Source organism: Zalophus californianus, chromosome 5 (assembly GCF_009762305.2).
Source record: "Zalophus californianus isolate mZalCal1 chromosome 5, mZalCal1.pri.v2, whole genome shotgun sequence".
Classification (NCBI taxonomy): domain Eukaryota; kingdom Metazoa; phylum Chordata; class Mammalia; order Carnivora; family Otariidae; genus Zalophus; species Zalophus californianus.
In genome coordinates, this window is record NC_045599.1 from 29,042,766 (window position 1) to 29,113,042 (window position 70,277).

At 49.4% G+C, this 70,277-nt stretch overlaps 2 protein-coding genes across 3 annotated transcripts; one reads left to right on the forward strand and one right to left on the reverse strand.

Moving 5' to 3' along the window:
- Positions 1-6,655: 6,655 nt before the first annotated feature.
- SLC25A48 (solute carrier family 25 member 48) lies at positions 6,656-46,861 on the forward strand. 2 transcript variants are annotated; one of them, XM_027607212.2, is made up of 9 exons: positions 6,656-6,878; positions 10,934-10,977; positions 16,090-16,161; positions 16,811-16,951; positions 18,202-18,460; positions 33,603-33,860; positions 36,223-36,356; positions 42,818-42,947; positions 43,880-46,861. In XM_027607212.2, the coding sequence occupies exons 1-8, from the start codon at positions 6,833-6,835 to the stop codon at positions 42,938-42,940; spliced, it is 1,077 nt and encodes a 358-aa protein (XP_027463013.1). In that variant the 5' UTR covers positions 6,656-6,832; the 3' UTR covers positions 42,941-42,947; positions 43,880-46,861. The 2 variants fall into 2 exon arrangements, with proteins under 2 accessions (XP_027463013.1, XP_027463014.1); XM_027607213.2 differs by lacking the exon at positions 16,811-16,951.
- Positions 46,862-56,262: 9,401 nt separating this feature from the next.
- IL9 (interleukin 9) lies at positions 56,263-59,120 on the reverse strand. Its single transcript, XM_027607211.1, has 5 exons — positions 59,004-59,120; positions 58,854-58,892; positions 58,736-58,768; positions 57,401-57,532; positions 56,263-56,373 (listed from the first exon to the last, which is right to left on the reverse strand). Exons 1-5 carry the CDS (start codon positions 59,118-59,120, stop codon positions 56,263-56,265), a joined length of 432 nt encoding a protein of 143 aa, XP_027463012.1.
- Positions 59,121-70,277: the final 11,157 nt, after the last annotated feature.

Sequence of the window (70,277 nt, forward strand, 5' to 3'; positions counted from 1 at the left end):
GCAGATGGCTGCAAGACGGGTCCTCTGTCCACTCACAGGGAGCAGCACGAAGCCTGAGGACCACCTATAGTCACTTTGCTGGCCAAGATCCTCCACTATCAGCCTTCAGCCTTCAGCCTCCCCTCCCACAGCAAGGAGCCTCTTCAGGGTCCCCTGCCTTCCCTGACTGGCATTGTTCAGGCTCTTGCCTCCACCCACCTGCCCTTCTCTACTACCTTCATGGGTCAAAACCCAGGTTGTCTCTTTAGGATCCGCCCAGATGTCACCTCCTTCCTGAGGCTTCTGAGTTTGCCCTGGAGACTTTCTTCTGTCCCTCCTGGCCTGTATTCTTTACAGGTCATCCAGAGTATGGGGTTTCCTGGCCTCCTAGCTGATGTTTGAAGAACACATGATAGGGGAGACCCTCCACATGGCAGAGCTGGGGCAGACGTCTTCAACACAAACTTCTCTCCTGCTGTCAGCAGCTCAAGCCCTCTGCATCCCTGGCAGGTTGGTCCCCAATAGGTGTTCAGCAGGGACTTTGGGATGTGGTCTCAATGGCTGTCCGGGATCCTTCCACCCCCTCCTCCCATGCCCCTTTCCTCCTGCAGAAACCAGTCCATTCTAGATCTACCTGGTCCCCTGACCTGCCTAGCCTCCACCTGTCCTGGGCACCAGCCTACTGATGTCTATCAGTTGAGAAGAAAAGCCCAAGGTGGGCCAAGATTTCCTTGCTCTCAGACGGGCACAGAACCAGCTCGGCCCATGGGAGTCTGCCAGGGAGGACAGAACAGAGGGTATCCCAGGGCATTCCCCATGATTACTGGGGCATCTGCTCCGGAAGCCCTAACAATATGAGTGTGGTTGGCAAATGTTCGTATCATCTTATTGATGGTAGAGAAACTAAAACACAGAAGTTAGGACATTTATGCAGATGGGCCAGGGCAGGGATGGGGGCAAGCAAGGGCTTTGAGAAAGTCACCTCCATTTTCTGAGTCTTAGCCAAGAGGCAGCACCTTGGTTAAGAGCTGGGCCCTGGAGTCATACAGTAGGTGTGTGTATTCACTGGCTCCATTCACTCCATTCACTGGCTGTGTGGCTTTGGGGAAATTGCTTAACCTCCCTGAACCTTACTCCTCTCACCTATAAAATGGGGAATTTCCTCACAGAATAAAATGAGATGTTGTAGGTGGAGCATATAGTACTGGGCCAGCTTGGAGCCCTGGTTTAAAAAAAAAAAAAAAGACCCTGGTACATTCAAGGTCTTGATACTGGGGCATTCTCTCTCCAAGTACAGTCAGCTCTGAAAATCCTCAGATGGATCCTCCTCAGTCCCCTCAGAAGTCCTCTCTGGCACGTTCAGATTCCTCTGAGCCTCCCAGGTCAGCTCCTTTTTCACTGCCCAAGTGTATGCTCCGCCAGCCCCGGGCAGAGGAATCTGGGCCCGGAAACTACCCCTGGGGCCGCCAAGCTGGTTTTTTCCTCCCGAGATCCCAAGTGCTGGACGGCAGCGCCCTCTGCTGGCACATCTTGACAAGACACCCAGAGCTGGTGTCACTGTGGCCCAGAATTTCATACTTTTTGGATACTGCCTAAGACGGAAGTCATCTGTACTCTCCAAAAGACAGAAGGGGAAAATGAGGCCTGGACTTGTCCACGGGGCCCAGGGAGGCAGCAGCAGCACCCCAGAAGCAGAGCCCAGGCCACCCAGTCTCCCAGTGGCTGCTTTGCCCCCCTGCACAGCCCTGCAGCTCTGTTTCTTGACTTGGAGTCAAATTGAATCGCTGGACCAAATACAGTCTGAACATGCTCTGAATAGACTTTCTCAAAGAACTGTCAATAAAGGAGGGAACATTGCCCCAAATGAGAAGCTCGAACAGCACCTTAAAAATCACTGTATGCTCTTTTCCATTAGAGTCAGGGAAGGAACCAGAGAGCTCCCACTGTCTGAGGCCAGTACAGGATGGACGCAACAGGTGCAAATGCCCAAAGAAAAAGACCACATACACGTGTGTTTCCAATCCATTCATTTGCATTCAAAGGTCAGGAAGTCCTGTTCATTTGCTCCGTGGCCGAAGCTTAGGATGCCGTGGCGGTGGATGAGTCAGAAGAGTCCTACGCTTCCAGGCATCCCGGGCATTGCACGAGGACTGACCAATATGGTAAGGGGTGGAATGAGAAACAGGGATGCCTCAAGAGGGACAAGGGCTTGACCTTAGCCCAGGGGTCTGGGGAGGCCTCTAGGAAGAGGATGTTTCACCTTAGGCCTGAAGGAAGTAGAAGCTGTCCTCCAGAAACGCAAGAGGAGGGAGCCACAAGCAGGAGTGGTTAGTGCAAAGGTCCTGAGGTGGAAAAACATCTGGTAGCTTTGAGGGCCTGAAAGGAGCCAGGCTTCTGTGACATGCCAAGAAAGGCCCAGGGCCTCATCTGCTCTGCCTTATATCTGGACCCCGTCTTAGGCTGTCAGCAGTCAGCAGGCCTTTCTGACTTCTGCTCCACAGCCTTCCCCACTTAAGGTCCACTGAGTGGTGGCTGTCTACCAGGCCTATGCCAGGTGCTGCAGGTTTACAGAATAAGACAGCACCCTGTTCTCAGGAAGACAGACTAACCTTTAGAGGGTGGTAGCCGTGATATGGATATGCCCGAGATATTCTGGAAACACACCGGCGAGAGAGCAGATCCAGTGTGGAGTGGGGTGGTGAGTGCTTCATGGAAGGCGTGTCAGGAGAAGGTGGGGGCTGAGCTGAGTTTCAAAGAAATCAGGTACAGGGGTTAACCAGGGAAGCAGAGGAGAGGGCGTTTGTAGTAGGAGAACACGCGTGCACAGTTGCACACAGAAAGCAGGTGGGGTTTGGAGGGCACACAGCCCAGCTGGGGCTCCAGTCTAAGGGGAGATGGTAGGAAGTAAGAAGTGGAAAGGCCACCAGACCCAGGCCCACAGATCCTCGCATGCCGAGCTGGGGTGTTGGACTTATGCTCAAGGCCATGGGGAGTCATGGGAGGGCCCTCAGCAGAGGAAGGCTGGAGCAGATGGAAGGTTTCAGAAGCTCACTGTGGCAGTGGCTGGAGGCTAGACAGGGGATGGGGCAGAGCGTCTCTGTCACCCTGATGCAGGCAGGCAGTGGTACAGACCTGAGCTCAGCCACAGAGAGGTCAGAAAGGGTGGGCGTCAGGGCCACGGAGGAGATGGCTGATGGCATGAGGCCTGGAGCAGAGAGAGGAATCAGACCACACCCAGGGTCTGGCTTGGGTGACTGGCTGGGTGGGGAAAGAGGAATACTTTGGGAGTTACAGAGTTCAAGGGACGTGTCACATTAGAGATGACGTGGGGCCTCTCAGGTGGCGGTGTTGAGTAAAGAAAGGTGTGTGAGGTCTGAGTGGGCGATGGGATGTGGTGCTTGTGAGCAGAGAGGCGTGGGCGTGGTTGGGACAGGGGGGCCGTGAGGGCCCTGAGAAACCCGGCACGGAAGGCCACACAGGGGAGGAAGCACCGAGGAGGGAGAGCGGAATAGCAGAGAAGGGGAGAAGAGCTGAGCGGGGGTGGGCTTCTAGAAGGCAGGGCCGCAGCTGCAGGCCATGGGGCAGGAGTCCGCTGACCCAGGACTTCGCTGCTCAGGCAAGGCCCGTGGGGAGGGAGGGCTTGGCTGGGAGAGCCTTGAGGAGAGGGAGCTGTGAGGCTGGAGAGACGCAGCGCCCGGAGCCTGAGGCCTGGAGGCCTTCCCTGACAGCTGCCTGGCACACAGCTCCCTCCCCAGGCTCTCATCGTAGCCTCCCTGTGGGCAACCCAAACTGCCTCCTCTCTTTCAGCTCCCAAGAGCAGAGACTGGCCCATAGTTGGGGCTCAGGGAAGTCGTCCCCTGAAAAGGCGAAGGAGAGGTGGGAAGTGGGCCGCTGGTGGTCAGAGTTTAGCAGCCCATCCCACGTGCATACTCCACGGCAGCGGGAAATGTTCCAGGAGGGTACCTCTCGGAAAGAGTTGAGGGAGAAAGGAAATGGGGATTTTTCTGGCCCTAACAACCCAGGGAGCTGACCTCTCTGTGCCTCAGTTTCCCTACCCGCTCCCTCCCAAGGGTAGAATATAAATGTGCATGGCAGCCTTCCAAATGCTCCCAAGCAGGGAAGCCAGGAGTCAGCCACAGACCAGACCTCCCTCCCCAGAGTGAGCATTCTGCCAGGTCCCCCAGCCTAGTGGTCTGGGATGCTCCAGGACTGCCCCTTGACTGCCACTAGACCTGTGTCCTCCCCCTGCCTGTCGGGTGAGGTGCCTCATGCGCAGATTGGTGGCACACATTTGGGAATGGAGCACAGTGGTGTATTCTGGAAAGGAGTCCACACCTTCCATTCTGCTGCACTCAGCAGTTTAAGCAGTAGCTCTCGGGGCCACTGCCTGCCAACTCAGGACCTTCCAGTTACTGCTGACACGGGACTGAGGAATGACAATCGGCCTGGGGGTCCTCCAAGAGAGCGGGCCTTCCCACGTGTTGACTTGCTCAGTGATGAACTCACAGAAGGGCCACTCTTGGGAGACCTTTCATTTCTTAGAACTGTCCCAGCACATACCCCAGACCTGGTAGGTGGGGCACAGCTTGGGGGTCAGTGCTGATGGTGAGCCCCGACTCCTCAACAGGCTTCTAGGCCCTTCTCAGCAAGCCTCAGTGGTCAGACTTCGTCTTGCTTTGGAAGGAGATGGCCTGGGTGGGGGCAGCACGATGGCCTGGGTGAGCTGATATGGACGTGTCAGCGGGAGAGAGCAGGCCCAGCAGAGGCCCCTTCTTCTAGAACATACCCTCACGATGTGGGGGTGCCAAGGCTGGTGTCCCGCTGGAAATTGGCATCAAATCACCTTCCTTCTTGGAAGGAGGTCAGGGAACTCCCATTGCGCCAAAAGCACCTCCACACAGCCACACCATGTGCCCCAGTGAGCGTGGACCTCCGGCTGGGTCCTGGCTGGGTGCAGAGCCTACCTACAAAGAGGATATCTGAGGGACAGAGCACTACCCCTCGGCCTCCCTGGGTGTCCCAGGGCAGACAGTGTAGGCTGAGCCTGGATCTGAGGGGAGCTAGGCCCCTGGAGAGCTGTACCTGAAAATTAGACACGACCCTGAATGTCCAGCTGCTTGCTTGCTTGGGTGCTGAGTGGGAAATGACGGGGATGGCAGTTAGCATCAGCTCCCAGGGCTGGGAGACGGAAGAGAAGGCCCACAGCTGATTGGAATCAGTGCTGTCAGAGCGGTGTCAGGTGAACACAGGGTCCCACCGGGGAAACAATCGGTAGGGCACATATTTATGTTATGTAAGTGTGGGGTCTAGCTGGGCAAGTCTGAAACCTGGAGCACAGGCTGCAAGGCTGGAGATATCCAGGCAGGAGTTGGTGCTGCATTCCACAGGCAAAATTTCTTTTCCCTGGGGGAAGCCTCCATTTTGCTCTTTTAAAAAATTTTTTAATTCTTAAAAATTTTTTTTAATTTTATTTTTTGAGAGAACGTGCATCAGCGAGAGAGAACAAGCAAGGGGGAGCAGCAGAGGCAGAGGGAGAAGCAGACTCCCCACTGAGCAGGGAGCCTGATGTGGGGCTCGATCTCAGGCCCCTGAAATCATGGCCTGAGCCAAAGGCAGCAGCTTAACTGACTGAGCCACCCAGGCGCTCCTATTTTTTTTTTAAATCATTTTTAAGTAACCTCTCCACCCAACAGGGAGCTCAAACTCAAGACCCGAGATCAAGAGTCGCATGCTCTTCCCCCTGAGCCAGGCAGGTGTCCCTCCGTTTTGCTCTTTCGGCCTTTCAGCGGATTGGGTGGGACCCACTCAGGAGATCAAGGATAAGCTCCCATACTTAAAGTCACCTGGTTTGGGCTGTGAACCGTATCTATAGAAATACCTTCTCAGCAACACCTAGGTTAGTGTTTGATGGAATCACTGGGTACTGTCGCACCACAGACCTGACCCGCGGCGGGGCTGATACGAAAGGCTGCTCATAGCCGCTATGCGGAGGAAGTGGAACCCTGCACAGCGCCCCGGGCACAGACTCTGGCCTGAAGACCTCCAGAGAGCGAGTATTCATTTAGAGCTGACTTGGAGTCTACCTTTGGGCTAGGGGCTTTCCGCACACTCTGAGTTATTCTTGGATTGGGTTCTGCAGCCTGGGGCTAGCCAGAGAAGCATGCAGGCTGTGGTGGAGAAAGAGTCCCTAACCTCCAAAAAGGACCTGCAAAACTGTGTGTCCTGTGTCTTTCATGGTGAAACTGTCTCCTAGCTTTCAATCAGCCCCTCGGAAAACGAGGGGCTTCTTGCCACGCTGTTCGCTGCGCCTTCAGTTAGCGTTCCTTCGGCGCTGTTTTATGATCCTATCACAGCGAGCTCTTGGTGTTTCTGATCCCGTTCTTGCCGACTCGGGATAAAGCCTCCCTTTCTACCTCTTGTGATGAACTTTGCAAAACTCTCCCTGACATCCCTTGCCGTGTCCCGGAGGAAATGTGGACAAGGCGGGGCCGGCATCTTTGCCTCAAGGCCTGGAGAGAGGGTGTGAGGTGGTCAGGCGTGGGCGCCGGGGCGGGGCGGGGCAGGGGGGCGGCGAGGGAATGCGGCGCCCCGGGCCCCAGTGTCCCCGAGCGGCGCGGTGCGGCGCCTTTAAGGTCCGCTGGGGGCGTGCTAGCCGCGGCCGCGGGCGCTCGGAGAGGTGAGAGCGCGGCGGCTTGCGGGCCGGGCGGCGCGGAGACCCGGCTCGCGGTAGGAGCTGCGGCGCGCTCGAGGCTCCCACCTCCTTCCCCGACACGCGGGCCCGCGGGCCACACGCCGCTAACTCAGACTGGGCACCGACCCGGCTCCAGGAGCGCGGGGCGCCGCGGCTCCGACCATGGGCAGCTTTCAGCTGGACGACTTCGCGGCGGGCTGGATCGGAGGTGAGCCCAGCCCTGGATGGGAGGGAGCCTCCCGGGAGGTGAGTGTGCTCGCGGGAGGCGCCCGGGCGCGGGAGAAAAAGGGAGACCCGGCCGAGTTTACAGACCGTGCCGTGGTGGGTCTGGGACCCCCGCACCCGTGCGCCTCCACCACGCGCGCAGCGTGCGCGCCGCCTGCTACCGGAGTGCCCCGCTGCGCCGCGGCTGCTGGCCTCGCTGCCCCTCGCCCGCTGGCCCGCCAGCGTCGCGGGTTCCCCCGGAGCTGCGGCTTTGCCTCCGAGGGAGGACCTGGCGAACTGGCACTGGTAACCATTAAACCGGCCGTCGAAGCCAACAGCCAATGGAGCGCCCAGGCACGCACACACCCTTCAGAGCCCGGCTGTGCGCCTGAGTGTGGGGACGCGGCTGCAAGAACTTGTGGGTGAGGGTGACGACTGTCCAGGGGGCAGGATGGGGAGCCCGGCTTCGCGGTCAGGCCTGCCCTAGGGGGCACCCTGGCTGGAGGGTGCGGGGCGCGCCGAGCTGGGAGCCCAGCGCCTGGCTGCAGGTGCCCATTGCCAGATAGGAGGAACCCTTCCTGTTTTCAGCCTTTATCGACTGTCACTTCTCCCCGCACTCTTGGACCCGCTCCTCCCTTGGAGCCGCTCCTGGAGCCGCTGTCTGCTGGGCCCGGGATGGGTCGGCTTGGGCAAGAGTTGCATCCATTTCCTTGCTTCTCTGATCTTCTCTTTACAGTAGGTTTATTTCTCTACTTCTGTCAGCTACTGACAGGATGTGGGGAGGGTTTGAGAAGCACTAGCACGTACTGTAAAGTATCCTCTTTCTTTTGGCCACATCTAAGAGAATCATCAGAAAAGGGATGTTGGCAAATGCAACCCCTGCCTGAAGTCACAACCAAAAACAAAACCAAAAACTTGAGGTGCTGAGACAGAGGCTATAATTAGTATGTTTGTACCCCACCAAGTATTCTGGGAATGAAGACCAGATTTATAGGAAAATGAAAATGAAACAAATAAAAAGAGCAACAGACCAGATAGCATTCCAGGATCCCTTTCTGAGGGCTGCTCCCGCCTCTGTCCCCCAGCAGGTGGCTGCAGGGCTCCTGTGCTTCTTGCTGTCATGAGCAGAGGAGGTCCCTTTCACCATAAGCAGTTATTTTGCACAGGCTTTCTAGACCTTCCTCTCCTAACTTTACCATGGCGGGGGGTGGGGTGGGGAGTGTGCTGTACCCAGAGCCCCACTAGCCATGTTCAGGCCCTCTTTGGGCAACCATCAGCCAATCTGGGGGAGAGCCTTCCCTACTTAAGGCTGTCCCCTTACGTAGCCAGACCAACTTCAGTAGGGCTGTCCCTGGCTGGGTTTGAGGGTAAGGCTGTCTGAGTAACTGCAGGTCTCTGATGACTCCGGGGCCCTCCCCAAGTCACACAGTAAGTAGTGGATTGTCCTTTATTCTACGATCGTCCTCATTTTGTTCATGTTAACATTTTGTTGTTGTCTTTTGGTTTGGGAGTTTTCTTGCTTCCATGAAGTGAGGATGGGTGTCGTAACTGAATACTCAGTTGGTAGCAAGTGCTGTTGAAGTGCCACAGGTATTTTTAAAACAACTTCACTGAGGCTATTTTATGCATCATACGATATACCCGTTTCAAGTGTACAATTCGGTAATTTTTAGCAACCTTACCAGTGTTTCAGCTATTTCCATAAATTTGTTCTAGCACATTTTCTTCCCCAGTAAGATCCTTCGTGCCCATTCACAGTTAAATTCCATCTCCTCCTCCTCCCTCTGGGCATGCCCACTTCCATGGGAAGGAGGGGCTGAGAGGGGTCTGGTGGTTCTAGATGGAACACATGCCTGTTCTGGGGTTAGCTGGTTCCTCTGCCCCTCTCTCTACTGTCTCATATTCCAGGACTGCCTTACCTGGTTAAGTCACCCCTGCTAGCAGAGATGCTTCATTCCTCATCAGGGTGGCAGGGAATTTATTGTAGAGGATTTGTTCCTGTTTCAACCTCGGAGTCACCAACTTCAACAACAATGTCTTCTTCATCGACATGACTTCAGGGCAGTCTTGCTTCCCACCAAAGCTGTTTGGGCCTTGTGACTCTGTGTGTGGATGGGTATTTTTCTGTGAGAGGAAAAATCCAGAGTATCATCACCATGTCAGAGAGGCCTTCTTTAAAAAAACAAAAACAAAAAACAAACAAATAATAAAAAAAACCCTAAAACTGGAGAGTGACAGCATCTCTTTTTGAACAGCCTCTAAGAGCCAGGGCTTTGCTGGTACTTGACCCTCATTAGCTCATTTCATTCTTACAATGGAACTGCGAGGTAGGTGCTAATATGACTCCCACCTACACCTGCTAAAAGTGAGGTCTAGAAAAAGTGAAGTAACCTATAAGTAACTGAAAAGTTTCTGCATTTTCTCTTCACACCTTTCCCCCTTTTCTCTGAGGCAAATATCACATAACCTAGAAATAACCATTTTCAAGCATCCAATTCAGTGGCATTTAGTGCATTCATGGTGTTGTGCATCTGTCAGCTCTGTCTAGTTCCAAATTTTCCTCATGCCCAAAGAAGTCCCTGGATCCATCAAGCAGTCACTCCCGTTTCCCCTTCCCCCAAGCCCTGACAACCCTTAATGGTTATCAGGTTTCTGTCTCCGTGGATTTGCCTGTTCTGGATAATTTGAGTAGATGGCATGAGACACAATGGGACCCTTCCGTGTCTAGCCTCTTGCACCCAGTGTACCATTCTCAGCCTTCATCCACACTGCAGCGTGCTTCGGCACTTCATCCCCATGGATGTCCAACAAGATTCATCACGGGGATTTACCACATGGCATTTACCCGCTCACGCACTGATGATGGACATTTGGGCTGTTTCCACCTTTTGGCCGTTGCGAATAGTGCTGCTGCGAATATACGTGTTCAGATACTTGTTCCAGTGCCTGTGGTCTGCTCTTTTAGGTCTCTATCTAGGAGTGGAATTGCTGGGTTGTGTGGTGATTCTTTGTTTCACTTCTTGAAGAAATGACAAACCATTACCACAGTGGCTGCAACATTATACATTCCCACCAGCAACATACAAGAGTTCCAGGCTCTCCATATCATTGCCAACACTTACTGTTTTCCTTTAAAACAAAACAACAACAACAACAAACAATTACACTCATCCTAGTGGGTATGAAGGGGAATCTCCCTGTGATGTTGATTTGCCTTTCCCTAATGACTAATGGTGTTAGGCATGTTTTCATGTACACATTGGCCATGTGTATATTTTCTTTGGAGAAATGTCTCTTCATGTCCTTTGCTCATAAAAAAAAAAAAATTGTGTGGGGGAGTCACCTGCATACTTTAGTCGGTGGAATGTGTGACTCTTGATCTCAGGGTTGTGAGTTCAAACCTCCTGTTGGGCGTGGAGCCTACTTAAAAAAAATACTTTTTTAGTTTCAAGTATTTCTTATAAATTCTGGATACTAGACCCTTATCACCTATATGATGTGCAGATATTTCTCCCCGTTCCATAGGTTGTCTTCACTTCTTGATAGTGTCCTTTGCTGCACACAAGTTTTTAATCGGTATGACACACAGTTTATTTTTTCTTTTGTGACTTGTGCTTTTGGTTTCATATCTAAGGATCTCTTGCCATTCTAGGATCAAGAAGTTTTCCCCTGTGTTTTAGTAAATGATTTTTATACTTTCAGTGTTTCCATTAAGGTCTTTGGTCAATTTTGAGTTCATTTTTGTATATGATATGAGGGTGGGGTCTAACGTCATTCTTAGGCATGCAGATACGCAGTTGTCCCAGCGCCTTCACTGTCCTTTTGTGGGGGTGCTTGTTTCTAGAGGCAGAGCCTAGGTTTTACTTCATTTTCTCTGCCTTCCCCAGTGCCTGGGCTGGTGCCCAGCACATTGCCGGGGGGTGAGAGGGCTCTGGGAACTGGGCATTGACTGAACGAGTAGATGTGAGTGCCTGAGCCGTCTGTCTTATCCCAGGAGCCAGCAGGTGCACGTGAGGAGTCCAGGGGCTCAGTGACCAGGTCTTCTTCTTTGATCAACAGGTGCAGCCAGCGTCATCGTCGGCCACCCTCTAGACACGGTCAAGGTACTGTGGCCATGTTTGCCATTACCTCTTGGAAAGCGGCCTGGAGTGAGTCTGCCTCCAGCAATATGTCTGCTGTTTCTGATCCCAAGACAGTTTCCAGCCCAGGGCCAAGGCTCTGTGCCAACCCCGGAGGGTGGGGGGCCGGAGGACTGGTTTGGAATCATCCCTCTCCTCTCGTTACTTGGCAGCAATTTTGTTTTTGTGAATGCCAGATTTCTGCCTCCAGGTTCTCAGGGGCTGTGGGGGAGGGCCAGGCAATGGTACGGATCCCCTGCCAGTCTCGGCAACTGAGGAACCGGGAAAGGCTTCCAGTGTGAGGTGGCATCTGAGTCCAGAATTTAAGGTTGGGTTTCAGGTGATGAGAAAAGATGTTCCAGGCTCAGAGAGCCGCAAGAGCTAAGGCACCGAGGTGGGGACCCTGCGTGGGGGTCACGCTTGGGAAAAGCCAGCATGGCCGGTTTGGCTGATGCATCAGGTTTCAGCAGCTGTAGAGCAGAATCCAGGAAAGGTGGGTCAGCACTCAACCCTGGGAGGCCTTCACTGTCAGATTAGGACTGCGGACTTGGGTTGGGAATGGGAAGCCATTATAACTGGGAAGTGCAGGAGGTATGAGGACTCAACAGGGCCATCTGGCAAGGCGGGGGGATCATCCACGCCCCTTGTTCTACAGATGGAGAAACTGGCCCAGGAAGGGGAAAGGGCTTGCCTGAGGTCATGCCAGGCGTTAAAGCATTGAGGAGTGAGTGAGTGAGGAGCTCTACAAAAGGACATTCTTTGACTCCACGCCCATCCCTGCCCCCTGTCCCCAGGAGTGAGCAGGACTACAGAGCCATACCCTGGGAGCACTGTTGGTCGCAAATAGTGCCTTCTCACCCCTGACTTGCACATTCCTATCTAAAGCTTTGCCTGGATCGTGCACTAAGAGGAACTGCTCAGGCTTTTCCCAAGTGGCTGCTACAGTCACTTTCCCCCTGTCTTCTTCCCGGTATGACAGTGGGCCCTCCTAGGGCAGAGCCCAGGCCTGCTTTCTTCTTGATGGGGGATCAGCCTATTTGTCTTAGATAGCTTAAGATCTTTCCTGGCTCTTTGTGTCACCCATATGGGCCCTGCCTTTTGCTCATACATCAAACGCATACCAGACACTTTCTGTGTGTAGACGGTATGGGGATAGCAAGGCATCAGTAGTAGGCAAAGCAAATCCAATCCCTGCCCCTGTGGGCCTTCCAGCTAAATTCCCGGCACAGGCAACCTCTGTGTCTCCCTGGTTAGAACATCCTTCCCTTCCCCCCAGCTTGGCCAGGGGCTGGTGGAGCTTGTTGGAGGTTCCCCCTCCCTGCACAGGCAGGTCTGGCTGCCTGAAAAGGCTGGAGTGCTCCTCCTGCTGTCCACTCTGCCCCTTGAGCCTCTGAGAGAGCCCTTCCTGATGCATCAAATCCAGTCTCTGCCCAGCCTGAGAAACTCCTCGCTCAGGGTACCAGCCTGGTGATGCCAGCCTTCATGGCTGGCCATGGCTCAGGGCCCTTGCTACTCCCCAAAACATGCTCCTTCCTTCCTTTCTTCTGGCTGACATTTTCTCTGGAGTCCCTACCTGAGAAAGGTCCAGGCAAGAGCTTTAGGGTCGGAATAATCTGGAGTGCGGTCTCAGCCTGCCTACCTACTCTCCTGTGACCAGGATGCAGCACTTTACCTCCCCAAGCCTTGCTCTCCTCATCTGAAAAATGGGCAAAGAGCACCTCCCAGCAGGGCTGCTGTGAAGATTGTCCCTGAGGCACTGAGCATAGAGTCATGAGTGAGCCGTTCCTATCCTGATGAACACACATGCTTGTGTGTTGTAGGTGACCTGGGACTTGTCCAAGGTCCCAGGCCTTGCCTCGGGAAGAGCCAAGCTAAAAGCACCTGGGCTGCTAACCCAGGTCAGAGGCTCCTTCCCTGCCCGTGGCTGTCCCATCACTGGTGGGAGAGCCAGCCCCTGGCTGCTTGGTGGCCGTGAAGCTGGGATCCAGATTCTCACCTGACTCTCTGCCCAGATGGTGCATTTCAGGTATATGCCTGATGCAGTGTGATTAGGGTTTCCTGATCAGGGCTCAGCTGCCTTTAGACCAGCTAGCGAACTGTAAGAGAATAGATAGGCGTGTGGTAAGCTGCTAAATTTGTCGTAATTTGTTACAGCAGCAATAGGACAACTAATACAAGAAGTCAGCTTCTCCATCTGTAAAATGGGGACAGTATCCAGGCCCAGCGGCATTTGTGGGATTCCATGAGATAAGTTCTAGAAGAGGCCCAGTACTTCCCAAGGAATGCAATTGCCGCACACTAAATTCCAGCCCCTGTTGTAAGGAGACCCTGGAGGCATGTGCTGTGTGGCTGGCCTCTGTGGCAGTGTCCTCAAGTGTTCAGCATGGCTGGACGGCCGTTGCTCCATGGTTTTGGAACTCTTCTGTGATCTGGGATTGACTCCTGGGTTGAGTTTCCTCATGTACGGTTTGCTTGACTCGGGCACTGGAGTTTTTCAGTGGAACTTGATCCTTCTTGGGGCCTCAACCTGTGGATTCAGTCCCCAGAGGTAGCCCTGTCAGCGCTGGGGCCAGTGGAGAGAGCATTCACCCCCACGCCAGCCTTAAATGGGGGAAGAGAGGGAGGCCTGTGCCCATGTCCCTTCGCCTATAATCTTGTCTAGGTTGGGGATACCCCACCCCAAGGTAGAGCTCTGTGGGTCTGCTCCACCGTGAAAGCCCGCTTCTCATCTTGCTGCGCCTTCCCCTGTGTCTTCACCTCTAGGCAATTAAATACTGCAGTTTCCCTCAAGCAGCCCACACTTCTGACCCCTGGGTCTGTTTTTCCCCAAGGTACTTGTCATCATCAGACATAAATATTTGCTTGGGAATTGCCTTTTATTGACTTTTTTTTCCCCATCCCCACTTGGTTCTAAGTTCCACAAGGCCAGGAAGCTGATTTCCTCTACTGCTGAATCTCCTGAGTGGAACAGGGGTGGTTGGAAAACAGGCCTTCAATCATATAGGTTGAATGAGTCAACCATTATATCTCTTTGATTATGAAAGTAACACTTAGAAAACATACGATACCCATATGACCTCACTGATATGAGGAATTTTTAACCTCAGGAAACAAACTGAGGGTTGCTGGAGTGGTGGGGGGTGGGAGGGATGGGGTGCCTGGGTGACAGACATTGGGGAGGGTATGTGCTATGGTGAGCGCTGTGAATTGTGCAAGACTGTTGAATCACAGATCTGTACTTCTGAAACAAATAATGCAATATATGTTAAGAAAAAAAGAAGAAGATAACAGGAGGGGAAGAATGAAGGGGAGTAAGTCGGAGGGGGAGACGAACCATGAGAGACGATGGACTCTGAAAAACAAACTGAGGGTTCTAGAGGGGAGGGGGTTGGGGGGATGGGTTAGCCTGGTGATGGGTATTAAAGAGGGCACATTCTGCGCGGAGCACTGGGTGTTATGCACAAACAATGAATCATGGAACACTACATCAAAAACTAATGATGTATGGTGATTAACATAACAATAAAAATAAAAAAAATAGAAAACATACGATACCATTTACCTATCATGCTTGTGAGAGTGCTACAGATTTCCCATGGCTATCTGGGTCTCTAACCCTGTTGAGATGAATGCCTATGAAACTCTTAGCCACGCTATTAGCCGAGGTGGTTAGCTTGGGGTTGGGAGTCAGGGAGGGAGAATGTGGAATTTTTTTATTCAGAAAATTTATTCTCATCTTAGTTGTGTACTTAAAATTATTTTTAAATTATGTAAATTGAAAATAATGAAAGTAACCTGTCTGTCATAGGAAAGTTGGAAATGAAACGCCATTCAGTATAGAAAAACATCACCCGTGATTTTCACCTCAGAGACCAACACTTTTATGATGTGTGTTCTGCCAGAGTCTTCGCTACTTGTCTACACACTGAGCTCAGGCTGTTGGTGTGATGTGTTAGTCTGCACCCTGGGTCTTAGTTCTCATGGGACCCTGGGTTCTGGGGGGTAGTGTCCAGTCACCCCTTCTGTGGTTCTCAGAGTTTCTTCTTACCAGGCTCGAGGGGGTGCCCTGGCACTTTTGTGAGGCTCCTCAGACCCTCTGTGGCTGTCTGCCCTCTGTCACCAGAGCCAGCCTCCGTTAGGGGACACCATGTCTTCCCCTCCAGCCCCTCATTTAGCCAGTGCAAAGGGGACATATGCCAGGGCCATGCTCAGCATGGGGACAAGAAGGAAATATGAGACAGCCCTGCCATAGAGAGGGGGCCCAAATCCAAAGTAAACAGACAGAGAGATAATGCCATTGCAACACTGAAGCTCAGCCCCCAAAGATAAGCAGGACCTGGAGGAAGAGCCTTCTGGGGAAAGGAAGAGCCGGTGGAGAGTTCAGGCAGGAAGGGGGAGGGGGAAGGTGAGGCCAGGGACTGGGGGATGTGCCACGCGGTAGGCACAGAGGGCAGGGGCATGGAGGAAGGGGCACACAGGGGTGAGAGGCAGGCTCAGTGTCTACCCAGGCCTCTTTGACACTGGTAGAGAGTGTGGGGTTTACTCTGAGTCTGATGGGAAGACACCAGTGAGCTGTAAAGAGTGACTCGCTGCTGTCAGAAATGATCAGTATGACTGTTGTGTAGACGCAGGCCAGGGGCTGAGAGGGAAGCCGGAGGCCAGTGTGAAACCAGCCCACTGTCCAGGTGAGAGATGAAGGGGCTCTGGAGCCACGAAGGGAATTCTTAGGATGGCAGAGTGATGGGCAGTGGATGGGGCAGAGCCCCGGAGTAGTGCTTGTACTCAAGAGGCAGGGATCACATGTCCCCCAACAAGCATCATTTTTGAACAACAAATGGACTTTTGTTCTTCTCTCAGACCAAGAAGACTTCTGCTGCACTCAGCAAAGCCGGAATGGGACGTTGAAGGAGGCAGTGTGGGCAGTGGACAGAGCACCAGCCTGGAGGGGACAGAAACCCAGCCCTCCTTACTGGCTGGCTCACTTTGGGCAGGGCCTTCCCCTCCCTGGGCCTCAGTGCCACAAGCCTAGTATCTCTGGGGCAGTGGGGGTGTGAATCATCTCGGTTTGGGCCCTCACCTCCTTGCATCTCTCCGCAGACTCGCCTGCAGGCCGGCGTCAACTATGGGAACACCCTCAGCTGCATCCGCACGGTGTATAGGAGGGAGAGTGTAAGTGCCTCTTGGGTGGGGGCTGGAGCAGTACCCCTCAGGGACTCCTGCAGACAGCTCGAAGCCTGCCCAGGGCCTGGGCACCGTGGCCATAGCCCCAACGCCAGCCCGTCAGGCCGGAGGCCTGTTCATTTCTGCTCATCACATTTGGCTCGGTTTTGCCTCCTTTCTCCTCATCTCACACCACACCTCAAATATTGTGTGTCACCTAAACTTAACCCTGCCATCTTGTGCACGGTTATTGGGGGAAAAAACTGATTTTGTGGAACCTCCCTGGAGAAATTCGGAGGAATTTAGAATCACAGAGTGGAAAATTCCTGCAGAAACAAGGGGACCTGTCAGTTTTCACAGCCAGGGGCGAGGGTGGTAAACCGTGTGCTCACAGGCTTCCCTTCATCTGGGGTGGCTTTGAGCCAGGCACTTGGGATTCCAGATGCCCAGAGCTGGCTTGTCCCTCAGGTTGCTGGAAACCAGGGGACTCAAGATTTTCCTTTCCAAAGAGGAAAACCCAAATAATATTTTGTGGAAAATGTATCAGGTGCCCTTCTTAAGAATGAGCATGTGCTGTCAGAAGACTTTCTAAGGCCCTGCCTTGGGGAATTTAAAATACATTTTCTAATTAACGATGAAATGACTTGATGATTTAAAGGAATGGTCAGTAGCAGCCCTGGGCTTTCCCTTGAGTCCCTGGAAATGTGGCCTCGTTGTCGACCACCGTCTGCACAGCCTCCTAGCGGGTGCCCCGGGGGTTCAGGAGCCTCCTGCCTGCGCCTGGACTTTTTCCTCAGAGGTGTGTTTTGTGTCAGGGCGTTGCTTGACCTCTCTTGCTGGGCTGCTTTACAATGGACTGCAAACTTGGTTCAAGCTGTTCAGGGTGATGTGTGATTCCCCAGTTCCCTGAGAGGTGGCCATTGATTCTCCTTTTTGGCACACACTGTCCACAGTGCCTGCCAGCCACAGTCCCAACCCCGGGGCGTTTTGTGGGGACTGTGGGCATTCCTTGGAGACACAGCCCCTCAGGGCTAAGTGATGTCCTCACGTTATCTGAGGGAGCTTGTTTTGGAAGAAGAACCTCAGGTGGGGTGTGTGTGTGTGCATGTGTGGTATGCATGCACGTGTGTGTGAATGTGTGTGTATGTGTATCCCATCTCTGGCAAATAGGGTGCACACACCCAGGTCAGGATTAGCAGGTTTGTGTGCAGCCTGGAGTTGGGACAACAGCTTTCTGGTACTTTCTCATTTTTGGCACAGGGCTGAAAGTTAGTGCTGCCCTGACTCCTCCAAGGGCCTGTGGAATATTCCAGGTCTCAGAGGAGTGTCTGTGATGTTCCGCTGAGAGTGCAGTGTGGAAAGGACCCTCTCCTCTCAGCCTCCAGAACTCTCTGCTGTGATCTCTGCTTATGTGTAGAAGAAGCCTCTTGGTGCTGTCCTTCTGGGAGCTCCCCTTCCCTTAGACCCTCACCACACACTTAGCACGTTGAATTTTAATCACCTGTCAGTTTATCTGCCCCCCCACCGAGTGTGGGTTCAGTGAGGGCAGTGAGTATTTCATTCTTACATTTGTCCCCCAGGGCCTGGCACATGGCAAGTACCTTAGAGAATGCTTTTGGTTGAGTGGCAAATGAGGAGGGTGTGTGGGGTGCCCGGTAAGTCCACTACCCACGAGGGCTCCATGCAGCCTGATATCTTTCCAGCCCAACAACACTGCCACTCTGGTGGCAAAAATGGGTTCCAGGCCCAGGGCACCCTGACTCAGGAAACAGAACTGCCTACAGAAGCGGGTTCTGCCCCAGGCCAGAATATGCCCTGCCCGGGAATGGAGAGCAACTCCTCACCCACCTAGTCCCTGCCATCAATCACCTCAGCATCCTTTTTTATTCTTGTCGCCGACATAATGATTTATTTTTCCCATGGTGTCACCTCACCAGCCTGCAGGCTCCAAGAGGGCAGGGTCTGTGCCTAGGGCCACGCGGGGAGCCCGGCTCCTGGCCCGCAGACAGCTCTGGGCCCTCATGCTCCTGACCCCTGGTTTTCCCACAGGTGTTCGGCTTCTTCAAGGGCATGTCTTTTCCCCTTGCCAGCATCGCTGTCTACAACTCAGTGGTGTTTGGGGTCTTCAGTAACACGCAGAGGTTCCTCAGCCAGCACCACGCCAGGGAGTCCGAGGCCAGAGGGTCCCACAGCCTGTCGGACCTTCTCCTGGCCAGCATGGTGGCCGGTGTGGTCTCTGTCGGCCTGGGGGCGCCCGTGGACCTCATCAAGATCCGGCTGCAGATGCAAACACAGCCATTTCAGGAAGGTAAGAGTAGGGGAGGGGGCCTGGCGTCTGGGCACCTGTGGCCCTTTCCTGGTCCACCAGATCTGGGATGTGGTTGCTAATTTCATTTTCATTGAGCGGAGCATCTGCATTGTCACGTAAGAGTCTGCAGTTAGCATTTTGATCTATAGTAGACACTGTCATTAATTATCAATTCCGTGCCCGGCGCCTGCTTAGAGCTCTGGGTACGTTCTCTTAATTGGTCTTCCTAACAGTTCTGTAAGGCAGGTGCTGTTAAGGTTTCCGTCTTACAGAGGAGAAAGCTGAGGCTCCCAGAGGTGAAGACACTTAGGGCCGCACAGGTCCTGAATGACTGGTGGGTGAGGACCAGCGACATCATTAGCAGTGTCCAGCACAGAAGGAAAACGGGGGATTCCTTGTTCAAAATTTAAGAATTTTAGAAGAGCAACCCGGAACATTAAATCAGGCCCGGGGCCCTGAGGGACTCACAGGTCTCAAAGCCACACCTTTCCCCATCCGCAACACCAGGGAGTGTCGCCACGAGGTCTTGCCCCTGCGCCACCCGTGGCAGGGGGCCGGGGGTCACCCTTCTTCCCCTCCTTGACGTTCTGGTTTGAGCTTCATTTCTCAGTGTGCTAGACAGCCCTCCTGCACCATTTGCCGAGTCTGTTACTTCCTCCCGCCTGAGAAAGGAGTGTCTGTGTCTTTACTGTGCTCTGGGTAAAGGTGGGAAGGCATTTGCTGTGCAGAGTAGAAAATACCAGCTCTCGAGGAAAGATGAGCTCAGGTCTTAGACAGATTTCAGTATCTCCAGGTTTGGTTCTTGGCTCTGATGCCACTCTGTCTCCTCTGGCAAGATACTGCTCCTGCCCGGGCCGCTGTCTCCTCCCTGCATAATGGAAGGGCTGGATTTGTGGTCCTTCCTGACACCCCAGATATCTGATCTGGACTGACAGCTGTCCTGGATAAGACCCCTCTCCCTGGCAGCCTTCTGAATGGCCTGCATGTGAGCCCTCTGCCACAGAGGCTGGGCTCAGCTGGGCTCCACAGCCAAAGCCCCGATAGTGCGCTTGGGAGCATTCCAGCCCAGCCGCTGTCCTGCACCCGGTCCCGGCGCCTTGATTCAGTCTGCACGTCTTGCCCCAGCCCAGGAGGTATCCGGGACAAGACTGCACATCCCCTGAGCATGATGCTGGTATCCTCACGGGGGCCCATGGAGAGCCTGGGACCAGCTGTCCTAACAAGTTGGGTCATGCCGGGGGGAGGCTCAGTGCCCCCAGGCCCCTGGTCACTGTCGGCATGTGGGGTGATACAGGACCACAGCAGGCTGGCTCATCTTGAGGGTTGCAGCCTACCCTCCTTGGGGCCGCTCAGAGAGATACAGGGCAAGGGGATCCCACCTCCACCTACTTGACATACTGAGCCCTGTCTTGGTACAGTTTAGTTTCACCAAAGGGTGGCGCCTCACAGAAATGTTTGACCCTCGCCGATCTGGTCCTGTCCGAGACAAAAGCAAACGTGTTGAGGAAGGAAGGGCATCGTGAGCAGATTGAGAACCAGGAGGCCTGGCCCGCAGGTTGGCGTTGGGCTCTATCCCTCTCAGAAAAGCTTGTGTCAGCCACAGGTGCAGAGGAAATCTCTCTCCCTAAGTCTTCAAACTCTTTGGGTCCAGATGTTGGCAGAATTACCAGTAATGGGTCTCCTCTGCTCCTGGGGGCAGACCTGCCTCCTTTACAACTTGGGCACTTTGACCCAGGAAGGGGAGGAGGAAGGGTGAGCCGTGCGTTTCTGTACTGGGCGAGGTGAGGCACAGCCAGCCTGGACGCCAAGGGAGCTGTTTTCTGGAAAAATGCCTTCCTTAGAAACACCTGGGACACTTGGAAGCAAACGAATTGATTCCATCCTCTGTCCGGTCCTCCTCCACCCCTCCCTTCCCTGCAGAGGGTGCTGGAATGGTAACTAACTCGGCAAGCCAAGGCCTGAACCACAAGGGATCCTGAGGCTAGGCAAGAAGCTTCTGGAGCTTGGAGGAAGGATGGGAGGCAGTCAAGGAATGGGCAGACCCAAGAAGGGTCCCAAAGCTGGATGTGCAGGGGCAGCCAGTTTTAGGGACCTGAGCAGCCCCCATCAGCAGCTGCTAAAGCTGCCAAGACACTCACCGTATGCCTGATACCGTGTGTGCATCATTCACTTAACACCCACCCTAGTGCTGTGAGGTCCGTATGGCTGCTAGCCCTGTTCATTTACCCAACATGCTACGTATGCACCTGCTATGTTCCAGACACAGAGCTAGGAGCTAGGGACGTAGCACTGAACAAGAGTCTACATCCTACCCCTCCTGTAACGTTCTTTCCAGCAGACAGGAATTGGGCCGCTCCAAATGTGGTGGTGGGGAGGGAGCAGGACAGCCTGGGGGTCAGAAAGGGCTTTGAGGCAGGTAGTAGGAGGGTAGAGGGATCGGTGCAGATCAGGGCTGTGCACCTGGTCAGGGCCTCACTGAGGGCATCCCTGCCTGCTCACCAGGGCAGCGAGAGCCCGAGGTGTAGCCCTCTGCGGCTTGAGGTTGTCAGCTCATTGTTGTGCCAGAAGGAAACCTGTTCTCTTTAGTCGATCCCTTGAGGCAGCGACAGAAAGTGAACATGTGTTTACTCTGTCCTTTCCAGTGTGCCAGGAAACTGGCCTTGTGTGAACCCTGGGAAGGCTCTCAGTAAGAAGCCAAGGGAGGTTCCTGCAGGCCGATGTTTCTCAGCCCTGCTAAGTTCCAGGTCACTAGCCCTGGGCCTGGGGGCTTAGCAGGCAGTACAGAGACAAACACAGTTTACCTGAGCAAGTGCAGGGAGGGTAAAAACCAAGATCGAAGGGTCTGTCTGAGCCGTGCTCCTCAAGCCTCTGATCTGGGCCAAGCCAGGTCCCAGCGGGGTGGGATGGGGGGTGCAGAGTAGCCAGTATTTACTGAGCCCTTATCCTGCGCCAGGCCCTAGGCTAAGAGCTCTGCAAGTGTTTTCTCTTTCCAGCAACCCAGTTCCTAGAGGTTAAAATAGGGGAGCCTGAGGCATCAGCAGCTTCTGTATCTGGCCTTGGGTCACTCCCCTAGTAGGAGGTGGAGCTAGGATGCAGCCCCAGGCATTCTGACTCAGGGCCCACTGAAGCTCTGTTGCTGTTTCTCCCCTGGGAATTTGTGGAAGCTGAGAAGACAGCAGCTTTGCTAACACCTGGGCCTTTGCACAGACTCATCACAAATCCAGCTTCAAACTTAAGGGAGGAAGCGGGCTGGGAGCATGTCTCCAAAATAACATTGTTCAAATAATGGGCACAGCTCATGGATTCCCAGGGATGGGTCTGAATTCTGTGGCTTTGGGCAGCCCCTCTCTGCCTGGCCCGCCATTCCTCACCTCCCACCCCAGCTGGTTGCGGGACGGTCTTTGGTGGCTGGGCAGGATCACTACCGGGGCTGGAGCAGAGGCAGTGCTTTCTGCCAGGAATCTCACCAGGAAGGGAGGAAGGATGCGGCTTCCTTCTCTTTGTCCCTCAGACACCCCCTAGGCCAGAGACGGAAGGCTCAAAAGACTCACGGGGACCAGGGAGGTAACATAAGCGAGCAGAGGTGCCTGGAAATGTACCCTCTTCCGTTTATCTTGACGCCCACAGCCCTGCTAACCCACATTTCATTTTTCCTCTTTTGGTCGATACATGGACACAGAACGTCTTTTGCTTTCCCTATCACTCTGCTATTAAAAAAGCAGCAGCTCCGGCCCGTGTCTGCTCTGGTGCTGGGGAGTAGTAGGGAGTGGTGGGGACTGTGGCAAGCCCACATCCTGTCCGAGGGGGTGCCTTCGACTCCGTTCCAGCTCATGTTTGCCACGTGGCCGGGATTGGAAACTGTCAGATAATTTAATTAAGAACAAAAGCAGACACAAACACCACACCGTGAAGCCCAAAGCAGTGCATGGGGTGGGTAGTGTGGGGCTGGTCCTGGCTGTGAGCTGGTGGTCTCGGTCCTGGGTCAGGCCCCCTCTGCGGGGTGACTGTGCCGAGATGGGCATTTCCAGGCAGCCTCGGGCCAGGCATGGGGGATTGTCCATGGTTTGTGGCCTTACCCCAGAATGGCCCGACCACTTCCTGGGTGGAGGTGATGGGCTGTGAGGCACTGCCCCCGTATACTGTGCTGCGGGCTGGAGGCCTCTGGCATCTTCCTTGGGGACGTGTGACAGGGAGAATGGAGGCCACATCGAGGTAAGAGGTGAGCTTACCTGAAGGCTCACAAATATAAAGCCACTGAGCTCATCCGCACAATCTATTAGTGGTGACCAGTCTTTGAAAATGTACACAAGCTAGAACATTCAATGTGGAGGGAGAAAATGTCCATCCACCCAAATCCAGTCACTGTTAATACATGAATGTGTTTCCTTTTCCTTTTATAAATACATAGATTAAATATGTTAAGAAGTTGTACTCAGTTTCATGTCCTCTTTTTAACTCAGTTTTGTAACACACATCTTCCATGTTATGAAAATGGCATTGAAAATTATTAGCAATAGACGACTAATATTTAAAAATAGACGTGCGGTATTCCATCACCATGCCCGTGTGTGCACACACGTGTTGAGAGGGATGATACAGTGTGGCAAAAATTCAGTTTCTGGAGTTAGGCTACCTGCTTCTAGTCCTCCCTCCACCACAACCTGGGAACTCTAGATAATTTGTCCCATGTCACCAAGCCTCCGTTGACTCATCAGCAAAGCCGCCATCATCACAGTAGCTACCTCATAACTGGGAGTGAGCGGGATGACAGACTGCACATGACAGTCTGAGCATCATGCCTGGCACCCCAAACACCTAAAATAAATGTTCACTGTACTACTACACTTAGGTCGCCACCTTCCTAGTGATGGACATGGACGTTGTTGCTGGTTCGTCCTCTTTTAAACATGGTGATGTGATCGGGAAATCTGTCCGTATGGAGTTGCCTTTCTTGTAGGGTTATTTCCCTAAATGTGTGGGCTCTTTGCTTCATGAATGAGTCAAAGGGTCTGGTCATTTTTAAGATTCTTGGCACATAACTATGAAATTGTTATACAGAAGTGTTTTGTTTTTTTTTTTTTTAACCACATTCCATCAGCAGTTGCTGAAGTTGGGAGGGAAGTTCCATGTGGCCCCGACTGGGGTTGCATACTAAACAGCAGTTAGCCCTCATGAAAACTGTTGCAACTTCACGGAGGTTGGCTCCTGGTGCCCCTGCTTGGCAGCAAAGAGAGGCTGGCCTGGGTTCAGTTGGCCGTGGCCTGCACTATAAGGCACCGGTGGAGAAACCCTCCCTCTGGAAGTCATCCTCGCCCTTTGTGTGGGCATGAGCCTCCCTGGGTGCCCCGCTGGGCCCGAACTGGAATTCAGGGCTGTGGTCCCAGAAGCCAGCAGTCCCTCCACTGTCCGGGCCAAGTCACATCCTGGAGGCCGATGGCCAGTGACACTCACTTCTCCCCAGTCTGGGAGCTTTCTGGTCTGTGTTTTCATCAAGAGCCTCATTAATGTGCAAATCGCAAAGGCCTCAATGCCCTGGGAGGGCAGAGTTTGGGGACTGGAGGAGAACCCAGCATTAACTCTGTGCCGACCGACCATCCTATGATTGCACCAGGCCCAGTGGGAGGCAGAGCGCTGAGTGTGACACCTGTTGGGACTCACTCTCTGGCTCCCTCCCTCACAAGCCTTTGCCGAGCTTTTGCTCGGAGCCGAGCAGAGTAGATAAATCAGAGGTATCAGGCACACGGCCCCTGCCTTCAGGGAGTGCACAGTCTGGTGGGGAATCAGACGTGTAGCAGAATAAGAAGGGCCCGTGGAAGGCTCTGGAACCTCAGAGTCTGGCTCTGCAGGTCAGGAAGGCTCCAGAGAGGAAGCGGCCATTGGTGGGGTGTTGGAATACTGGCTGGGCTTTGGAGATGGGCACGTGGGAATGGAGAGATGTTTCAGACTGAGGCGCACTGTAGGCACAGGGTCGGAGTTCTGACTACAGTGCGGGGAGGGGAAGGTGCAGGGGGAGTTGTGAAGAGCTTGGATTTCTTAGCTGAGGGTGGGCTTCGGTGCTTTCAGCAGACAGTGGGGCATCTTGGGCAGCAGAATGACCCACAGCAGAGCTGTGCGGGAGGAAGGTGGTTCCTTCAGGAGCCGTAGAAGGGGTGGGGAAAGTAGAGGTGATGGGTTGATTTTGGGGGTGCTGCCGCAGACCAGGTGAGAAATGGGAGCAGGGGGCCCAGGGCCTTGGGCTTTGGGAATGGAGGGGGGTGGCTGATGGGAGGTATCTGTGGTGGAGAATCAGTGGGGCCAAGCACGAGAGAGGGCAGTGTCTGAAATGACCCAGGACTGCACAGTTGGGTGACTGTGAGGGAGAAGTCCCTCCCCGCCCGCCCCCCCCCCCGGGAATGAAATGACAGGCGAAGTGTGTGAGGCAACACTTGGTGTGTGGGGCACATGATCCATACACACTTACTGTCAGTGCGGCTGTTTTGGAGCCTGGCAGGAGAGCAGGCTTTAGTGAGAACATGCCAAGTCTGGCTCAGTTCGTGTGCGAGGTGCCGCCGCTGGAATGTCAGGGCTGGAGGAGGAGTCCGGGGTGTGACAGAGAAGGGACAGCTGAGGCCATGAATGGGGTGCACATGCCCCGGTGAGCTGCAGAAAGGAAGAAGTGGAGATGAAGGGGAAGACTCAGTGAAGGAGCTCAGGGAGGAGCTCCCGCAGCATCAGTGGCTGTCGTCCTGGCTGAGCCCATGCCACGTGCGCTGTGCTAATGCACGCCTGCCATTGCTGTGTAAAAGAGGTGCCGTCATTCTCTTTCTCTTCCAGATGGGCAACCTGAGGCTCAGGTTGGGTGATGGGTCCGTGCTCCCTCAGGTGTGACTCACTGCAACCGGGCATGGCCCCGGGCAGTCCATCTCCACTGCCCCCGCAGGCAGAGTCCTGGGAAACCCTTGTCACCAAAGTAGGCAAAAGGGAATCAAGAGGGGAGAGTGAATGGCTGAAGTGAGAGGTGACACTAGGGACAGAGACCAAGGCCTGGGGCAGGAGAAACCTTTCGTTTCTGGGCCAGGAGAGGGGAACAAAACAGACAATTCAGAGAGAATGTTGAGGGCAAGAGGAAGGAGGTTGGGAGAGCCCTTATCACAAGGCCTGGCTCTACCATGTTCAAGATGACCTGAACAGATGAAGGGGACAGAGTGTGGCCAGGATTTGAGGAGGAGAAGGTCCTAATTTCTGAGCATGCCTAGGCGAGATAAATAGGGCTGGAATGGTAACATCAGAGAGGGCCACATGAGGGGTGGACCTGGGTGGACAAGGTCATCAGGCACACGCCAGAACACAAAGCCCGTCTAAGCCCAAGGATCTACATGATGACAAAATGGGGTGAAACCATTTCTCTGATTTTTCTGAATCTCTGGCAATGTCTGGCTGGGAAGGTCGCCAGCTGTGCCTCAGAGGCCCTGACCACCTCAGTTTGTCTCTTTGGCAACATAGTTTTATTGCTACCATAAAGATGTGTGGCTGCCAAGAAAAACACTCTTCTTCGGGCAGGTTGGCCTTGGGGAGGAGCAGACTTCTGATACAGCAGATTTTTCAAGACTTTCCCATTGCAGGACAAGAATAACTGATGCTAAGCTCCCTGAGTGTTGCTCCATTTAACTCCTGAAGAAGAGAGTCTGTGTGGGAGGGCAGGAGGAATCCTTGGAGCACGGCAAGGGACTGGAGACAAGCCAGAACCATGCAGCCTGAACCTTCTGGTCAAGTAGGCTGTGGGCTGCCAATAGGAAGTGAGGGCTGGAGCCATAGCAGCCCAAAAGTGAAGGGAGGAAATTTGTGAAGAGGCCAGGCATTGAGCCATGTAGTTCAAGAGGAGTCTTGAATTCTGGATGGTTTGGCTGAATCTTTCCCAAACTGTGGTCCCACACAGCTAGCAGAGATGAATGATGGTGCATACAGTGTAACACACCGTTGTGAGGTTACATACGTGGGTGACATGTCCATTTGGTCTTTAAATCAACGGATGAGGGCAGGTGTTGTCCTGATTTGGGGACTCAGCGCTGGCGTTGGTAGTTGTTGGCCCTGTGTGGGCATCCACAGCCTTCCACAGTAGGTTTGGCTGCAGGTGGTTCCAGCACTTCCGGAATCTGGAGTCCTATCAGAATAGGGGTAATAAAAATAGGAATGACGGTTTGCCTCAAGTAAAGTACATTTGCCAACATTGTCACTCAATTTTCACAAAAGCCCAAAGAGATGGCAGGCTATTTATTCTTCCCCTTCTGTAAGTGGTGGAGGAAACCGAGGGCCAGTGTGGTGGAGTCTCTTGCACCAGGTCGAACAGTAAATAGCAAATGAGCAGCAAAGCGAACCCCAGCTGCTTCTAATCCAGAGCTCTTTCTGCTAAGCCATCTGCCTATGATGATCCCTTCAGATCACAAGGAAACAGCTAGATTCTTTGGAAATAGGAACTGGGCAAGAGCTTCCTGGTTGGTAATTTTCTGAGGAGGTAAACTGAGAGCAGTTTGACCAGCCTGCTCAAACCCAAATCACAGAGCTTCCGTGGCATTTTGGAATAGCGCGGTAGCTGGGACCATGATTTAGGAGTTGCTTTTAGTATCTGCAGCCTCTGGCACAAGGACCAGATAGGACCAGGCCTGGAAGAATACCAGGCACGGGAGGGAACATTTGGGAGGCCCAAGTCCTGAGAGCTCCCCAGTCAGATGCTCAAGTATTTATTGAATGGATGTTGAGGCACATATGGGACATGGTGTCAGGCACAGGGTCCCAGGACTCTGGGAAAAGCCACAGTGTGTTACTCATGTCATCAAGAAACTCACTGCATGGGTTAGGGTAAAACAACATGATCAGAAAACAATAGCATCCAGAACAGACCTTATAAAAGGGGTAGAGCCTCTGGAATGGGCTGGTCGGGGGGCGGGGTTCCCAGCTTTTCCTAAGAAAACCTTTTAAATATGTTAAATGGGGTCCAACCCATATAATAGCAGCTGGACATTAAGTGTGGATTCAGAAACCACATATGGTAAGTTACTATGGATAATTAGTATATTTAAGTAAATTTTTGTTGTGTTCCCCACAATAGCACCTACACATAGGAGAAAAATGGTCACACATGTATGTGAGATACTTTAGGAGTCCTGTGAATCTGTAATGCCTACCAATTTGTGGGTCCCTTGAAATAAGTCCATGCTCCCAACTTCGATTTGAGAGTCCAATGGCCTAGAAGTATTTGAGCACAGAAAACATGGTAACCCTGCACATCACTGACTGGGGATCTGCAGGACCTCATCTGTGGATGGCTTAGTTCTTAAGGATTTTCTGTAGAAAGTGACCTGTTGAGAAGTAATGCTGTGTTTTCATTCCACGTCTGACTATACATACACAGGAGAAGTCTCGTGGCACCTTCCCTTCTAAAAAGTGGCCAGGCCTTTGTGTTTCTGAAGGCCGGCCCCCTCTCAGTGCAGTGGATCAGTGACCAGCCATTGTGTTTCGGCTGACTTTCCTGTTTCCACAGTTATGGCCCATTGAAGAAATTGAACAGCAATACCTGAGAAAGGAAAGAGATGAAACTTCTCCATGTTTGTATCTGGGAAGGGCCCGACCATATGCTGTGGCTATACCCCTGGATTCTGAGAGGCAAATCTGTGGGGACCCAGCCTGCATCTAGGCTGGTTCAGCCCCTCTGAAGTGGAAGAACTCCCAAGAGGTGGCTGTGTGGGTACCTGTTGGGATTGGCCAAACCTGGAAACTCCTACGCCCTTCAGAGGCACCTGCCTCCAGAGGGACCTCCTGGCCCAGGCAGGGGTCAGTGAGCGAGATACCTTCCCCTGGTGCAGAGCAGTGAAGTCAAACAGCCACACCCCGTAGTCTAAGGAATGATGGTCCCCAGCTCCTGTGCCTCCTGCCTCCCAGCAGCAGGGACCAGGTAGGCCAGCTGGTCGAGGTGAGGGAGCTTGGAGGAGAGGGGTTTTTTAGAACTGTATAGGCTCTCCTCTGCTCCTGGATGAAGATTAAGAGCTGGGTAGGGGCCAATTTCATTGACTCTGAGCATCCTGCCTGTCTTGATATAGGGGGCTTGAATTGGTCCTAGCTGAATTTGGGAAAACAAACAAAACCACATGCATCCTGAGTGTTTCAGGTTTTTAATCCATACATATCATAGTAAAAGGTATAGAGCCTTCATTTAGAGTATAGAAAAAAGTGGTGTCAATAGCAAAGCCTCATGATAAAAAATGATCAAAATTTGATTCATAATTTAATTCTCATTTTAGAATGAAAAATTCTAGAGAAAATAAATTCATTTTGTGCCAGAAGAAAATATGCCCTATATGAATCCCTTTACATGCACGTGTATACCTCCAAGCCAAGCCCTGAAGGTTCAGGAACAGTAGGCTGAGAGCTGGTGGTTCAGTGTGAGCAGAGTACTCACCCAGCACCTCACCCTCTTCCTTGGGTTCCTTGCACAAACATGCAAATCCATGGATTTCAGCTGGATGGGAGTTGTGCCTATTTCTAAAAGCTGCTTGCCGGCAACCTCCCAAGTCCATTTTTAAAGGTCACCAAAGTTTGTTTTAAGCAGCTAGAGTTACCAAGAACTCTGATTCAGCTCTTCTCTAAGTGGAGCTGCCAAGCCACGCCTCCCCAGGTCCTGTCTCCCATACCCCGCCTCCTCACCCCCACCCCCCCCCCGCCCCCACATTTCTTAAGCGGTACCTCCCTGGGCCATGCCTCCTAAGCCGTGCATCCCCCGGGCCACGCCTCTCAAGCCACGCCTCCCCAGGCCCCGTTTCCCAAGCCCTGAACCCTGGGCCACACCTCCTGGGCTACACCTCCCAAGCCGCGCCTCCGGCCTCCAGGACCCAGCCTCGGAGCATCTCTTGGTTGGAGCAACTGATAAAGAGTTGCCGCTTTTTTCTGCTTTGTGGTCCCATATGAATTGCCCGGGGCCACTGTTGCTAATGCAGATGGGCCGGTGACAACCATCGACCAGTTGAAAGATTTGCTTCTCATTGAGTGACACATCACTGATGTCACGGAGTTCTTATACCTTGAAAGGCAAGCAGGAGAGCGTAGGTAGGCTTGGAATCTTCACTGTGTCTTAGTGGGCTGTGACCAAAACAGGTTGCTTCAAGTATAAGACGTCATTTTCTCAGTAGGTTGTGGTGACCCAGGTGCGTGCAGTTGTCAGAACTCATCAACTGTACACCTACAAGCTATACATCTTATTGAATGTAAATTATATCTAAATTAAAAAGGAAACTAATAAAAACTAGGATAGGAGGCCAGAGAAGACGACCAGGGGCTCCTGAGAGTCATTAGTCCTCATGGGAAGAGAGGTGAGAACAGGGAGGAAGTCCAGCCAAGAATGCATCATCTCAGTGTGATAACAAGGAAACATCAAACAAACCCCAACGAGAAGGGTTTTATTCATAAGAAGGGAGGCAGCATACTCATAAAAAATGTTGGTGTCATTAAAAACAAACAAAAAAGCTGTAGAAATGCTCTAGATTAAAGGAAGCTAGGGGCACCTGGCTGGCTCAGTCGGTGGAATGTGTGACTCTCGATCTTGGAGTCGTGAGTTCTAGCCCCACATCGGGTATAGAGCTTACTAAAAACAAAAATAAATGAAGCTGAAGAATTGTGACAACTAAATGCAGTAACTGGCTAGACTAGATCCTGCACTACTGAGGGGAGGAATGCCATACAGGTCAGTATGAGATCATACAGGTCAGTATGAGATCAAGTGGGTGGCTCAGTCGGTTAGGCGTCTGTCTTTGGCTCAGGTCATGATCCCAGGGTCCTGGGATCGAGCCCCACATCGGGCTCCCTGCTCGGCGGGAAGCCTGCTTCTCCCTCTCTCACTCCCCCTGCTTGTGTTCCCTCTCTCGCTGTGTCTCTCTCTGTCAAATAAATAAAATCTTTAAAAAACAAACTATCCTAAGACCTAAGATGTATTAATTCATTAGCGATTATAATCACATTCTTATAAAAAAATTTCAATAATTTGAGTATAGACAGTACATTGGATAAAGTTATTGTTAATGTAGATTTTGAAACTGACAACTACTCTGACAGGTAAGGCAGTATCCCTATTCTTAGGCAGCACTTACTGAAGCATTTAGGAGTAAAGGACCATTTGGTATCTAACCCTAAAATGGTTCAGAGAATAGTAATATGTATGTACATGTGAAAAAAATATGCATGTGTATACAGAAGAATTTCCTTATTGCTTACCTTGGGAAAAAAGGTAAAGAAAACAAAAAACAAAAAACACAAGTTTGGGTCTTGTTGACATGGCCGGTTCAAAGTTTGTCAGATATTTTTCCAACATTGGCACCTCCAAACAAGGAAGATTTTTATCAGATACTTTCCTATCAGTAACTCCTGAGAGCTACATCATACCCATAGCTGATTCATGAAACCCTTGATTCCAGGTCAGGTCACTGTTACCTGGAGATGAACATAGCCCAGGCAAAGTTTATGCATTCGGACAGGGGCATCTGTTCAGTGAGAAGGGAGAGAGAGAGCGTGCATACAAACCCTAAAGCAAATGAGGTAAAATGTTAACAATAGGTGAATCTGGGGAAAGGATATATAAGGGTGTTGTTTGTATAATTTTTCTTTCGCCCTTTTTTTGCAAATCGGAAATTATTTCCAAATAAGTGTGTGTGTGCATGCTTTAACACTGGGGATGAGGGAGCTAGAAGGAGTTCCAGGGGCTTTGTGTCCAGAAGGAACTGGCTGGCAGTTAGATTCATGTCAGTATTCCGGAGGATGCCAGTCCCCATGACAATTATATTGCTCTAACAGCCATAAATGGACAATTCTCAAGCAATAAAAACTAGATTGTTTATGTAACAAACCTGAGAGAATATGAGAGAAGTTCCTTATTGCTTATCCTGGGAAGAAAAGGAAAAAAAAAAAAAGCACAGGTTTTTTTGTTGACAAGGCATTTTGAAGGTTGGGCAAGTATTTTTTTCAACATCTATACCTCTACACAAGTAAAACATTATCAGGACACTCTCCTTCAATCAGTAACTTCTCAGAGCTACATCATACCAGTAGTTGATTCATGAAAACCTTGACTCCTGGGTCAGGTCACTGTTATTTGGACATGAGCATGACCCAGGTAAAGTTTAGATGCTGACACAATTTTATCTATTCTGTCTCATCCCAGAATTTCCTAGGATGACCCTGGCAGCATCATAGTGGATTTGGGAAAGGAAGGGGTGTGCAGTGCTATCTCAGTGGGCTTTCAAAGATCACAGGGTCTGATCTTGCTCCGAGCTCAGAGGGCCCTTTGCCCGCAGAAGTGGCCACCGCCCTTACTCCCTTCCTGGGGGGATCTGCTGTGGAAGTGAATGAGACTCAGCCTCCTGCCCACGCTGTAGTCGGCTGAATGCACATGGCCGTGATTAGTCTCTTCCCCCTACACAAAAAGAAAATACAGGATTCATTTGTTCAAGCACACTTCCCCAGGCAAATAGAAAGCTCCCCTTCTATCTCACCTCCTTCTGGGATAAGCGAAAGGACAGGTTGCACTTGACTCTCAAATCTTCAGTTTGGGCTACGGAATCATGAAGCTGAATCTTTGCTCCTAACCTTTCATCCGATAAGGATGGGACTATTTGGGGAACTTGGAAATTCAGCTGTTCGGTAATGAAAGTTATTGCTTCTTTGTCAGCAAGGTGCAAAACCAAAGTGAGATGCCACATACAGGGAACTAAACCCAGGTGGTAAAATAGGTGTGTGTCATAGGCAAGCTTCATTCTATTTCTTTCCTAGTCGTATCACGTTCATTCTTCCAGAACAGAATGTTGAGAATAAGAGCCCACTATATCTGCACTGGGACTGGGAGGCCTCTCTGGTCATGAGTCAAAGGTGAGCTAAAGGGTCCGTAGCAGGGGAGATGAACATCAGAGAAGGAGACAGAGGAGCCTGGAGGAAGGATTAAAAGGAAGAGACAGAGTCATTGCTTGCTGGCCAAGGCTGGAGGCACAGAACATATGGCCCTCCAGCCCGTGTATCCTCCTGATTCATGCTGGTCACCTCAGTCTCAGTAATAACCTGTGGATAACTTATTCTCCCCCTCCAGCCTTCCCAGTACCGTGCTGAGCGATTTATAGGTATTACTTTATGTATACTCACCTGTTCTCTTCTTTTTCCTTTAAAATTTTTTCAGCTTTATTGAGATATGATTGACATATAACACTGTGTAAGTTTAAGGTATACAACTTGATTATTTAATATGCATGTGTATCGTGAAGCAGTTACCAAGGTAAGGTTAGTTGACACATTCGTCATAGCCTATAGTTACTGTGTGTGTGTGTAGAAAACTTTTAAGATCTACTTTCTTTTTTTTTTTTTTTAAGATTTTGTTTATTTGACAGATAGAGACATAGCAAGAGAGGGAACACAAGCAGGCGGAGTGGGAGAAACAGGCCTCCCGCTGAGCAGGGAGCCTGATACGGGGCTCAATCCCAGGACCCTAGGACCATGACCTGAGCCAGAGGCAGATGCTTAACCAACTGGGCCACCCAGGTGCCCCTAAGATCTACTTTCTTAGCAACTTTGTATACAATAAATAATTGGCCTGTTCTCTTTTTAAAGTTAAGGGACCAAAGGCCGATAAACGTGGCCCTACCAAGGTCGAAGAGTTTTTTAAGTAGTGGATTCTAGATTTGGAACCAGAACAGTCCAGGTCCAAACTTCATATGCCTTTTTTACCACACTCTGCACAAGTACCCCCGCTCCACACACACACAGAGTACCTTGATTTTGCAACCTCTGCTTCAGGAAAGAGCTGGGTACAGCTTGTTCATCTTTGATCTTGGACATCTGCAGTCAGTGCTGCTCACAAAGACGTAGTGATTGTTGACCAGAAAGCACTCAGGCACTCGGTGCTTTCTCCCCTGGCAGACCTTGTCTCCACTCTGGCTGCACAGCTAGCTGCATGTGTTGGCCTTCCTCTTGGGACTTGAGAATCTTGGTTTGAGCTGCTAAGGTCGGCAGTTCTGGTAAAAACCAGCAGGCCATGTGAGTGGACATTGTCAATGCGCCGGGCTGGCTCCAGTGCTGGAGATTGGCCTGTCTCTTGCCCCCCTGTGTCACTTGCCTTTCCTCCTCCCTGTCTTTGCAGGCAACCTTGGTTTGAAACCCAGGACAGTGGCTCTTGGGGTGCAGCCAGTCTACCAGGGACCTGTGCATTGCATTGCCACCATCGTGCGGACTGAGGGCCTGGCAGGGATGTACCGGGGCGTTGGCGCCATGCTGCTGAGGGACGTCCCAGGCTACTGTCTCTACTTCATCCCCTATGTGTTCCTGAACGACTGGATCACACCCGAGGCCTGCACAGGCCCCAGCCCCTGTGCCGTGTGGCTGGCCGGCGGCCTGGCAGGTGAGGACAGCCATACTGACCCCTGTCCCTGGGCTGATGCCTGTAGTGGGATCCCAGGGAAGGGCACAATTCATCCAGCCACTCCTGCAGCAGTTCTCTGTTCAGCACCCACTCTGTGCCAGACCTGGCCAGACAGAGGAAAGCCGGGGTATGGGGAACGGTCTCCCTCTTTTTTGCTTCCCCTTCCCTCTGGACCTGTGGGAATGGCAAGTCCCTATTCAGGGTTGTTGAATTTTCAGTCAGAAGATGTATTCTGACCATTTCTTTTGTGTCAGGTATTACTGAGCTTCGAAGAGGAAATCTGTTATTGGGGTTCACCTTTTTCTGAATGCTGACACAGTAAACCTTTCTCATGTGAGGATTTCATTAACTCTGTAAGGGAGGAATCAGTCTCCCCATTTTTCAGATGAGAAAACCGAGGTTTAGAGAGATTAAGTGACCAACCCAAGGGCACACAGCTAATGAAGACAGTATGGCAGGGACTCTGCAGTCGGCAAGATCCCAGTTCAAATCCTCACCTACTCATTCGGTGACCATGGACTGGTTACCTACCCTCCCTACTCAGAAACCACACAGCATCCCCGCTTCATTTAGGGTAAAAATCAGTGTTCTTACGGTGGATTTCCGTCCCTTTATGATCCAGCTGCCTCTTACCCTTCTGCACTCCTTTCCTGCTCCCCTCACTTTGCTTGCTCTGCTCCAGCCACACAGGTCTCCTTGCTGCACCCTGATCAGCGTGGCTGCTCCCCACCGCAGGGCCTTTGCACTTGCTATGCCTGCTGCCTGGATTTAGCAATATGTAGGTCACCAGGGACTATGACAAGACCCATTTTGGTGAAGAGAAGTGTGAACACCCAACTGAAAGTGGGATCAGGAGAGAATGGGATGAAAGAAATTGGACAGTGCAAGGAGACACGGCATGTCTGAGGGGTTTGGCTGGGCTGTGATGGGGAAGACAGGTATGCAGCTATGGCCGGAGCAGGGCAGGGAAGTCAAGAGAGCATTGCTTTTTAAGAAGGCTGATAACATGGCATGTGTGATGTTGATGGGAAAGATCTTCTGAAGAGAAGAAAATGATCAGACCTTAGCACTTCCTCCCCCCACCCCCATCATCATTAGCTAGGCTTGAAACTCCACAAGCATATAACAAAGCCCTTGTCTTAGCCACCAAAAACCAATGTCCACCCTCTGCCCCCATGTGTCTGAGGCCTGGCCTGTGCCAGATCCTAGTAAGTGATTAGTAAGCACTTGCTGGCCAAGAGGACCCATGAGGCCTCATCCGTTCTCGATTCTGGTGAGAGCAGGTTTGAGTGGCCTGGTAGGCAGACCACATTTTATAAAACCCTGGCCCGTGGGCTGAGGAACAGGGGAGTATGCCAGGGCAGCACCTGGACAGTCTCCAGGAGAAGCAGCCCCATTATCCTGGCAGGGGGCAAGAGGGAAGGGAGGTGCAGAGGGTTCCCAGAGGATCATGGGCAGGAGGCCACGGGGGCTGGAGGCTGGGATGGGCAGAGGGTCCAGGACAGACTAAGGCCTCATTTGTGAGTCTCTGGGCAGCAATCAGTAAACCTTGCAAACCAGCTGCCTTGGACTTTGGTCTCTCAGTTTGTTTTTCTCACCCTGTCTAAGGATGTGCCAATTTTAGTGTTTCTACGGTAATCTGGCATTGTTTTCCGAGAGTCCTTTAAAGCCATCAAAGTGCTCAAACTAGGGCACCTGAACTTCTCCAGTGAAGACAACCTAGTGTTACATCGTTCCAAGGCTTCAATTTCAGATGTCCAGAAAAGGGGCAAGATTTGTAAAGACCTTCCTGCTCTTTTCAGGCCTTACTTGGCCCTCCGTTGGCAAGCAGCCTGTCTGCAAGTGTTCGCTTAGCTTCTCTGTATTCAGAGTCCCTTCTGTCTCTGGGGAGCTGCAAACCTTCTGCCCCAGCCTTCAGTCTGGGCTCTCGCCCCTGGTGCCCCGGAAAGGCACTGCAAAGTATTGGTAGGGCCTGTTCCTGTGTCTCCAGTAAAAGCTGCTAATAAAGGTGTCCACTGACAAAGCGCTGGCTGTGGGCCTGGCACTGTGCTAAATGCTTCACGTGCATCTGTTTATTTGGCCTAACAGGAACCCCGTGAATGTAGGTACTGTTGCCCCATTTTACAGATGGCAGACCCAAGGCCTAGAGGAGACTTCTACAAAGTTCCACAGTGAGTGGTGAGGGAAGTTCAGGGATGGTCTTCACAGGTCCTGCCTGAGCTCTGCCCGCTTCCCCCAGCAGCTTGTTAAGCCTGTCAGTGGTAGAAAGGGGCAGGGAGCCACGTCCCCTCCAGACCCCAACCAGCCAGTCCCTGACACCTGTTTGTCTCTCTCTTTACAGGAGCAATTTCTTGGGGGACAGCGACTCCTATGGATGTCGTGAAAAGTCGACTCCAAGCTGACGGGGTTTATTTAAACAAATACAAAGGCATCCTGGATTGTATCTCCCAGAGTTACCGGAAGGAAGGTCTTAAAGTAAGCCCCACAGCAGTGATGTGGGGTTGGTGTCAGTCCCTGGAAGGTGGGCCAGACATTTGGGGGCATATGAGATTACAGAGGGGAATCGGGAAACTGAAGTACTGGTGGTTACCATATCAAGCCCTACTTCGATCCTTGTCTCATCTCGTCCATGCCCCAGGCTGATGGAGGAGACAGGCTCAGAGAGGACTGGTAACTTACCTGAGGTCACACAGCCGGTGCATGGCAGAGCTAGGACCTGGACCTGCATCTGTGTGTCACCAAAGCTTACCTTCTCATCAGGAAAGGCTGGGGGCACAGCTTCCTCACTCACTGCTCGGTGCCTCGCCCTCTTCCAAGTAGGAGGTCCCAGAGCCACGTCAGTCGTCACATCTCACAACATCCAGTCCCCCAGTCTGTCTTCTGCTCCCTCACCCCACTCGAGTCCACACCCAGTCACCTCTCGTCTCGGCTATGAGGCAGCCTGCAACCTGGCCCCCGCCCTCCCTGCTCCAGTGCATCCAAACTCACACACAGACTCTCTCTCTCTCTCTCTCTCTCTCTTTCTCTCTCTCTCTCACACACACACACACACACACACGCACGCACACACACACGCGTGTGCGCACGCACACACGCGCGCGCACACACACACGCACGCACACACATATATGTATATACTGGCCAAGTCCTTGCCTCCAAATGCTCCCAGACTGCAGCTGAGAGGGGCTAGAGCCAGTTCATAGGCTCTCTGCCTAGTACCTGATACACAGGTGGGCAGGACTCTTGGGTCCCTTAGCATATGGTGCTGGATCCCACAACTCCCACAGAGGCACCTGCATGGGTGTATGAATGCCCAAATTTGTTGTTGAGGTGGGGACAAGATAGGGACATTTTGTACTTCCACGATGCTGATGTCACTCTCTTCCTGTATTAACCTTCATTGAGATCTTTATTTCTCCATACAGATTCAAGTTACTCCTAGTGCTGTTTCATTTCACCCTCCAGAACTCCTTTGACCATTTCTTGCAGGGTAGATCAAGTGGCAGTGAACTCCCTCAGCTTTTGTTTATCTGGGAATGTCTTCATTTCTCTCTCAGTCTTGAAGGATAGTTTTCCTGGATACGGGATTCTTGACTGACGATTTTTTCTTTTAACACTTTGACTATGTTGGCCTGTTGACTTCTGGTCTCTAAAGTGTCTGATAAGTAATATGCTGTTAGACTTGCTGAGGATCCTTTGTATGTAATGTGTTCCTTCTACCTTGCTGCTTTCAAAAGTTTGATCATAACATGTCTTGGTGTGGGTCTTTTTGAGTTTATTTTACTTGGAGTCATTAAGCTTCTTTGATGTTCATAGTCATGTCTTTCACCAAATTTAGGAAGTTTTTGACAATTATTACTCCAAATATTCTCCGCCTCATCTCTCTTCTCCTTTGGGGGCTCCCACGGTGCATATATTTGTGTGCTTGGCAGTTCCCCACAGACCCCTTAGGCTCTTTCCACTGTTCTTCAACCTTGTTTCTTTTTCTCAACCGCAATAATTTCCATTGTCTTATTAAGTTTGCTCTCTTTTCTCTCTGGCTGTTCAAATATACCTTTGAATCCTTGTAGTGAATATTTCACTCAAGTTATTGTACTTTTCAGTGGCAGAATTTTTGTTTGGTTTCTTTCTGGATTTTCTATTTCATATTGATGTTTTCATTTTGTTCATGTATCATTTTCTTGACTTTCTCCATATCTTCCTTTAGTTCTTCAAGCATCTTTAAGACAGTTCTAATGTCTTTGTTAGGTAGATCTGCTAAGGTCTTTTTCAGGGACAGTTTCTCTTCACTTATTTTTTCTTTGAATGGATCATACTTTCTTGTTTCTTTTTATGCCTTGTTATTTTTTATTGAAAATTAGACTTTTGAATTGAATTATGTGGTAACTCTGGAAATCAGATTTCTCCCCTCCTTCCCCAGTGTCTAGTGTCTTTTGTTACTGTTTATTGCTTCACTTTTTTGATTGTTGTAGGCTGTCTCTATGCCAAAGATCAACCTGAAGTGTAAACTTAAGGTCTTCTCAGGTCTTTTCTGAGCCTTTCTCTGCGCATGCACAGTTACTTTCCAACTTTCCCCATACCCGCAGTTGCTTTTGAATGTCCTAGTCTTTAACATCTAGCTCCCAAGATGGGAAAAAGAGAAAAATTAAGGGGGAAAGGGGCATTGGCCAGAGGAGGAAGGACTTGCATCAGTGGGGTAGATGAAGAAGCAGTGGCTAACTTCCTCTTTGCACCTCTGTGATCAGAAACAGCAATCAGTGATCAAAACACAGATCTCCAATATTTGCAAGACAGGGTCCTTATTGCCCACTCTGGCTTCCACAAGCTGTGTGTCAGGTTGCTCCCTGAGTGCGCACCCACCTGACTGCCACAGGTCTGGGGGTGGAGGATGGGTAGCTGCTACCTTGCTAAGAGCTAAAATGGATTGAAATTAACCAGATTTACTGTCCAAACCTTCTCCTTGAAGTTGTAAGCATTCAATAAACCCCAGAATTCCAAAAGAGTTACATCAGACAGATTCCGTCAGCACAGCTCTGATCTAGGTAAGGAAACAGATTGCTGGCATTTCCTACTCTGCCACACTTCTAGAATCCTCACCTCACTGGTCTTTTTTATTGTTTTAGCAGAAGCACTGTTTGTGATTCAACCAACAAGCACAGAGGGACACATAAGAAAGATTTCAAAAAAGAAGCTGTTTTATTTGACATATTCTTGTCTGCTGTTGATTAAAATACTAATGTGTCAGGTTATTCAAATTAATGTCAAAATATTGTGTCCTAATTCTATAAAGTCTATAGAGGCTAAATATATTGCTGATATTATTTCCTCCAAAAATTACTGTGCTCTGTTAAAAACAAAGTCCTGGAAGGCAACTGAGGTCAGAGGATTGATTTCTTAATCTCAGTAGCATTGGTCCCTAGTTTATATTCAGAGACAGGTTTTAAATAGCGGTAGCAGTATTCAGCTTGAATTAACCACTCACTGACTGAAAGTCATTTTTAATTTTTTTATTAGTTGGTTTTAAAAATAGATAATACATGAACATAGGAAGTTTCGAAAGATATAAGAGGATATACTGTCTAATGGTCCCTCCTTGGTCTTCAATCTTCTCTCAAAGGCAGTCACTGTTATGAGTTTCTTATAACATATTCCAAAAATATTCACGGACTGTACTGTATGTTTGTATATGTGTTTGCATGTAAACGTAAATGGTAGCATGAAGAAAACATCTCACATAGCCCTGGACAGCTGGCTTGTCTCACAGCCCTTCCCAGCAGCAGGAGGAATTGGCTTTTCTGGGGACCCAGTGGATGGCTCCAGTTACAGCTGACTGTGGGGCTGGCTCTGTGGAGCATCATTTCTGAACAGTTTGTACTGTGGCTCACTGAGGCAGGGTAAGCCCACCTGTCCCCGCTTCACTATGGAAGAAGAACTCGGTGGGAATGAAGACTTGGGAAAGAGTAGAATAATGGTGATGGTACCCAAGTTTGGCAGTCCCTTGTAACCCACTTAATGATTACTGGGAAAGCAGCCTTTTTGATAAAGGGAATTAGAAGTCTAGGACTTCGGGGCCATCCCCGAATCCAAAAAAAAGTCCATTCTCTCCCTGCTGTGAGTCCGTTCTCTGCCTGCTCTGACATTCGTCATGGGCCACTTCGGCCATTGCACACACTGGGAGGGTTACTGTCTGAGATGAGGAGGCCAGAGGAGGGACTTGGTATCCTTCAGCTGCACAGAGGTGGCGGTTGGGAGGGGGTTTGTGACAGTGGCTTGAGATTGAATGACTGTAAGGAGAGGTAGAGAGGAACATTTGTAGGAAGAGCCGTTTCCTGAGGTAGCAGAGTTGGTTGCCCTTTGGTTCTGCCATCTGGGGGCTGGAGCCGTCCCTCCACTCCAGGAATCCCCCACTACCACTAACACCAGCAGGACTCTTTCAGCTCAAAGACTGTTCCCTTTTCACAACAAGGAATTTGTTCATTCCATCCATCCATTCATCCATCCACGGATTCATTTAGTAAGATTTACAAAGGGCCCTCTGGGCCAAGAAAAGCATTAGATGCTGGGGGTTCTGAGGTGTAAATGTTGGGGATTCAGAGGTGTAGATGCTGGGGGTTCCAAGGTAAACCACCACAGCCCTGCTCTCACTGCCCTGAGATTATTAATGGGGGTACAGACAAATGATGGGTGGGTAGAGACAGTGTGAGAAGTGCTGTGATGGCAGAGATCCTGAGTGCACAGAAGACAGTGAGCCACAGTTCAGCTTGGGGTGGCCCTGGGAAGACTGCTAGAGGGTACAGCCAGGCCGGGGAACATTCTAGCTGATGGAATAGAAGAGACCCAGTGGTGGAAGAGAGCTGGCTCCCTGGAGGAACGACAGGTTGTTAGCGTGCCCAGAATGTCAAATGTAAGAGGCTGCCCAGAGAAAGTGCAGGGCCCGAGCATAAGGGTCTTGGCAGTCCAGGGAAGGGTGTAGACTTCCCTGGGCAGTGGGGAGCCATCGAGGCTTCATGAGGAGAGACTAGGCCTGGTGGTTTTGTGTTCCGAAACCTCAGGGTAAGAGCCAGCAGGTCTGCACTTTGCCATCTTTGGACCTCACAGCAGAGCAGGCCAGGGCTGCTGGAGGGAGGTCATGTCTGTATGTCTGGAGTGTTCCATGGTTCCCGCAGGGCCCAGCGCTGTGGGAGAGGTGGCCCACACTCCAAGCTGGGCCCTGCCTGGCATGGCCTCATAGAGCAGAGCCAAGCCCAGGCCCACAGGGGAGTGTTTATGGGCACCCAGTGTGGAATTTTCCTTTTGGAGCTTGGGCCAATTCCTTGCTGTTATTCAGTCACTCTGGGTGAGCCTGGGGAATTCCAGAAAGGTTAGACATTAGATGTTACAAATGTCCTGCTTGCCCCTTGCCTGAATCATTCCAGGGTTTGGCTGAACCTCTTGCTCCCATCTGGGGGTCCTTGTCTATCAGCTTCCTTCCCTGTGAGGGTTAAGGCTTCCCCCAAACCCACAGAGGCCATTCTCCCCCCACCACAACCAGCCTATGTCTTGCAGGCTGCCATGGAGTGCTAAGGTGCAGGTGCCTCTCCTGAAGACCCCCTTACATCCTGGCCGACGACAGTGGCCTGTCTCTACCCTGACACCACAGTGCCTCACAACCAAGGAAACTGGGGAAATGTAAAAGGGTTGGATTTCTACTTCCTCAAAATTACAGTACCAGCTCTATTTATTACACTTAGTAAATATACAGGAGTCGGCTAACAGGTGTACGTCATATTCCTGGCAGTTGTTGGGTCGTTTATGCTTGGGTATGGTTTCCTTTAGATGTGTTGTCTCTTCCCAGGGAAGACATGTAAGGACAGGTGCCCCCTCCCTCAAAGCCCTGATCTGTTCTCATCACATTCTAGATTGTATTGTAATTATTCCCACATGGGGCTTACCTCCACCGAGTAGGGTTTAAACCGGGCAAGGGCTGGGACCATGTTACATTGACCAGTTTCTACCCAGCACTAGGCAGGACAACTTAGGGAGGAAGTGAAGCATCTTATCATATGCCCTAGCAATGGGAGGGATGGAAGACAAATCCAGGGTTCTGGTATGAATGGCTGATTTAAGCAGCTCATCGATACAGGCCAGTCCCCTCGGCCCTCATACTAATGACCGAAGGTTGAGTGCCACTCGGTGTAAGGATGGCTCCTGCTCACAATGAGGGTGATAGGACCGTCAGCAGTTCATGAACGCTGGCTGCATGGCAGGCCTGGTGTAAGAGCTTTGAAAGCATCATCTCGTTTCCTTCAGCAGCCATATCAGCTCAATAGTATTGTTACCCCATTTTGCAGTTGGGAAGTTGAGTTTCAGAGACTTTGCCACTTGCCCAAGTAACACAGCTATCAAATGCCAAAGCTGTGTCTCCACTTCATGCCTAAAAGCATGGCCTGAGTTCTTCCCCGCTCTGCCCCTTGGGGGACAGCCTATGAAGCACCTGTCAAAATGGTTGGTCATGGCTGCTCTGTCCACCAATGCAAAGTGAGTGCAGTGGAGAGCTCGGACGTCCAGGTTCCAGAGCATCTTATGCATGCATGTGTGTGTGCATGTGTGTGTGCATGCGTGCGTGTGCATGTGTATACACATGCGTGTGGGTATATACATGAGAAAGAGCAGCCATTAAGCAAGTGTATGTGGGTGTTCATGGTCAACAGTTTGCCTCCAGTATTTAGTGTACGTGTACCAGGCCTGGGAGGAAAAGCCCAGTCCCAGGGGATGTGGGTCGAGGCAGGGGCATGACTAGGGCATCCGGGGTGGTTCAGGCTCGCAAGGGTCCTTTGGGCTCTGTGGAGTCCAGCCTGGGACAAGTGGCCAACATCCCCAATCCGTCCTCTGCGCCTCAGTGGTGGCCCTGCAGAGGGTCTGGGTCAGTCCTCTGATGACGCTGCCTCCTGCCACAGGTGTTCTTCCGAGGCATCACGGTGAACACTGTGCGCGGCTTCCCCATGAGTGCCGCCATGTTCCTTGGGTATGAGCTCTCGCTGCAGGCGCTCCGCGGGGACCACACTGTGACCAGCCCCTGAGCGTCAGGTCAGTATGCTTCCTTCCCAGCCCGCTGCACCTCCCTGGGGCTTGACACCCTCTCCTTTGCCATGGACACGTCGTGACTTTTCTGAAACATCCCCGTCATTCATTTCCTATCTAATCTGTGTCGTTTCTGGGGCTACGGTGGCCACCCTTGTCATCAGAAGGCCCTTCTGAAATGCCCCCCTGTGACTGGTGGTGAGCCGGGTACTCAGTAACTCAGATCGGCACAGAATATGCCTGTAGATAGTGAGCTCAGCCATCTGTTTTCTCATCCAGCAGCTTCAACAGCCCTTGGAGAGAGGTGTATTTCACTTTACTCTATAAATTCAGTGGCTGGGGCCCAGAAATGAGGACTTAAAGCACACTGCCCACCCTCTGTTAATGGGGCACCATCTCCCCACCTCCCTAGTGGACTCAGAGCATGAGTCTGAGGGCCATCAATGGGCTCTCAAAGCCCTGAAGGGACAGCCTTTGCCCTCGTTCCCTGCCTCCCATACCTTTTCTCTCTCCCTCTCTCATTGCAAAAGATCACTGTGGCCCCAGCATTCTAAGAAAAGCAATCTGAGCAAGTGACTCCCTTAGTCAAATGCCCTCAGTGACTCCCCATTGCCCTTTAGGTAAAGCTTTAGTCATCAACCCCAACATCACCAGCATCCTGAAAATAACATTCTCTCTCTTGCCTCTGGATCTTTGCACATGCTGTCCCTGCCTGACACCATTTTTTAACTGCCCCTCCCGCCCCCCGTCCTTGGCTTCACCAACTCCTGTTCATCATCCAGGCTTTAGTCTAGAAGTCTCTTTCTCCAGGAAGCCTGCCCTTATGCCTCAGCCAAGATGAGCTGTGCCTGCTGTAGGCTCTCCCCCACAGCCCCTGCTCAGCCCCTACCACATCCCCTTTGCATCATAACTGTTTGCTGACTTTCCTCATTCCCCAGCCAGCGTGAAAGTCCCGGGAGAGCTCCGACTGTTTCTTCACTTGTCTATCACTGGTGCCTCACCCGGAGCCTCACCCGGAGCCTCACACCGAGATGGCCACTCAGAAACATTGTTGAGAAGACGGATGATCAGCTTCCAGTATTTTCTCAGCTCCTTCTCTTCTTTCCCCCACTGTTTCTCCTTCTCTGGCTCCACACTGGTAACCTGCAGAGCTGAGAAGATCAAGGGGGATGAATCACTGAATTTTCTAGTCAACAAGAAACCATTTTGCTTCGGCCTTGGTGACCGCAAATTCTCTCAAGAAGGATGGTCTTCATCAGAAAGGTCTAGCAAACCTGCCCTGCTGCCTCCCCTGGGGCAGCAGGGGCCTGCTGGCATGTGCAGATGGGGCCAGACCCTAGACCCCGGAAAGGGCGTGATGGATCAGGCCGACAAGACTGAGCCCAGGGCAAGCCCTGGAACGCCGGCTTTTACCTCAAATGCTGTAGCTCTTCACTAAAGCACCCACCATCACGTCTCACCTGGCTCTTGGACCTCTCTTACAAAAGGAAAACAGGAGTAACACATTTTGCATACTTAAACTTTATCCTGAGTGAAGCACGACTGTCCTTGGGTTTTGTCCGGGGCAAGGCAGAGGAATGGTCTGGTTCTCAGATACCGGCCACTCCCCACTGTGACCAGATTGAAAGTGGCTTTCCAGAAAATCTTGTAATAAAATCAGTGCCTCTTTATTGTGGGGAAAAAAACCAAACATACAGATAAACAGAGAGAACAAAATAAAATACCTGTTTTATGCAGTATCTTATTACTCATTCTTCCCATTTAAGAGTTCAGGACCATCTGTCTATGTGATTAAATACTCAGCAGCAAGGTGGCTGGAGGGCCAAGCAAGACCTGGTGGCACCCGGAGCGGCTGGATGCTTGCCTGAGCTGTCGCACCAGCTGCTTGTCACCAGCCTGCTGATTGGCTACTTCAGGAGGAAGGAAGAAATTTCTAGCAAGCCAAATTCTGATGGTCCTGGATTGGGCCATTCAGAGCAGTGAGCACCTCAGTCGGAAGCTCCTCTTTCTGAAAGTCCTCTCACGGGCCACGAGGCACAGATGGGTGCTGGCCTTGGCTCTGCAGGTGTGGGCCTGGAGGCTGTGGCTCTCTGGTGGAAGAGGAGGGTCCCCAGTGACTTTTCTGGAGCCTCATCAAGCACAAGTCTCATGCAAGGAGTTACAACTTCCGAGGCCCTTTATCAAGTCCTGGATTTGGATTTACCGAGTAGCTCTGAGTTTCATGGGCAGGTCACGCTCTAGGCAGCAAGAGCACCCGGTCTCTGAAGACGTGGACACCTGTGCCTCACTTAGGAGTCCAGACTGGGCGCGGGGTGAGACATGATGTATGTCAGAGAGCCACAGAGCCCCGCGGTCCCTGCGAGGGGGTGGGAGGGTGACTCCCTCGCGTCCCCGGGCGTAGGTGGTGGGAAGGCACGGGATTGTTCTCGGTGTCTGCAGGGAGCAGAGTCCAACCCCTGGCTCCTCCAGCCTCCTTCCAGCAAGCAGGCGCAGAGTTCTCCCTCACCCCCACCCGCTGCCGTGGAGGAAGAATGCTGACTTTTCATTCATCCTCTCAGTTATTTCTTCCCCAGGATCACACATATGAGTGACCCAGGGGCTGTGTGAAGTCCAGCGAATGCCGCGTGAGGTGGTAGTTTGGGATGTGGTTAGTTTCACCTGTTCACAGGGAGATACCTGACTCAGCACGAGAAAGATGACCTTGTTGGTAGAAGTGGGGTCCCGGTCTTGTCAGGTGTCAGCTGTTCGACTTGTTGGAAGCCCCTGATTCCGGCTGGGCCATCTCTACCCACCGACCAGGATCCGCTGTCCCAGAAGCTTCCCGGAGTAATGCTGGCCTGCCTCCTGCTGTTGTGACCTTCTTGCTCCAAACCTCACTGATCCACTTTCAATTCCTGAGAAATCCAATTTCAAGGAAAGCAGATACATTCTTCCTGGAATACCTTTTTTGGAACACTTAGGAATAACCCCAGACAACCTCCTTGCGCTTCACACCTGTTCTCCTGGTGATCCTCCGTCAACGGTTGCTTCGCAGAAACGATTTTTTTCAATGGGTTGTTGACCCTTAGATCTTGCTGACTGATAACCCCGGTTAGATGAAAGATTATTTTTTCATCCTTTTCCCCCAGAGCCAGCGTCACCTGGCCAGAGCTGGTGTCACCTGACCACAGCCTCATTTGGCTACCGCGGAAGGCGGCCATCTAGAAAAGCCACGGGAGTGGATTTACAGGAGAGAAAGAGGGCCTCCCCTCCACCCGTGCTGTGGGCCGGGTGGGCACTCGGCCATTGGCGCTGACTGCAGAATCCCTTCTTTCCCCGATCTGAGGGCTCTGATCCTTACCTCCTGGCTGGGGCCACTCAGCAGCTGCCTGGGGAGGGAGCGGTGGACCGCCAACTGGCACCGGCTAATTCCGACCCATACTGGCCCCTGGTGCAAAGCTGGGTAACATCGACCTTGCCCCCCACGCCTGCTGTGGGCTCGCTGGGAGTTCGTAGAGGAGTGCCGTTGTCTCCATGTTTCCAAATAAAAACTTCAAGAACTTCTTTGGGTCATTTCTGAATCAGATGTTTCTGCCTTCAGTGTCCAAGGGACACTGACCACCCTCATTCTTTAGATCTCTACAGCGATCTCTACAGAGATCTACACCCTCCTCTCAGTCTAGATCTCTGTCGGTGGCGCTGGCCCACAGAACCCCTCCACGCAGGTGAGGAGGAAAGCAAGGATGGCAGTCAGGCTTCTCTTCGCCAAGCTGTGACAGGTGGGCAGGGTGGGCGCGATGGAAGGAGAGGAAGCCTGGTAAGGGCCTCCCCACCTGAGTGGTGGCAAGAGCTGATGAGGCACTTGCGAGGCGGTGGCGCTGAGCGTGCTGGGAGGATGGGCCTTCTCCGGGCCTTGTGGTCACATGGAGAACAAAACCCAATAAAATATTTTGTCCACAGTCTGGTTTCCAGAATGGTTTCATTATTCTGAATTTTCTCTCTCACTAGAACCACATGGGAAGGCCACTGCTCTTTGGCTGTGCTGTGGCATGTGTCCATGATGCCACTCTCCCTTCTGTGCCGACGACGGGCGTCCCTAATCAGTCATAGAGCCTTTTCCTGACGCACTGAATGCCACTTGAGAATCCCCAGCGGAGGGCCCTGGGCCGCCACCACCAGTCGGCAGAACTGGCATAGATTAATTGCCATTCTTAGCTTAAATCCCAGTGGGGAAAATATCCTTAGATTCTTTTCCTTTCCCCTTTGAGAGTGTTTCCTTGATTTCTCTGTTCCCTCCTGCTGCAGTACCAAAAAAAAAAAAAAAAAAAAAAAAATCAGTCACCGAGGCCTCCCTCGGCTGATGAACTGCAGAATCACCACTTGGTGGCAGCAGAGGTCAACGGAACGATCCAGTGATGTGCGCTGGTAGCTTGTGACTGGGGTCCTCCGTGGTGAGTATCTGAGCCCCATGACACTTCTCTTCCTGTTTTCGGGATCTCACCATCTACCTTGTTGTTGTCCTTATACTTCTCTGTGATGGAATGAACCTCAGACGAGAGAGAATTCCGCCTTGCGTTCCAGTCTAGGCTATCCTCAGCTACCTTTGTGAGCTTGGCAAACTTTGGCCCACTCTGGACCTCAGTTTTCTCATCTGTAAAATGGGGTATTTAACAATGGGTCTCCATTATTTACCTATTAGGGCTTTAGGAAGAATCAAATGCAAACATGGTTTTGTAAACTATACAGTAAAAAAGCAGGAGTATGAGAAGGCAGGGGAGGGGATCACTTATGTGATTTTTCTGGTTTCTTGTTTTGACCTCCTTTCCTCTCTGTGAGTCTGGAGGAAAGGTTGTTTACAACACAGGGTGGCTGCTGTGGTGTTCCTTGGACCTTGTCTCTACAGGTGAAACCCCAAGAACTACAGGTGCCTGGCCCCTAGGCCTTTAGACCTCCAAACGGACATGCGGTGAACACGCTTGGGGTAGGGTGGGTACAGATACGGATGCGGTTCCTCTGATGCCTGGGACGTCTGATGAATCACGGATGCAAGCCCTTCAGGATGCTGAATTTCAGTGCTCCTTGCTGCCAGGCTGACATCAAAGGGCTTTCCAGCAAACATTTGATCCAGCAGAGAAGTCCAGCCCATGAGTACCTGGGAGCCAGAAGAACCACCCAGAGAATCGCTGCCTCTCTCCCATGGCTAAGAGTGGGGAGGGGCCAGCATGCTCTGAAACCAGTCACTCCTGCCAGCCGTAGGACCCATCCCCAGCTCCTGTGCCTCCTGCCTCCCAGCAGCACGGACCAGCTAGGTCTGTGGATCCACACCCATACGTCCTGGACACACCCCTGCGTCCTACCTGTGTGTTGAGCCTAGCACCTGCACTCGCCACATGCTTCACTGGTGTCTGCTGAATGATTCCACCACACCCTCAGGTGTACAACAGAGAAATAAAGCCTTTTAAATTTTTTCAGGCCTCCATTCCGTCCGATGGCAGTAAAAAGTAATTTTGCAGCTTCGTGGTAAAACTCCAGAAACTTCAAGTCAGGCAGTTCAGGATTTTCTCCTTCTCCTCCCTCTCCTGGGGATGACTTTGGGGGGCTTGGGGTACAGGGAGAGGCTCCTGGCTCTTGGGAGGTGCTCCATCCTATGCTGGCATCCTTCCCGTCTCATCCTGGGGCACAGCCTTCCCTCCGTGGGGACTTCTGTGAAAGCATCTTTATTCCTCTCTGGTCTTGGCCACGTGGTCCATGCACAGCCATATCTGCCAAGCCCCGGGCCCCTCTCTGTCCTCTGGGAAAACCCTGGCTTCTCCATCAGAACTACTTAGGGGCCTACATCAAGCGCATCTTTGGGACTCCCTACGCCACACCATGTGCTAGATGGCAGGAGGCGTTATCTTGTCAGACTGCTATCTCCCAGGACAAGCAATCCAGAAGCCCTCCATTCTCAGGCCGTCACCTCTGCCTGGAGTCCTGCCAGCACCATCCCACGGCTCCCCTGCGGGCGGAACCCTCACCGCTGTCTCCTCTCCGACGTCCGTCTAATACTCGTGGGTGATGAAAGCACTCAACAAACAGAATAGAAGGGGATTTTCTCAACCTGATACAGGGCATCTGTGAAAAGTCCACAGCCACCATCACACTCAGTGGTGAAAGGCTAGATACCTGCCCACAAAGATCGTGAACAAGACAAGGAAGGCTGCTCTCACTTCCATTCCACATCGCATGGAGGTTCTAGCCAGGGCCACTGGGCAATAAAATGAAATAAAAGACATCCAGGTTGCAAAGAAGAACTAAACCACCTCACGTGCAGATGATATGATCTTGTCCATAGAAAATCCTAAGGATCCCATTGAAAAAATATTAGAACCAATAAACGCATTCAGCAAGATTTCAGGATACAAGATCAACAACAGGAATCAAGTATATTTCTATATCCTAGCAATGACCATTCCAAAGATGAAATTAAGAAAACAATTCCATTTACAATACTATTTGAAAAATGAAGTATCTAGGCATATTTTAATGGAAGAAGTACAAGACTTGTACACTGAAAACTACAAAGCCTCGTTGAGAGAAAATTTTAAAGATCTAAATAAATGGAAAAGTATTCTATGTCATGGGTTAGAAGACTAAATATTGTTAAGGTGGCAATACTCTCCAAATTGATCTATAGATTTAATCCAACCCCACTCAAAATCCCAGTTGACTTTTTCTTTTGGGGAGAGGGGTGCAGAAATTGACAAGCTAATCCTAAAATTCATATGGAAATGCAAAGGATCCAGAATAGCTGAAATGATCTTGATAAAGAAAAATAAAATTGGAAGACCCACACTTCCCTACTACAAGGCTACGGTAATCAAGACAGTGTAGTTCTGGCATTGGGAGAGATACGTAGATCGATGGGATGTGAGAGTCCAGAAATAAACCCTTACACTTATGGTCAATTGGTTTTTCCAAGAGTGCCAAGACAATTCAATGGTGAAAGAAGAGTCTTTCCAACAAGTGGTATCGGGACAGCTGTACCTCCACATACCAGAAGAATGAATTTGGGACCTTATTGCCCACGATATATGAAAATTAACTCAAGATGGGTTATAGACCTAGAGGTAAGAGGTAAAGCTATAAAACTCACAGGAGGAAATATAGGAATAAATCTTTATGAACTGGCATTTGGCAGAGGTTTCTTAGAATACCAGTAGCGCAAGTGACAAAAAAAAAAAAAAGCGCAAGAGACAAAATGAAATATAGACAATTTGGACCACAGTTAAAAACTTTTGTGCTGCAAATGATCCCATTGATAAAATAAAATGACAACCCCCAAAATGGGAGAAAATATTTGCAAATCTTATATCAGATAAGGGACTTCTATCCAGAATATATAAAGGACTCTTACAGTTTAACAATAAAAAGACAAGTGACCCAATAAAAAATAGGCAAAGTATTTGAATTGACATTTCTCCAAAGAAGATATACAAGTGGCCAATGAGCACAAGAAAAGACGCATCACTAGTTATTAGGGAAATACAAATCAAAGCAACAATGAGATACCATCACATAACCACTAGGATGGCTATAATTGCAGAGACAGAAAACATCAATTACTGACAAGAATGTGGAGAAATTGGAACCGTCATACACTGCTGGTGGAAATGTAAAATGGTGCAGCCACTTTGGAAAACAATTTGGCAGTTCCTCAAAAAGTTAAAAAGAGTTACCATATGACGTAGGAGCACCTGGGTGTCTCAGTCAGTTAAGCATCTCTTGATTTCGGCTTAGGTCATGACCTCAGGGTCTTGAGGTGAAGCCCCACACTGGGCTCTGCACTGGGCATGGAGTCTGCCTAAGATCCCCTCTCTCCCTTTCTCCTCCCCCTCTCTCTTCCTCTCTAACAACAACAACAAAAATTACCATATGACCCAGCAATTCTACTCCTAGGTGTATACCCAAGAGAAATGAAAACATGTTCTCATAAAAAGCTGTACGTGAATGTTCATAGCAGCATTATTCATAATGGCCAAAAAGTGCGATCGACCCAAATGCCTATCAACTGATGGGTGGATAAATAAAAAGCAGCATATCCACACAACAGAATATTATTTAGCAATAAAGAAATGAAGTGTTGATATATGCTACAACATGAATAAAAGCATCATACTAAGTGAAAGAAGCCAGTTACAGAAAAACACATAATGTATGATTCCATTTATAGGAAAAATCCAGAAGAGGCAAATATATAGAGAAGAAAGTAGATTATTGGTTGATAAGGCTGGGGGAAGGGAGAATAGGGAAAGACTGCTCATGAGTACAGGGTTTCTTTGGGGGATGAAGAAAGTGTTCTGGAATTTAGACCACGGTGATGGTCACACGGCCCTATAATGACACTAAAAACCACTGAATTGTACACTTGAAGTGGGTGGGTGGTCTTTACATTTCTTCTGAGGGCTCCCTTTGCAGCAGAAGAGAGGTCTTGGTCTAGACTAGGTGAGGGGAGCAGGCTCGGAAAGGAATGGTAGGCTTGAGCCTTCACCGTATCTTCCTGCTTCAAATTGGATGGATGGGCAAATAGACAGACAGACAGATGGGGACTGGTCACGGCTGGTAGCCTGTGGGCGTGGCTTTGGTCAGCATCAGTGTGGCCTGGACTGGGACAAGGCAGATGGCTGTGTTGAGAGCTTCCAGCCTCCTGTTGTTTAGATGCAAGATGTGGCTTTAGAGCCAGTTACCTGAGTCCGAACCTTGGCTTTACTTCTTGTGAGTCATGTGCCCTGGCCAAGTTATACTAACCCCTCTGGGCCTCAGTTTCCCCATCTGCACACCAGAAATAATTATATACAAGAATTATATTTCTACCTCATGAGGTTCTTGTAAAGATCCAACTAGATATTCCATAAAACATGCTTAGCAGAGTGCTTGGTACACAGGAAACACTCAATACATGTTCCTTCTTTTCCTTTCTCTGAGGTGCTTTTTAGATAAATCTCAACTCTCCTGACCGAGGCAGGAGAGTAATTACTGTGCACCTCATCACAGGCCCTGAGAACTCTACACTGAGCTGGCCTGCAGGGGTGTATCCTGTGGGTTATGTGACTTTTGCAGAACAGCTGAGGGAAACCACCAGGCCACACCGGTGACTCATCTGTGACAGTGGATTGCAGCTTATCTCCCAGCCCATCTTCTCGGGCAGCAGGTTGTACCCCGAGGCTGTGTTCAGAAATCATCACCAGCCACCAGCATCTGTCCTTGCTCTCATCCCCATGCGGGGGAGTTCTGCTGAGGTGGCAGCTCCCATTGTGGCAGGGTGCGCACTGGGAAACGTGTGTGTGGGGGGTGCATTCAGAAAACCCAAGTGGAGGAGACAAGAGAAGGCCCTATGGCCAAGACCCTGGAGGCCCTGTGGCAGCCATCCAGGGGCCTACAGAAGCCTTTGTCCCTTCTGGAGATGCCTAGCCAGCCCCAGATAAGCCCTTGGGAGGGAGTGCCCGCCACCTTCTGTCAGTGGGGCCAGGAGTAGGGAAGTATTACAATTCTGAAATCCAAACAGTCTTGAAAGCCCAAGATTTCTTGAGACTCATTTGGCTGCAAAACCTGACTACTTTTTGTGACTGCTCATGTGGGTTTTTTTTTGCAGAATATTAATGTATTTCATTACAGAATCCTACCCCAGTCCCTGCTCTGGGGTTTACGTAACTTAAGGCACGTGAGCTATGTGTTCCCTTTCTAGAAGGCCAGTTTCAATTCTGAAAACTATCTGGTTCTCGGGTTTTGGAATCAGGGAGTGTGGACCTATATTATTATGAATCTGTTTTACCCTCAGACTGTAGTCAGAGGAAACACCTGATAATGCACAAAATAAGAAAAGAACAGAGTGGGGAGAGCAATAGGTTTGGGATGAGACATTGGGGCAGGGGTCGTGCTGTAGGTCTCACTAGGTATAGGGCCTTGGGAAGGTCTTTAACCATTCAGAGCCTTGATTTCCTTACTTATAAAACAGAAATAATAATCCCTACCTCCTGTGCTTATTAGGGGATTAAATGAGATAATGCATGCTTAGTGCATACAGAGTAAGTGCTTAGTAATTACATGCTTAATATGAATAGATAATAATGTATATATTAGCCAGATAGACCTTTTTCCTCAGTGCCCTGTGCACTGGGATCCCCAGATCAGCTAGGGAGCCAGGCAAGACAGCCACCCCTGGATTCTGTGCTCAGGGTGCCTTGCAGGAGCAAGACCCAGTTTGGGGAGCCCTATGCAGAAAGAGGGAGGGTGCTGAGGGCACTTAGTGCTCAGAACTTCCAGTGTCGGGGAAGAAATCATGTGGGAGATGCTGGGATATACTACCATAAACAGTAATAGTGGAACATAAAGTCTGGTACCCACTCTTACGGGAGATGCTCAGAAATTCTCCTTGGCAGAAACTATGCCCCCGGCCTGCCCACCCACTGCTACCACATGATGCTTCTCACTTCTCTTAGGAAGCAGGTGGGTCAACAGGCTGTGATGACTATCTATTTGTCTTAATGTCTGAGTCCACTACAAAATGCTTACGGCCTTAGTCACTGAGAGAGGACAAACGCTAAACCATGGGTCCCCTTCTGAAAGCCTCTTGACTGAGAAAATCTGACTTTGCCCTTTCATATTTGCATCACTGTAAATAAATCACTGAGAAACTTGTTTCTTTCTGTGAAAACTAAGATTAAAACAATTATGATTGGATGTCCCCATGGACCCACAATTTCTGCACTCCAGAAATTAACCTGGGCTCCCCTGACCGAGGCACACCTCGCTAAAACTCCTTCTCCATCTCCGCCAGGCAGGAGGGGCTTGGCTCCCATGCAGCACCGAGCTTGTGCCCACTCCATCTCTAAAAGGTCTGCACAACTCCGGGGATCAGGGCTACTTAGACTATCAGAGAATCTCACTTTTGGCCAAGGGCTGTTTAAAGGACGGGTCACTTCGGGGGCACCGGGGTGGTGCAGGTGGTGGTTAAGCATCTGACTCTTGGTCGCGAGGAGTCTGCTTGAGAGTCTCTCTCCTTTTCCCTCTGTCCTTCCCCCTCACTGCCCCCGCCACGCTCTCTCTCTCTCAAATAAATAAATAAATCTTTTTCAAAAAAATGAAGTTCAGGTCAGTTCTGATACTGCTTGACATCATAACTGATAAAAAGAAAAGCCAAGCAAAGCTCCTTGAGGAATTCTTTTTTTTTTTTTTTAAGATTTTATTTATTTATTTGACAGAGAGAGAGACCAGCGAGAGAAGGAACACAAGCAGGGGGAGTGGGAGAGGGAGAAGCAGGCTTCCCGCTGAGCACGGAGCCCGATGCGGGGCTCGATCCCAGGACCCTGGGATCATGACCTGAGCCGAAGGCAGACGCTTGACAACGGAGCCACCCAGGCACCCCTCCTTGAGGAATTCTTGATGCTCTGAACTTTCTGTATTATTATGATCAAAAGTACCCAAGGCTGGTCCAGCTCAATAGGGAGGGGAAGCAATTCTAATTTTGACAGTACCTGGAAAAACACTCCCCACGGTAGGTTCCTGTAAGCTCTTCCCAAGCCTCTAAGCCTTTAGGTCGTGGGGTAAGGTGATTATGATTGTCAGACCAGCCCAACCCCAAGACCTTCGCCTTAACCCTGCCTCCACCCTGCCAATCCCACAGAGCCAGACAGGCCTGGCAGGAAATTGCTGGCGGGCAGCCCCCTCCCAAGTGGCCAGGTCACGTGAACCCCCAGCGTGGGGCCAGCCTGGAGCTCTGTGAAGGGACCTCACCTCTCTGAGCACCTGCAGTGTGTTGCCATCTCTTCTCTAGGTGAACACATTCCTGACCTCCAAACCAGTTCATACTCTGCTTCTGCCTCTCGAAGGTCTTTCATTCAATGAGTCCGTATTTATGGAGTTTCTGCTCTGATATAGGAGGGGTACAGGCTCAGGCGAGGCATCTGGGCTACAAGTGAGCTAATGAAGTTCTCTGCCCTTAGGGGGCTGGCATCTGGGCAGGGAGAGAAAGATGGTAGTAAGCAACAGACATGGTAAAGTCAGAAATGCCAGAGCATCTTAGAAGGTAGTAAGTACTGTGGAACAGAAGACATGATCTGGGGTTGTGGGGGAAGTGGCAGATTGAGTATTAAAGTCAGATGGATAGTTTATTAGTCAGGGTTCTCCAGAGAAATCGAACCCATAGGCTGGAGAGATAGATACACAGGTAATAAGGAATTGGCTCAGGCGATTAAGGAGGCCGAGAAGTCCCATGCTCTGCTGTCTGCAAGCTCCAGGCCCAGGGAAGCAGCTGGTGTGGTAATAATATGAGTCCAGAGAGCCAGGGAGCTGACGGTGTAAGTCCCAGTCCAAGTGTGGAAGAATGTCCCAGCTCACGCTGTCAGAGAGCCAATTCTTCCTTTGCTTTTTCAGGCCCTCCGTGGATTTGCGTGAGGCCCACACACACTGGGCAGAGCTTAGCAGTCTACCCATTCAAATGCTAATTTATCCAGAAATACCTTCACGGACACACCCAGAAGCAATGTTCAGTTAAATATCTGGGCACCCTATGGCCTGGTCAAGCTGAATATAAAATGTACCGTCAGAGACAGCCACAGTACGCCAAGCCAACACCCTGGTCCAAGGATCCCTTTGGCAGAGTCGCCACTAGGCTCTGCACCCCAGCCGGGCACTCTGCCTGACATGTGGTAGGTACTAGCGAAGGTCTTTGGGGTTGAATAGGTGACTATTGATCCCAAGGTGGCTCTAACTCAGAGGGTCCCCCCTGTGGGTCTTCCCCTGGCTTAACTTCAAGTACTTGACTGTCTTCTGTGTCTAGGTGCCCACATTCCTGGGTAGGCTCCCACCTCCTGGGCTTACCACACTGCCTTCTCCCGTTTCAGGTGCACTGGTGGTTTCTCAGGTCCCTGCACTCCTTGACGGTGCCCTGAGCATCCCTCCCCCAGCACCCACAAGTAGGGTGCCCCGAGCCTTCTTAAGAGCAGCCCTCAGACTCTCCCCACCCACCCTTCCTGTGCCCTCTATGTCCCCAGGCCCAGCCAGCGGGACTCCCCATCTGGTCAGGATCAGGAATCTTGTTATTACAGGAGTCTTTGATCTATTCAGTCCCTTAACGGTCTTTGTAGCTTTCTTTTTTCTGAGCAGCAAGGGGCGAATAAGCACCCAGAGACCAGACTGTGTTCTTTTCCTTCATATATATTTATTCCAAAATAAAGACGTACAATTTTAAACAAGTTAATTATAATTGATTTTGATTTAGCATGGCTCTATTTGATTTTTTAACAGCCCCAACTTAAACAGGAGGCTTTTTCATTCAATAAATAGCATAAATAATATTTCATCTTCATACTTTGCCCAACACCCTTTGTTTCTGGAAAGTTTCCTGGAGACTCCTCAGAAACGTCAGCGTGTTGCCTGTTGTAGTTTGGTTACATGGCTGTCCACAGGAAAAAAACTGTGGGGACAAAAGTTAGCAGAGTGACTAAAACAGTGTGAACAAGGAACCACCCGGCTTGCAGCCCTAGGTGGGGTAGGGGTGTGGTGGGGCGGGGTGTGTAGGCAGCAGGGGCTTCGAACAGCAAATGCACAGGAAGGTCCAGGGCTAGCATGTTGTGTAGACAGTGTAAGTGGCTAACTTTTTACTGCCATTTCAGGGGTGTGACACACACACACACACACACACACACACACACACGGACACCTGTCAGGTGGTCCTAAATCTCCTCATTAGAGGAAAACTTTTCTCGGGATTCTTTGAGTCCTAACATTTTATTATCCTTTTGAGGTCATTGAATAGCCCTATGGCTAAGAGAGGGACTTTGGGGTCAGATAGACCAGACTTCCAATCTCAACTCTGCCACTTATTAAGTATCTAGCCTTAGGGAGTTTGGTGAACCTCACTGAGCATGTTCCCTCTTTCCATAAAGGAGGGTGATAAATGATCACTGAAACAGTTGTTATTGTAATGAAGCAATAAATATTAAGCATTTAGAACTACACCCTGTTGACTGTAAGTAGCTCAGTTAAGTAGCTGAGGGAAGGGCTCTCAGCCTTCTGGGGACACCTAGGGGGATGCTAATTCCCAAAGAGTTCATGCCCTCCTTTCCCTCCAGGGACCAGGGCATATGCTGAAGAAGAGAAGGTGCCCTGGTATAATTTGGCATCCTTTGAGGCACAGGGCTGATCCTCTAGATTTCAGCTTCTTTTTACAATCAGGACAGATGCTTTCCTTATGCAATAGGGTGGAAGGAAGAGAATGGCAACATGGGCGTGAGTATTTTTTAAAACTGGAGAGAATAATGAGCTATCTGGGGCAGATCTCACTTTAATTTTGTCATTCTGAGTAAATTTCTTAGAGGTTTCTTACTGACCTTGAACTACCAGTTCCAACTTTACCATCCTTTTTCATTTTGATAGAGTTGTCATTGACCCTCAGATAAAAACAACTAAGCAGAGTGTATCATAGACAAAAACAAATTCACCTGGCACTTGTTGTTCTTTAGGACTTGGACTATTTTTTTTACTCGATTGAAAATCAGGTGGTATCTTGTTTCCGCTGTGGAGTTGGTTATCTGGGACAGACCTTCCTGGAAGCATGCTGTGGTGCAGTTGTCCTGGTAAATAAAAATAATTTATTAAAAGAAACCTTCTGAGGGCCACTTTGAGATGAATCGCAAAGAGAATGCTTTCAGACACTATTTTAATTTAACCAATGTCACCTAAACTGGTATAATATTTAGACAGGTCCCTTCCCAGTCTAGGAGATGATCTTCAGCATTTCAAGGCAAGACCATCTTTCCTCAGGGACACTCCTTGGAGATTTCCAGATGCTCCATCCAAGGAACACAAAGTCTATGGCTGCTGGAAAACAACCAGTTCTAGTCTCCTTTGCACCTGATGTTCCTCCGTTCTATGTCTTATAACAGTAAGTTCCAAAGTAGAGAGAGAAAGGAAAAGTCTTCTCACACCAGTCTGATGGGATGTGTCAATTGAATAGAGCTGATGTTTCAGCAGTAGCTAAAATCATGGAATGTAAACTGAGGGGCTGGCCTAGGCTTTAGATGCATGGTTTGTCCTCAGAAGGCACCCCACACTCGTCTCATCTAAGGGATGTACCCTGATGGGATGTGATATCTGACCCCGGCTAGGGTGAGCAGTTCAGATTCTCCCAGGCTTTGCTTGGGGGGAGAATAATGCAGGAGGCACCTCCCTCCTCACCTAAACCAGAAAGTTCTGCCACACTTCCTCTGTGCCTGTGTGGGGAATGAATGACCCTCTGGAAGCCCTTTCCACTTTCCCTCTGCCTTAGACACCCTAAACTCCCCCCATTCAAACTGTGCAACAGCCACCCTTAATCAGCCAAAAAGATAGGAAGGGAGGGAATGAGAGAGAAGGCATAGCATCTGGAGAGTTTATTCAAGAGGAAAGGAAAAGGGTTACTTTTACTTACTTGTTTTGCAACCCTAGAGTTTTAGGAAATAAATCAGTAAGCAATATGATATAAGCTATATTCTGATATTCTCAGCTCCAGCGTGATTTAATTGTGCACATGGCCACTAACCTAAAAAGACATACAAGATTCTTTTTAAAGTATTGAATGGTGTTCAAACCTCTGAGAGGGCATAAGGCTGACTAAATACAAAGTGATGGATATGGTATAGAATTTCAGGAGCCTACTTTTAAAAGGAAACACTGAGCTGTAACAATTAGAATCAAGTAACATTTTCTTACTTAAAGTATCAAATAGAGCAATTCATTTTTACTTGAAAACTTTTAAAGAACACAACGACAAGATTATATTGTTTCACTATACTTACAGAAGGAATGGGCAGACACAAACAATTGGTCACCTGCAAAAGAAGAATTCCGGAGTGAAGATGCCGGATGCAAACATGGAAATAAGTTTGGAAAGGTCTTAAAAGAGCATTGACTCACATTGGCGCTGCTGCAGGTGCATTTTGAAGCTGGATGTTCCTAAAGTGAGTAGAAAAACAAGAACCCATAATGGTGGTGAGTTTTTCATTCTTACGTTATGTCACCTTCCCCACTGGCACCCGCCCCCCCCCCCCCCCCCCCGCAGCTTACCTGCAGTTTGTCAATGAGGTACGTGACATCCTGGATCCCTGTAAAGGTCTGACACCTCTGGCTGGTCACAGAGCAGAGGAGCAGGGCAGAGGCAAGCACCACTGTGGGCAGGAGCATCTTGACACGGAGGTGCAAGTTGGCTTGCCGATGCCTTGAAATCGAGTTGTATTTAAAGCTCCCTTGCAAACCTGGAAAAACCCTGACATCAAACTGATACCAGGTGCCCACTTTTTCTATGTAAGATTTGGTCACGTGACATTGAATAAGAAAACGTATACATCAAACTGAGTCACTCGGCAAAGACTATGTGACATTGTGCTAGGAAATGTCATTCCCCAGAAAAGATGCTTTTCAAAAAGTTGGGTACCGAGATGCTGAAGGAAAAGTTAAAGATCTTAAAACCATAATTTTTTTAAGGCGGAGACTCTAGTTGTGAGAGAATATTTTCCATGAAAGCTCAGGTCTGTATTTTCCCTTTTTTACTTTATTAGAAATGCTGATATACTAGCCAGTCATGGGTATTCTAATGAAGGACCAGGAGAGGGTGGGAGAATGAGAAATCATGCCTGTTGAAGGGTTTTGCAAGCTCATGCTGGTGAAGTCATTGCAACCTTAATCTTACTATACTTTATTCTCAAATCTTAACAGTGTTTTTCATGTCTGGGGCCAGATTCTCCACCTTATACAAATGCATCTTTGTGTGAGTATTCCTTTAAACGTGTGTCTGAAAGAGGAACTCTTCAACTGTACCAGCAAGAATGTAGCAACAGTGGCTATTAAAATTGGCCTCAAGGATTCCTTAGTGTCTTTCGGGAAATTATGTAGGACTGCACAGCATCCAGTCAACACTCGGTGCTTGAAACAGGATAACAGCTAACATTCATTGAGCACTTGCTACCTACTAAGCACCATTTTAAGCACTTGATGGGAATTAAGCCATGTACTACATGCAGCCACCAAATAAGGTAGATACTAATTTGTCATCCCCATTTTTTATCTTTTTTTTTTTAAGATTTATTTATTTATTTGAGAGAGAGAGTTAGGGGAGGCTCAGAGGGAGAAAGAATCTCCAGTAAACTCCCTGTTGAGTGCAGAGCCTGACATGGGGCTCAATCTCACTACCTCGAGATCATGACCTGAGCCCATTTTTTATCTTTTAAAACATTGGATCTTAGCTTCCTGGCCCTTTGATGTGGCTGTTTTTATCACTATGAACCAGAAAGGTGTCTCACTGTCGCCCTATGAGATAAATACTATGATTACCCCCATTATTTTATAGATGGGGAAGCTGAGGCACAGAGATGCAAGTAATTTGCCCAAAGCCACACAGCCAGGTAGCACAAATTTCATACTGAAGCCCAGAAGTCTGGCTTCCAGGTTCAGCTCATAATCCTGCTCTCCTGCTTCTCTGTGTGTTTCTTATCTTTCTCTCCCACCGGGATATATGCCCCCTATGTGTCCGGTTCACCCTTATATCCTCAGCCTCTGGGCAGGCCCCTGAGGAACAGTGGGAAATCACTAAATGCTTGTCGAATCAAAACATTAATGTGAAAAGCAGTTTTTGAAATAGTAAGAAAGGTACACAAAAACTATGATTTTAGATTTCCCATCTAGTTTCTGGGGCATGTATTTGGAGGTGTGTGGGCTTAAGAACATATATCTTCCACACACTAGAGAATGAAAAAGTGGCGATTCTTTGGCTTAGCCCTTTGCCATACTAGCGAGTGGGACAAACTCGTACGATTTTCTGACGAGTGCTGTCGGAATGTGTGGTATTACTGCTGTTCCCGTTCATGCCATTCCTTAGGAGGGGTGACGGACATTGGGGAAGGGAGGTCTCTTGGTAGCAAACAAGGGAAATTGGCTTTTTGCTAACTTCCCCAAATCCTCCTGCAGTTCCATGCCTGTCCCCTGCAGGCACTAAGGAGAGGTTACAGAGGCCTGCCAGCCTATGGCAAACACTTTTATTACAGAGTCTGGTAGTGATGCCCTTTTCTTGCTGATAGAACCCTCACTAGTTCGGGGTGGCGACGGACCCAGCTGAACACCCACTTTTTCAGTCTCTCTGCTGCGGTGCTGCAGGGGGGCAGGTGACGTGTTCTGATCAATGCAATGCCCCTAGAATTCATTAGCTTTTCTGGTTAACAGGAGGCAAAAGTAGCTGAGACCTGCCCTTTACCCCCTTATTACAATTTGAGTGTGGATGTGATGGCAAGAACTTCTGAGGCCATCTTATAACTATGCAGGAATGGACGAGAGAATTGTAGCAATTGCAACACAAACACTTTACAGAAAGAAATAGTCATTAAAAAAAAAACAAGAAAAATAAGATCACGAGAGCAACAATAGAAGGTAACAATGAAACTACAATAGAGCTACTAAATTCTAGCTAGGTATCATTGCCTACGGAAGACCCTGCAGCTTGAAGCTCAGTAAAAATGGAAATCTCTTCTAAAAATGGGAATTGGCACATGCTAGAGAAATGTCAAAGATGTGCCAGCATCAGATTGAAACTTTTTTTCCTAACATCATTAGAAGACCTAAAAGAGACTTGAAAAGGCAATCACCTTCCCATTGTGTAGATCAGTATTATTTAACGCCGTGCGCTTGAGGCGTGGAAATCATTTCCCATTGCTTCAGGCGGCCTCCCCCACTGAGGAAAACACTACACTGCCCCTCTTACTATACAGATGGAGGCTATACCTGGAAAGAAAAGTGGGCTTGTTCGGTTACCAGCGGGGGATAGGAGAGCGTAGTGGTTAACACCTGTGACCTTGCAGTCAGACGGCCTGGGTTCCAATCTTACTTCTGTCACTTGCTGGCCATCTGGATGTGGGCAAGTTGCTTGGCCTCTCATCCTTCAGTTTCCCGACTGTAAAACAAAGATGTGGATGTGGAGGATGGGGACGGGGGATGGGACTGCAGGTGTCATGTAAGACCTACCTCAGAAGAGTCTTGTGAAGATTGAAAGAAATGTTTCCTCCGTGCTTAAGTTTGATGTCTGATGGGACAATGTCGTCTGGTGCAGACGTCAACCAACCATGACCCACTTGGCCAGATGCAGTGTAAGGCTACAAACCAAGAATTGTTTTGAAGGGTTGATTGAAAAACCATTAACAAAGAACAGCCTAACATACTTACTGTCTGGTCTTTTACAGCCAGAGGGCCTGCCCCTGGTGTCCTTCACATGGCACATTCCACATTTTCAGTAGACGTCATCTATGATCTTCCCCTCCCGGGAAGTGTCGAGCTAGGAGTTGGTGGCCTCAGGGCCTCTTTTCCCATTGCCTTTCTGGTTATTCAGCTCAGGGCTCTGTACAGAGGGGAGGGCAGGGGAAGCTCTGGAATCATAGGCTGCCAGGTTCTCTGAAATGCTGGAGGCCCATCATCTTCTGCAGCAGGCTGTAGAGTGAGCTTCCTGGCCCCATGAGCCAAAGGTCTTCTCTTGGTATAGCCAGGTACCTACCATCAATTGTATCTCGGGTAGGTCCTGGTTTATGGGAAGAGCCCCACATATTGAAGTCAGGAGAAAAGTGGGTAAACTGACATTCCTCTGGGCCAAGTCCTGGCCTGACCAACTGGCCTTGGGTCACCCACCCTTGTTATCTACCCCCAAGTACTGTTGCAGGGAAATGTCATCAGTGGACATGGGTGCTCCTTGGGTGGGTTACCTAGCCTTTCCAAGCATCCATGTACCACCAACACTCATCCACACAGGAAGGATTACTCAGCCCCACCTCATAGGAGGATAGGAGTATTCAATTTGGGATGCTTCTTCAAGAGGGAACCACATTTCCACTTGGAAATGTGATTTGGCCTGGTCCAGACTATGCTCATATTCTGCTCTTCCTCTTAGCTCCTACCTGATAGTCACATTGGTTGCATTCTATTTCCAGCCTCCAGGCCTTTGTTCTTGCTAAGCTCTGCCTGGAATATTCTTCTTCAGCTCTTCCATGTATGGCTTGTTCTCATCCTTCAGGCTTCTATTCAAATGCCACTTCCTCCATGACGCCCTCCATAACCACAACAATCATTGCAATCTGCGTGATCCTGTCTTGTGTCTATTCCTCGAAGTGGGATTGAGTTCTATGAGAAGGATATGATGTTGGACTCTGGTTCATTATTGTATTCCCAGGGCATGGTCTATACTAAGTGCTCAGGAATTGCTGGTTAAGTGAATGAATGATGAATAACTTTAATTTTGTAAAAATGCATTTAATGTATATTATTTATGAAATGAGCAAGACATGTTCCCAGTATATCAGTAACAAAGAACAGATATAACATTCATAAAACCCAAGCAAGGAAAGCATTTGAAGAGTGAGTAAGCAATCAACAAAATACACCCTCTTTCAGGGCAGTCCCTTCAGAACTTTGGAGAGCTTTTTAATTTCCTCTCCCTTCCAGTTCTCATAGTCACTACATGAGGAATGCATGTCAGGTGTGGGAACCCTGACTCTGTAGAGGAAGAAACAGGGAGAGAGAGGTGATTATTCTTTATAATTCTTCCCTATCCTCCCAGCCACTCAGTTATAAAAATGAAAAGAATTAAGAATATTTAAATGGCAGCTCTGCAGTTTAAAACACCATTACAACAGCAGATGTTTATCTAGCAAAGTCTACAGCTTTTGAGGTTTAGCTTTTAGGATTTATCGTGATACCAGAATGTAAGTAAGCAAATGATCTCGTACAGAGGAAATACACCAAGCTGAGAAATTACTTACTCACCTGTTCTAAATATCAAGAAGACTGGAGAGTGGGATGCTTACCAAGATATAGTGTAGATAACATATTTTACAATAAACGAGAAAAGACAATACTCAACCATTTATTTTGTTTCAAAGATAAAGTTTGACATTTTTATTTTGTGATTAAACCCCCATGTGTCATGGATTATTGCTCTAGGAATAAAACAACATGGTTATTTGTTCTAGGAAGCTGCAGCATGAAATGACACACACATAAAAGACACAAAATTTCTAAGTAAAACCCATTTGGCCTTTTCCTTTAAACAGCCAAGAGATAACTAGTTATGAGAATCCTCAAGCACTAATTTCTTAATCAAATAGTTATTTCTAAGTCATTATTTCCCAACCAACTGTGAGGGGCAAGCCCCACTGGATACTGTTATCCCTGCAGGGGATTCTCCCCCAGGGAGGGTGATTTGTAGGTGGTGCTCTGGACCTCTCCCCTCGTATTCCTCTGACACACATTCTGGGTCCCGTGGACCCGGGGCCCACTGCTCCGAGTTTAGCTTCCAAGCAATTTCCAGAGCTCCAAGATCTGGGCTCCATTCCTCTCTTTTCAGCTTCTGCTTCTCCTCACCCTCAATGAATACCAATCCAGGCCATCCTTGTAAATGCACTTTTTTTTTTCCCCACTGACACAGCCCCTTATTAGCTGAAACCTGCCCCTGTGTTTCTTAGAGACTGAGGGACCCACTCCCACCCCTTGCAGTGGACAATTTATTGGTGTACATCTAATTAAGAAAGGATGAGAACTCCTGTTTTGGGTCACATTGGGGAAGGCACTAGAATTTGCTGAACCCTTACTATATGCAAGGTAATATATTAAACACTTTATATATATCATGTCCCTCGGCCTTCTGCACAGTCTTTATTAGCCCCACTTTACAGATGTTGAAGATCAGAGAGGCTAAGAGGGTTGCCTTAATCACACAGCTAGCAACTTGAACTGGATTTATCCGATCCCAGAGCCTGTGCTCTTCTCTGCTATGCCATATATCAATCTCTATTTCTGCTGACCCAACAAATATAGACTATATTTCAAGTCTACTCAATGCAATCAGTATATGAAAGTATGGTTTTAGGCCTGAAGGTAGATTCTAGATATCAGCTGTATTGGTTGGAGCATATCAGCTCCCATATACACAAGACCAGTGAGATAATCCAGAAACATTATGCTCATGGTAGTGGAGGAAGTGTAAGAGGAATAAGGCCAATGCTCAGTTTCATCTCAAGCCTCTGTTTGCATCACTTCTGCCAACATCCTAATATCAAAGCAAGCCATAGAACTGATCAGTGAGCAAAGCAGGTCACCTTGCCTGTGGTGAGGGCACACTGAACAGTTAAATGGCAAAGAACTTGGCCATGGGGAGGACGGAGGAATTAGGGCCAAATGATGCAATCTAACACAATAGATTTATTAATATTTTTATCTTTATCTTATACCCACCAACTACTGAACCCTCTTACTAGTTCTAATGATTTTCAGCTGATTCTCTTTGTTTTTTTTTAAGTGGATGTTTACATTTGAAAATAATGATCCTCTTTAAACTTTTTCTTAAATATCCAATAGTAAATATTCTGAACTTTGCAGACGATATGGTGTCTGTTTTTAACTGTTGAACTCTTTGGTTGTAGCAGGAAAGTAGCTATAGACATAATGTAAATCAATGAGTATGGCTTTGTCCAATAAAACTTTATTTAAAAGAAAAAGAGGCAAAAAACAAAACAAACAAATGAAAAAAACCAGGGAGCCAGCCCAAGTTTGCTGATCCCTGATGCTGTAATCAATTCCTTTAGAATACTATATCTTGGGGCGCCTGGGTGGCTCAGTTGGTTAAGCGACTGCCTTCAGCTCAGGTCATGATCCTGGAGTCCCGGGATCGAGTCCCGCATCGGGCTCCCTGCTCAGCAGGGAGTCTGCTTCTCTTCGGACCCTCCCCCCCTCATGCTCTCTCTCTCTCTAATTCTCTCTCTCAAATAAATAAATAAAATCTTAAAAAAAAAGAATACTATATCTTGTTTCTTTCCTTTTTTTTATAGTAGCAAACATTACTGCCATTTTCTTCATTTTACCGGGGATGCTTTCAATGTTTTCAATTTAAATATCATGCTTGTTATTAATTTCATGTTAGGGAATAGTTTTGAATTTCTAATTGACTAAATTATTAGAAATGATAGCTGAATTTTATCAAGTATCTCTTCAGTTCCTGTCAGGATCATGATTTTTATCTTCTCAGTAATCCATGTGATAAACTATTTTAATAGATTACCAAATGTTCAACCATCCTTAACATTCCTGCAATAAGTTCTATTTGGTCATACTCGATCACCATTTAAAAAAAATGCTGCATTCAATTTGCTATTCTTTTCTTTTGGATTTTTATCTTCAATGCCCACTGGGAGGTCTTCTTAGACTCAAACACTCAACAAAACATAGGCTCAACTAAGCATTCAGACTCATAAGACCATCATAGGTTATACTTTGTATGTATCTCCTCTGAAGAGTAGATGGAGCATGGTTTGCCAAGGTGACAGCATTAGCTGTTCTTCTCACTGGGAAAGATCCTTATAGTCATCCAGGAGCTATCCATTTAGGCGTCTAGATGAGATGGCTCAGGTGTAAAGCAAATTCCCGTTTGGAGGGGATGGGCATGATCCTGGCTTAAAAGCCTTGTGCCCCATGGTTGCCAATATCTCTTGGAAAAACTCTGTAGGTGTAGCTTCTAAGGCCCCGGCACTTGGGAGCCCAAGGTTGTGGTGTTCCCATGAGGAATTTATAGTTCATTTAGACTCCTCCCAGTCTAGATATATTTTGCCAATCAGGCCTACTTGATGTTTTACCTTCATTTGGTTTTCAGGGGAACAAAGCTAAAAAAGATTAATGGTAAGGCCAAATTCTCTTTCGGAAGGGGAAATGGCTAACACATTACCTACATCACCTACATTTGTAAGTGAGTTCATTCTTAATTTTCCCTTTTGTGTGTGTGTGTGTGTCAGGGGGTCAGGGTTTATGGTCAGGGTTACCCTATTCGTCTAATGTGAATTAGAAAGCTTTCCATCTTTTTCTGTACTTCGGAAGAGTATAAATAGTATGAGAATATTTTTTTGTTCCCTTACTCCTCTGTGGAGAGCAAGGGATTTTTCTTGCTCATCTCCACAAACCCAGTGACAAAACAGCGCCCAGGACACAGCAATTAGAACAGGAACTGGACTATTTCTTGGCCGCTATGTGGTACCCAGAAAGGGGTCCATGCAGCATTGTTCCGGGTACCCGTCATAACTTAAAGGGAAACTTTCACAATGTCCAAAGCGCTTGATGTCCTGCAGAGCAAGGAGGAAGATGTCCTCAAATTCCTTGCAGCAGGAACCCCCTTAGGTGGCACCAACCTTGACTTCCAAATGGAACAGGGCATTTGCAAAAGGAAAAGCAATGGCATCTATGTCATAAAGCTGAAGAGAACCTAGAAGTTTCTGCTGGCAGCTCGTGCCATTGAAAACCTGACTGATGTGGGTGTCCTCTACCCTCCAGGAACACTGACTGGCGGGCTGTCCTGAAGTTTGCTGCGGCCGTTGGAGCCACTCCTGTCGCTGGCCACTTTGCTCCGGGAACCTTCACTCACCAGACCCAGGAGCCATGACTTCTGGTGCTTACTGACCCCGGGGCTGACCAACAGCCCCTCATGGAGGCCTCTTAGTTAATCTGCCCACCATCGCTCTGTGTAACGTAGACTCTCCTCTGTGCTTTGCGGACACTGCCATCCCCTGCGGCAACAAGGGCGCTCTCTCAACGGTCTGGGGAGCGGGGGTGGGGTGGGGGAAATGCTGGCCCGGGCAGTTCTGCGCATGTGCAGCACCGTTTCCCATGCGCACTGGCGAGAGGCCGTGCCTAACCTCTAGTTCCGGGAGGCCCTTGAGAAGGACGAGTGGGTGGCTGCTGAAAGGGGTTGATCTGGGCGCAACTTCAGGGTGCATGGACTGCTCCAGCTACCTAACTTAGGGCTCCTCACCCTGACGTGAGGCTTGTCTGAAGGGAGTGGGTGCCTTCGTGCTTATTTAGCCCATTCCCGCAGAAGACTGCAAGCCCTCCATTGCTACTGAGGACTGGACCGCAGCTAATGGGTAGGAGCAACCACCCAGTGGTCTTAAGCTGTTTTTCCAGACTCTTTTTTTTTTTAAGATTTTATTTATTTATTTGAGAGAGAACGAGAGCGAGTACACACGGACAGGCACGCATGCGTGCGAGTGTTGGGGGGAGGGGCAGAGAGAGGGAGAGAGGGAGAGAGAGAACCCTAAGCAGGCTCCACGCGCAGGGCTCGACTTCACAACCCGGAGACCGTGCCCTGAACAGAAACCAAGAGTCCTGTGCACAACCAACTGAGCCACCTAGGCACCCCTGTTTTTCCAGACTCCTAAGCAGAAAATGGAAATAAGCTTGATGGAAAATAAAGTTTCTTTTAAAAAAAAAATTGCTGAATGAATTAAGTTCTGATAAACCTGTCCAGAAAACCTGGATCTGATGGCCTTTGGGCATTAATTTTTTTGGAATTTTCTGGTTTTTCTCTATTTAGTGCTGCTCTTTTAGGTTTTCTGCTTCTTAATTTTTTATGTGCATTTTCCTAGAAAAGCACTCCAGATTTATGCTAACAAAGTGGTGAGATTGTGCATTTTACCCATGTTTTCTCTTTGAAAAAACTCGTAAGAAGTTTGTATATTTGATTATTTTCAGATATTCAGGTTATGCTTGTATTTATCAACTCTGTGCATGATTTTTCTTAGCTTTCCAAATTAGCATTTTATGTACTTGCATTCCTTCTTACTGGATTTGGATTTATTTTGTTGTTCCTCTTCTAGCTCCTTGAGTTGTATGTTTGCTTCATTTTTTAAACAAACAGTAGCTTCAGTTACTGAGTACACTATATGGCAAGCAGAGTGCTACTTGTTTTATTTGCATTATTCCACTGAATCCTCCTAACACCGCATGAGGCTTCATAAGAAGTCTTTATAGCTTGGTGGTGATGAGTGCAGACCCATGTTAGATGGCTCCTGCTACTTCTAACTCTGTGACCTTGTGCCAGTGACTTCTCTGTGCTTGTTTCCTCATCTATAAAATGGATTAATCATGTCATCCACCTTATAGGGCTGCTGTGGGGGATAAATGAGTACTTAAAGCCCCCAGAACAGTGTCTGGCACATAATTAGCACCATGAAAGTAACTGATATTATCATTTATTTATTTATTTTTAAAGATTTTATTTATTTATTTGACAGAGAGAGACAGCAAGAGAGGGAACACAAGCAGAGGGAGTGGGAGAGGGAGAAGCAGGCTTCCCGCGGAGCAAGGAGCCTGATGCGGGGCTCGATTCCAGGACCATGGGATCATGACCTGAGCCGAAGGCAGACACTTAACCGACTGAGCCACCCAGGCGCCCCTGATACTATTATTTAAAGATGAGGGATTGAAGCTTTAAAAAGTTAAGTAACTTTCCCAGGATTACACAACCGTTAGCAGATTAAGAGCCATCTTCGTTGGGACACAGCCTGGGCAGCATTGTGTAGATTTTGGTATTTGCTTCTTTGCATTAATTTCTTAATAGTCTGTAATTTCAATTTTTAATTCCATCTTTGATGAAGTTCCTGTTGTTTTTTCCTCTGTAGGACACCTTTTTGGAAACCTTTCCCTTTCTGCCTACATGATCTTCATCCTTGAAACTTAGAAATTTTACCAGAATTTGTCTAGTTGTGGCTATTACGCTTTTTTTTTCCCCTGGCCAGCACATAGCCCATTTGATCTTAAGATCGTAGTCTTTCTCCAGTAAAAATCTTTCTTTTAGTTCCTTGATCTCCAGTTCTCTTTTTTCTCCTTCTATAATTCCTATTGTACACAGATTGAAATCTCCTAAGCGTATTTTTCATGCCTTTATTTTTCCCTTTAATTTCTTACCATTGTTCTTCTGATTTTGGAGGGAACTTCTGGATTGGGTCTTTTAATTGCCAATTCATTTATCTGCAGAACCCAATCTGTTGCTTAAAAGCCTCTACTGAGGGTGGTTTTTTTTTCCATCAATAAATATTTTAATACTTTTAAACTTTAATATACATTCCACAAAGTAAGTAACAAGCTCATGAAGCCCACCTTGCACCATTTTTTTATAAAAATGAGGAAGAGGGGGCGCAGCAAGATGGCAGAGGAGTAGGAGACCTAGATTTCGTCTGGTCTCAGGAATTCAGCTGAATAGGGATCAAACCATTCTGAACACCTACGAACTCAACAGGAGATCGAAGAGGAGAGTAGCAACAACTCTCTGAACAGAGAAGCGACCACTTACTGGAAGGTAGGACGTGCGGAGAAGTGAATCCGAGGCGATTTTTGGGAGGATAGACAGCGGGGGAGGGGGCCTCCATCGGCCACTTCTGGCAAGTGATAGAGCCACGGAGCACAGAATCGGAGCTTTTAGAAGTCGGCTCCGCTGAGGGACATTGCTCCAGTGGCTAAGCGGGGGTAGAATCCTCCCGGGACAGTGTGGTC

Coding starts and splice junctions, on each gene's coding strand:
- SLC25A48 (XM_027607212.2), top strand. CDS start 6,833: ATGGGCAGCTTTCAGCTGGACGACTTCGCGGCGGGCTGGATCGGAG. Junction 10,978..16,089: donor ACCCTCTAGACACGGTCAAG/GTACTGTGGCCA, acceptor ATCTCTCCGCAG/ACTCGCCTGCAGGCCGGCGT. Junction 18,461..33,602: donor AACACAGCCATTTCAGGAAG/GTAAGAGTAGGG, acceptor CTGTCTTTGCAG/GCAACCTTGGTTTGAAACCC.
- IL9 (XM_027607211.1), bottom strand. CDS start 59,120: ATGCTCCTGCCCACAGTGGTGCTTGCCTCTGCCCTGCTCCTCTGCTCT. Junction 58,893..59,003: donor ACCTCATTGACAAACTGCAG/GTAAGCTGCGGG, acceptor TACTCACTTTAG/GAACATCCAGCTTCAAAATG. Junction 56,374..57,400: donor TAAAGAACAACAAGTGCCAG/GTGAATTTGTTT, acceptor TTGTCCCCACAG/TTTTTTTCCTGTGGACAGCC.